This window comes from Paramisgurnus dabryanus, chromosome 3, assembly GCF_030506205.2.
Source record: "Paramisgurnus dabryanus chromosome 3, PD_genome_1.1, whole genome shotgun sequence".
NCBI classification, from domain to species: Eukaryota; Metazoa; Chordata; class Actinopteri; order Cypriniformes; family Cobitidae; genus Paramisgurnus; species Paramisgurnus dabryanus.
Genome location: NC_133339.1, coordinates 35,507,733 through 35,577,076, shown reverse-complemented (window position 1 = coordinate 35,577,076; position 69,344 = coordinate 35,507,733). Strand labels below are relative to the sequence as shown.

Here is a 69,344-nt window from a genome sequence, read left to right as displayed (position 1 = left end):
GTGGTGCGTTGTAAGATAATACATGACATTTAGCGGGACAGTTTGCTATCCATAATGTTATCTAGTGCTTTGTTATTTTTTTTAAATATTACAATCTATACAACATTATAGGGTATTTTAATGTGCATATTTGCATTGAGAGAACTAAAGCATGACAATTTTCTGCATACTACACTGTGCCAGCGTGCATACGCAAAGAATTCATACAGAAAATTATAAGAAATTTTATCACTGAAATTGATCAAGTGTAGGAGAACATTTGGAGCCATGGGGTGAGTCCCCCTTTCAAACAAAACCTTCATAAGTTGTTATCAAATGAAATCTTACACACCTCCACTAAAGCCCCCTGTTGTCATGCGTTAGCCTGGCCTCATTGCATAGGTGCATAAATGAGAAGCTATAAATGGATAGAGCTGCGCTGATGAGATTTGGGAATATGAGAACTTGATATGAACTTTGGCACATATTAGGTAATAAAGTGTAAAGATGTCCCGCCCAGCAAATTCAAGAATGAAAGCTTGTCCATTAAGTATCAACATTCATAGCTAAATAGCGATATCTCTAGCCAAAAGTCTGCTTCCAATTCTTAATAGTGATGCTTGATTCAACTTCACTTGTATGCCTGCGCAGATATTAAAAGCACAACCGATTTGTATGTTGTCAGGTTGAGGTCAAAAATAAGTTCAAAATTGTATGATGTGTCTATTGTGTGAGCAGATGGATAACCTTGGAATAATATAATGATGTGCTTATTCATATAACAAGGTAGGGCCATACAAATTATGGGAGTTTCCTGGAAGAAATAACAAAACGGGAGGGGGACGGGAAATAGGTGTTAAATACCGGAGACTTCTGGAAAAATAGGACAGGTATGCGGGACACCTGCAATCGCTGACACGTATCTGCACTCTAAAGATGCCTGGGTTATTTTTAAGCCATGTTGGGTAAATATTGGACAGAAGACACTGCTGGGTTCCAATTGACCCAACTGCTGGGTTATTATAACCCGTGGTTGCATAACAACAACCCAACATTGGGTAATTTTTAACCCAGCATGGGGTCATGTTTAACCCAGCACGTGTTCTGTCCATGTACCCATTATGGGTTAAAAATAACCAAAAAAATTTCAGAATGTGTTCTTATAACTGTATGAATATAAACGAAGGTGAATTTGTCCCAACCGTTGAGTAAAATTAACCCAATAATTGTTTATATTTGACCCAACAATAGGTTAAAAGTTGCCTTCACTCTTACACCAAATGCACTTAACCTGGCACATTTGTTCATTCCACTGTGTTGAGGTACATTGTGTTACTTTTCCCACCAGTAATTTTGCACAGAAACAATAAAAAACTTTACCTTAGCCTCCAAGAGCATTCTAAAACTCACAATGCATCCAATGTAGTTGGCTTTCAGCAGGCTCGCGGTGACTATACACTTGACTATACAATGACTTTTGATTTTAATTGAACACGCCAAGACATTCACAGGACTCAAGAGAGGGCAGTGATGAAGTGAGCCCGAATACAGAGCGCTATGCAAATGGGTTCATTCCTTTATAATTAGGATAGATTCCTTAATTCCGCTAAACTTGTTACTGACTTCCAGTAGCTTAAATGCAAATTCAGGACCCGCAGCTACAAAGATACTGTACCACAGTCAAGCCGAAAAGTTTCAAACCGCGCACTGACTCAGCAAATTCGCAAGAGACCGGAGATCAAAACACATACGGACTGCATCATGCATACTTCATGTGGCACAACCCTCCAAAACTGTGGCATTATTAAGGGGAGGCGAGCATCTGATTGCATCCCATGAAGAATGCATTTTCTCAAGATCCCATTACGAAAGCTACAGTGCGTACAGAGATTTTAATGGCAGGGAGAGCTCAGCCAACAACTGTGCCGCTCCAAATCAATCAATGAATAAAACAACACGGCTGGCTTCTGGCCGGCTGGGTGCTTTTAATTTCCAGCCCAAATCAGCGGCCGTGCTCTTTTCAATTTTTCAGCGGTTTCTCAAAGCCTCTGTTTGCCAAAGCGGCTCCAGACAGCCGTCGTTGTATCATCCTTCCCGCCGTCCATCGGGAAAGTGCTTGGAGGGGCTTCCTATGATGATGTCAGTGGAAAAAAGGCCCCTATTAATTACTGATGTGGTCTCAGAGCAGGGACATGGCAGCAGGTAAATGAGATTCAGGAAGAACAGCTGCAGCTCCTCATCTCCTGTGCCGGCTATTCTTAGACGATAAAGAGCAGACCGGATGGCCACTTGCAGAAAGAGCCAAAGAAATTAACAGTTTCCAAATGTCCTTGAATAATGGACTTCCATCAGAGAAGTGGCCCTTTTCCCGTTTTTCGCGCTCGTACAAAAGCGGCTCAAAAAGGAGCAGAGACATGCAAAAGCAGAGAAAATTGAGACAAACTTGAGACGAAACATTCATGCAGAATGTAACGTATTCCATTTGATCATTTCAGCACCTGAGAGGACATCTGATGACACTTGAGTTTTGAGTTCTCAAGCGGACGTCGCATTAAACATTCATCAGCTTTTTCAGTCTTTCAAAATCTCTGTTTGTTCGATAAGTGAATTCCTCTTTATTGAAGATAGTTTGAAACACTTCAAATAGTGAACAGTGAATTCGTTTTCAAAACTGGGACAGGGTCAAACCTTTTAAATTATAACTAATTTATGCAAATTGTAAAGGCACAATATGTAAGATTGTTGCATTAAAATATAAAATATTTTATAACCAGTAAGCAATTTAACATCTACTGTAATAGCCTTTACAGACCAGACGTCTAAACTAAAACCAAGTAAAATTTGGATGAAAATTTAAGTGGACATTTGAAAGACAACTAACCCTAGTCCAAAAAGAACTTAAATAAAATAATTAAATAAAACAAAACGCCCTGTATACAAGTTGGCCAATTTTTCAGAATTCGTACGAAGTGAATCATACAAAAACATACAATTATCATTAAAACCAATAACGAAGCCCAAACCCCAACATCACTGGGCAGGGCCGGATTATCCATAGATGGGATTGGGCGAGTGCCCTGGAGCACCAGGCAATAGGGGGGCACCAAGGGCTCCAGACTGCGACCGAAATGTTTTTTTTACAAAATACGGAATGCACGATCATGTTTCAACCTCTTAAAGGATAATTCCAGTATTTAACACTTTGAGTCTCATTTCTGGTCTGTTTTGGACGAACTACAGTGATGGACACTGAAATTTTGACAATGGGTCGTGTCTTGAGTTTTTGACTCGTTTAGAAGCGTCTCTTGACTGCTTCAGAATGGAAGTCAATGACCATGCACAAACATGTCATTAAAATAACACTTAACGTTCATTTTCAAAACTGTGCTACTCACCAAGTGGTTCGTGGTGTTCGTTGTGGTGAAATTTTTCCCATATTTGATGGCTCAGTGACCAGCTTTAGGTTTGAAGTTGAGCTTGATTGTGACTGTCTATATATTTATATATATATATATATTGTCCCTTTAAATGTGGTCACCCTGGGGCACTACACTGTGTTAATCCGGGCCTGTCCCTGGGGCAAAGGCAAGTTATTTTTGCAAAAACAACACGTAACCAAATTCAGGTTTTTATTGGATAGATTTGGGTTACTCATAGCTGGACTATATCAGGTCTACAGGTAACCTAGACGGTGAAATGACGGGAATTGCTTGCTGGGTACATTGTTTAACCAGTGAAACAATCCCTCCTCATTGAATCCCCTTGCATGTCCGTGTTATCGTTGGTTTCTGCTTTAACTGCTGTAAAAATCATAGATGTGATTGACTTCATGTGGCGCTGTGCAGACTGATCGGTGTATGACATCAAAGTATTACCAGCGATTAAAAGGCAGTACTGTTGAGTGCCTCTATCAATACTTTGATGTTACTCCAGGGGTGTCTATACTGGGTCCTGGAGGGCGACTGTCCTGCAGAGTTCAACTCTTTCCTCCACACCTGCCTTAAAGTTTATAGTCTGCCTATTATTAAATGCTTCAGGTGTATTTCAATGGGGTTGGAGCTAATCTCTGCAGGACACTGGTCCTCCTGTTGGATTGATTCACATACATTTTAATGAATATTTTTTACTTGTATAATAATATTCAGTTCATATGTCCAATATACTTGACACTGAATATATAAAAGCATAATTATCATATCTGATATTGACGATGTTCTGGCCATTCAGTCCAAATATGCTTGTGGTGTAACAAATCTGTGCTTTTTTCACACCACCTGATGAATTCATTGCAGTATCTGTTTATTTTGGTGGAAAATAATGGGTTCTGCGTTTCGCAGCAACAGTGATGTTTTGTGGGCGGACTGATCTGAATTTGGACATCAATCTCTCTCTCTGCTGATGATGTGAGGTGCAAGGCGGATGCTGAGCACAGGTTAGCTAAAAGGTCCCAGATTCCAGCATGGCATTATTTACCGCGGTGGGAGACACACACATACATTACAGACATCTGAGGAAAGGTCATAGAGAAAGATGGAGAGCCGCAGTAAATTGCCTCTCCATCACATTATTGGGCTTTCATATATCCAAGTCAGTCTTACTGGCACACGAAGGGCCTTGACCTGAATGTTTATTCCATACACCAGTAACATTAAAAGTGCCGTAAAATTTAAAGCTGTATTTACGTAGTCATAGATGAATAATAAGAGTTCTGTACATAGTAATTAGGGGCGTCACGATTCTCCAAATCTTCGATTCGATTACATTTTCGATTTTAAGGTCACAATTCGATTCGATTCTCGATTTTTAAATTATTATTATTTTTGAAAGACAAAAAATTATATGCCTTTATTATTATTATTTTAGTTTCACATTAACATGCACATTGCGTGCTTTTCCTCAAATGGGGGTTTGTGGGCTTCACTTTACGCGTGAGAGCTTGTAGAGAGAGGATTCCTTTTTGCACGCACATGGACTTAATGCGCGCGTCTTGGACTGGCATCTGAAATAAAACCGGTGCGTCATAAGCAGCTGCGCATCTCTCTGTCTCACGTGCACGCGCTCTCGCATCTGTCCAAAGTCTAAACATAAACTAAAGTAGTAATCCTTACGTATTTGTTCAGTTTTATGCGTTTCATGCGAGCTGAGGCAAACTATCTTTTTTGTTTAAAATATTACCCGGTGCATCTTGGCGGGGCTCTCGCGCACGTCCGAAGGCAGATCACTAGGTAGTTATCCTGTTTATGATATGCATTACAAGGAGTTGTGGCAATACATCCCTCGTGTTTAAAATACAAATCGCGTTCCGCTGGACCCATGTTTTTAAAGGCACCTCTGAGAGGTTTATTTTCCCCCGCTTGACAAGCCGACCGGACGTGACATGGGGGCGTGGCAGCATCGATGGTCCCAATTTTTTATTCGAAGTTCGAGGTTATGACTTAATTTCGATCGATTTCAATTTAAAATCGAAATCGTGACACCCTTAATAGTAATAATATACAGTGAGCCTCAAACGCGATCGTTTCCTCCTCCTTATATAAAACTTTGTGCATGCAAAAGACAGCTGGAAAACAGGCCAATTTCAAAATAATACCAACTGTGACGTTATAGTCAAGATGTATGCCCCCAACATTACATTACACATTAAATTAAGGTCAATGATGTTACAATGCTTAAAATAAAGTTGTGACTGCTGACTATGCTAGTTAATGCTATATGCTAACGCTTAGGCTGAAGTTCTACTATTGACAGTTACGTTTTGCAGCTCCATAATGAAAAAACACAAACTTACCACTCATAAATGTTTATTAACAACTATTCCAAAAACCTGCTCTGACAAACGGCCAATCATAGCAGAGCTTAACATTATTATTATTAATGACCCTTTTAAATAAGGTAATAACAGACCATTTCGGTAACGCTTTAGATTACAGCCCGGAAAGTACTGCGTAAGTACAGCGAATTTACAGCGTATGTTTCTGTAACTATAGTGTACTTATGAAGTAGGTATGTGTAATTATAAGGGAACAATTTATAATATTGGGGAATAAAGGGGTAACAACCAGGATATATGCAGTAAAGTACTGCGTAAGTACAGCGAATTTACAGCATACATTTCTGTAATTATAGTTTACTTATGAAGTACATACGTGTAATTATAAGGGATCAATTTATAATATTTTTGGAATAAAGGGGTAACAACCAGGATATATGCAGTAAAGTACTGCGTAAGTACAGCGAATTTACTGTGTAAGTTTCTGTAATTATAGTATACTTATGAAGTACGTACGTGTAATTATAAGGGAACAATTTATAATATTCGGGGAATAAAGGGTAACAACCAGGATATATGCAGTAAAGTACTGCGTAAGTTCAGCGAATTTACAGCATACATTTCTGTAATTATAGTATACTTATAAAGTACATACGTGTAATTTTAAAAGAACAATTTATAATATTTGGGGAACAAAGGGGTAACAACCAGGAAAAATACAAATAATATATGCAGTATGTTATAACTAAGGGCTAATTATTTTAATATTACATGGCATTATGTAATATTACATATTATGCTAAAGACGTGGGAAATTACAAATTATTTATACAGTAAGTAACCTCTGGCTAACGATTCAAATATTAGGCCTACGTGATATGGTGTAGGCTACATGCAAAACAATTTTATGTTTGAGAGTAATTTAGCGAGAAAACACATTCACTGAATTGGCTCGATCATACTCTTTTCCACATATAGCTGGTGCGTGGTGATCACACTGGCGTCATCTGCTTTCACATGGATTCCACAAACTGCGCTGATTCAGAAGAGACCTCTGAGATGGTTGTAACGTATGCTGGGTCTTCATTCAATCATAGTCATACACCACATATATTTTTGAAATAATATAGGTATAAAATATATTTAGGCCAAGTATTTTTTTAACCACGGGGTACCATATTTTTTCATTTCATGATGCATGTGATGGAGATTACTGAACAACAAAACTTGAAATTCAGTTAATGTGTTTATGCTATTTATTAGTACAATACAATTTATTTAGAATTTTCAATAAAGGTGTAAGGGTGGATTCACTACAGTGGTTCAGTCTGTAGGAATGCCAAAATGACTGAGAAATGTTAACAGCATGATATTATAAAACTGTGTAGTTCTGGTCAATTATCACCCTTCTGCAACCTACTAACGACGGAAATAAGTGCAGTTATAATAGCAAGATATGTGGGAGAGCATTGCTAGAATATAAATATATAAATTGGAATATCTAGCGTTTAAGTATTAACACTAAATCAAAACTTAACAACAGATTTGTAAATGAAAAGGTTTAGTAACAGTACTGACTTAAAGTAACAATTGAAATGATTACACTATAAATGCATGAAAGGGTACTTAATACAAACAATTAACTGTTTCCAATGTATGTGAGATATTACCTGATAAGATAGAGAACAGAGAAAGAAAGAAAGTTTAGATGAAAGAGAATCACCATTTAGAACTGGAATCTTAATGGCCTAAACCCAAGAACTCAGGTAAAGAAGAAAAGCAGAGGGAAGCAAGCAAAAGGCAAATGCCAAAAGGCAAAAGCCCAGAGCTCATGAAAACCAAGACCTTTATTCTCTATCCCTTGACCATGTGACTAAACCTAACATGATACATTTAAACTGACCAATCAGAAGACCACACCTTTAACCCCCACTGTATTGAATAAACAGCTGTGACAATAGTCTGCGATCACTATCAGTAAGCACAGGAATGCAGATGGTAGAGTATGGAAATGGGGATTGTGACGAAGTTATAAATTCCTATATTTTTAATATTACAAAGGTTACTTACCTTAAGAAAAAGAGTACAGGAATTTTTTGGGTCATCAAGCAAAATTAAAAATAGGCAAGGCAACTATAGTGAAAGCAAAGCAAGCAAAACTAGAACTATTTTCTGTAGTTACTGTGTAAATATACAATATTTTGTGTTGTTACAGTCTAAGTCAAACTTGTTACCCCCTTGTTTCATGTAGTTACATAGTAAATACGGCATCTGCGGGCTGTAAATTAAAGTGGCACTTGTTACCCCTTTGTTTCACGTAGTTACAGAGTAAGTACAGCATCTGCGGGCTGTAAATTAAAGTGGCACTTGTTACACCTTTGTTTCCTGTAGTTACAGAGTAAGTACAGCATCTGCGGGCTGTAAATTAAAGTGGCACTTGTTACCCCTTTGTTTCACGTAGTTACAGAGTAAGTACAGCATCTGCGGGCTGTAAATTAAAGTGGCACTTGTTACACCTTTGTTTCCTGTAGTTACAGAGTAAGTACAGCATCTGCGGGCTGTAAATTAAAGTGGCACTTGTTACACCTTTGTTTCAGGTAGTTACAGAGTAAGTACGACAACTGCGGGCTGTAAATTAAAGTGCCACTTGTTACACCTTTGTTTCACGTAGTTACAGAGTAAGTATGACAACTGCGGGCTGTAAATTAAAGTGGCACTTGTTACACCTTTGTTTCACGTAGTTACAGAGTAAGTACGACATCTGCGGGCTGTAAATTAAAGTGACACTTGTTACCCCCTTGTTCTGTGTAGTTATAGGGTAAATTCAATACTAGAGTACTGGTGTAGATAAACCTAATTTCAGCCAAAGTTATCAACAAAAAACTAAATTACAAATTTAAAAGCATAGTAGAAACACCTTAATTTAACCCAAAACAAGTTTATTTAAAACAAAAATATTTATCCAAACTATAACATATTAAATACTAACAATTTTAAAAGAATAACAAGAAACTGTCAAAACAACTAACGATGAATGAACAATTTAACAAAAGAACATCAATTTAATTATTTGAAAATAATTAACCCCTAAATTTGTTTTTTTATAGGCAACAGCTTGTTTCCTGCCTTCATTTTTTCAATTTTCGATTTCAGCTGGGGGCAGGATGAAAGAAATTTCAGCAAATCCTTTGCATATGACTGCAAGGTTGTCCCTGCAGTATAGATAGATTTCAGTCATGTGACCTTTTACGTCATGCCGCCATCTTGAGGACCTACCGAGTACCAGTAGGCTATTGACAAGCATTGGCTACCTTGCTACGACTTACGGATTTCTTATCTTTTACTGTCTATGATTCTTACGGATACAGTAAAAAGCTACGAAAGACAACATGTCGCATCTTGACTGTCATGAAAATAAACGCTACTTTAAAAAAATATATCTTGGTTAGGGTGTTATGCCTTCTCGATCCCTGATGCGTTCTTCCAGCCGCTGTCCGCTGCTACCGAACTACCACTATTTTACAACATAAGAAGGCGCGACACAACATGAAACTTTGCTCGAAGTATCACCTGGATCTCTACACATGAACGCGGGCATTGAGAACATTGTTTTTGTACACAGAGTTTACTAAAAAGAAAGGTTTTGTACAACTGACTTTGGCTGTTATGGTGTCCGCTCGTCATCTCTGCCAGACGTAAATAATCGATTTCCGAATGCGAATGAATGAATCTCATATAAGGCTCCTTTTTCAACTAGAAGGTCAATATTGTTTTTCACTTGCAACAAAACAACGACTTATCCGTGCATTTTTAAGGAACTATGCCTTAGGAGATATCATCTTTACTCTCCTCCCTCCTTACGTCGCAATTGGAGATCGATACATCTTGACTGGGAAGAAAGCGGCGAGCGGACGCCAAATCATCCAAAGTGAGTTGTTCAAAACCTTCTTTTTAGTTAACTCTGTGTTCACAAACAATGTTCTCAATGCTCGAGTTCACGTGTAGAGACACAGGCGATACTTCGAGCAAAATATCATGTTGTGTTGAGCCTTCTTAGTGTTCTTAAAATAGCGATTTTGATGCTCACAGCATATTGAAGGCATAGCTTCTAGTTCTTTTGCGACCACTTCAGGTCCTCAAAATGGCGGAAGACAAGTGATTGACGTCAGCTGACATCCATGTATAGGGAGGCACTGTGAAGTCTTCTCCCTCTGATGCAATTGCCACCTGTAATCACACAAGTAGAGAAATATTTATATATTTAGCAGAATGTCAAAAAAGAAAAAACTTGTTACACTAGTACAATAATAGGAAATGAATGGGAAAATATGAAAAAAAAAATGTTTTTGTGTGTGTACAATTTACAAATCAGCCACGATATAAAAAAGTGCACAGCATGAATGAATGGGTGAAACTCTAAAGCATCAAGAGTGCAAGACAGACAGACAGACACACCAACCCTATATCACGAAATTACGTGACCACGCATGGACCAGCGTGAAAATGTCATGCTTTGCCGTGTTTGAGCGTGAGCATGTCACGCTTTTCTGTTTGTGTCACTGTCACGTATTGGTTACTCAACTTTTTTGTCATATTTTCAAACCATTGTCGCTTCGGTTTAGGGTTAGATTTGGTGCTTGTGTTATATGTCACTTTAAGTATTTGTCACTTTAAGTATTGGTTTATAAAAAAAAAGATACAAGGCTTATTCTTTTATATTTTCTAAACTTTAACCAGATTTCACCTGTTGGGGTTAGAGTTTGTTTAGGTAAGGATGTAATTTTATGTAAATCTAACCCTAAACCGAAGCGACAATGGTTAGAAATTAGGACAAAAAAGTTGAGTAACCAATACGTGACAGTGACACAAACAGAAAAGCGTGACATGCTCACCCTCTGCACGCGACCCTCTGCACGCGCTTCTCCCGGCTTCACTCTTCACAAGCACCTGCCTGCTCTTGTGCTCAGCGCGAACTCAAGTCATTTAAAAAAAAAATTACCTCATAGAATAACATTGTTTTAGCGTTTCTTTCTTCTTTCTTCAGGTAGTAACTTAAATATATGAGAAGGAAAATATATTTGAGTGATTTCCAATTGATTTGACACGTCTATGCTATTAAGAGAATATAATGTTAGAAGCTTTTGATAGGTGACTAAACAGCAGTGGTAAGATATTACATTTACCTAAAGCGAATAGAATGTGTGTTTGTCATTTCGTTTTACCTCAGAGTCTAACATTATTCTAGTGAAAATAAACGGCTATGGTAAGATCTGTTAACCTAAAGGGAATTAAATGTTTATTCTTTTTTAATAAATATCTGTTTTAAGTCTTCTATATTGTGTTAAAGTCACTGGTTGTTTATATATTTGATAAAATACCATGTTATCTAAATATGTGTTGAGGTATTTTATTATATTAAATTAAATTAAAAATAACCTGTGTTATAATACATTCATATAATATAACATTCAGTAATATAACATTCAAATTATTCTAACGTTAGGGGAATGTTAAAATAACCTAAAAATAACAGTAGGGGAATGTTTATTTTCTTTAAGAAAACATTCCTTGCTATTAAACAAAAACCTTGGAAAATAACATTCTAGAAACCAAAAACTAATGTTAGGGGAACGTTTGGGGTACCAAATTGTTAGCTGGGGATGGGCAGAAATAGTTGGCTTACATGGAAATCCAGGATTTATCAATATTCTACATTAAACAGTGTATTTTTTATTCGGGCTACTTGAATTCATTTCGGGCTACCAAAAATGAAAGAGTGCCTGCCCGAAGGGCTATCAGGGATTAAAAAATTTTGCAAGCCCTGGTATCTCTATGGCAAACGTGCGGGGGAGGGCTGAGCCCACTCAGAACTACGGGAGCACAGAGGGGAGTGTTAGCGGATGTTAAAGAGGAAACCGATTTAATTCAAACAAATCGATGTTAAACTACACATTCGAGTTAATCGATAAAATCGATTTATCGCCCAGCCCTATCTGATTGTGTAGTTTGTTTAGTGTGTTGTGATTCGATAGCAGCATAGCTTGCCGTTAGCTAAGCAGATGACTGACGTATTCCTGTGGGCGGAGTTTAGTAAAAAAAAATTCTACTGAGGTCATTAAAGCGGGAAGTAGAGGGCTAAAGTCCAAACAGGCCGTTCGCTGTAGGCTTTGAGGTATTCAGAGGAATTCTGTTAAAGAAAATATATCACCTGGGAGTGAACTTTGAGCTTCATCATTTTACAAGTATTATTAATGCTATTATAGCAACATTACAAACTAACTAGGGTTTAAAAAAAGGGATATAGAAGAACGTGACCTTTTAACTAAAGGTGGCATAGGTATAACAGATTTCACACTTTTAAAACCTGTGCTTTTAATATTGTCTGAACATTTGTAGATAAATAACATATATAACATATTTTGAGTTTATGCATGAGAGCGCCCTCTGGCTTTTGGATGTGGCAGCATTTGACCATAACTTATTGAGAAACGCTTAGGTTACTCACGTAACCCCGGTTTCCTGAAATAACGGGAACGAAGCATGGCGTCAATTTAGCTGACGCTATGGGGGGAAACTCCTGTTTACTCCGTGACTGAAGCCTATTGGTTAACGTCTGTACAAAGTACAGAGCAATGACGTTTGAACCCGCACGCGGGATGCACACGTCCTTATATAAGCGCGGTTCAATCGTCAGGAGCTCATTATTATTCGACTGAAGCGCGCAGCCGAATAACACTCGCTGAGTAGACGTTTGTAGCACGGCAAGAGACGCAATGCTTCGTTCCCGTTATTTCAGGGAACCGGGGTTACGTGAGTAACCTAAGCGTTCCCTTTCAATACGGTTCACTTCGCATTGCGTCAGTTTAGCTGACGCTATGGGGGAACGTAATCCCATCACGCCGTGCATACACAACGTACTGAAGTGCCTTACCGGAGAGACACTGCGTGTGGCCCTATACCCGGCATATTCACCGCTTTAAAGCAAATGTGTAAGCACCATATAAATTGTTGACGCGCACACGGTGGGGTTTTAAACGCACCGGGGGCACATAACATAGCACAAGACGGCGAGGTACCGAGCGCGCCGAGGCTGTGCGAGATAAGTAAATTCAGAGTCACGTTGGTGAGCTCGCTGAGCGCACCGTGGTGTACACATAAAACGCATGAGCGTGCATGATTGAGCCGAGAGAACCTGCGCTCGTAGGGCAGGGACGTCTAAGCTGTACAATCTGACAACGTAGACGGCGAAGACCAGCCGGCCGCACAGCAGATATCAAATATAGATACCCCTGTAGACCAAGTTCATGAAGAAGCCAAACTCGCACAGAGTGGGCTCTATATAGGACATATTTCATAGAGGGGCGTGAGCCAGTGCGATGGTTTCAACGATCCATCTAAATAACCACTGTTAGCAACAGACATACGTGTAGTGAGTGATCTGCGAAGCTCACGAACGGCCGATCGGACTATAATATGCAGCAGAACGGTTCGTAGCGTTGGATTATACAGATACCACAATAGTGTGAACCCAGGTGCGCCCTCGAGCGCATCGGGATGCATATAGGTAGTATTATAGTGCACTGTGCGCGCGCTTTGAGCTTTGAAACTTATTGTGGCGGGTAGCAAGCTCACTTGAGGTTGATATTACCCTTAATATCTCCGAGTATTGGAGCGGAGGTGTGAGCGTCTTCGGATCCGCTAATATAAATCAGCTATATGGCCGAAAAACGTCATAAACCGCTTGGCTGTAAGCCTTTGAGTGGCCGTCCGGAGAGGGCGCGATTCAAACGCTTGGAGCCATGCAAAAGTCTGAGGCTGTCGTCTCTCTAGGAAGAGAGAATAACAGCCGTAAGACTGAGGCGGGCGAAACTGAGGCGGGCTGCGAGCGAATTTGGCAGAAAGGTGTTAGAGACACCGAACAGTCGTGGGGTGTCAATACACAGTATATGGGCAATCCGGGGTTTTTTCGGCAAGCGTCGATAGAATTATGGACAGCGGGCCATGTGTGCGTATTACTGATTGCTTGTCAGTAAGGCGATAAAGTGTTTAGAGACACCGTACAACTGTGGGTGTCAATACACAGTATACTAAGCACGGAAATTACTCTTTTTAGAGGAATTAAATACCGTTCGCCACTATAGTGAGGTCGCATAACCGACAGTATTACACAGTATGTTTTGATAAACAGCACACAGAAAACATTTCAGGGCAGTCCAGCCGAGGCGCGACTTAACCCTTTCTCCCAGACAGTTTCGTTCTCTGTTGATGCAGCTGTGCTCACGGAGCAGAGCAGTATGTCTAGGTGGTTTAACACTCTGGGGTCGACGGTGGCGCGGGCGCCGCAAACTCTTTATTTTTCAATCACTCCGCAAAGAGACTTAAATTACTCTGCTGATTTTTGACATACAGATATGATTTATACATCATTTCAAACGTTAAAGTGTCTAGTTTTTTTCTGTCCACTCCCAATAAAAACAGAATGTTGTGCTTTTCGCAAAATTAAGAAAATAAACATGATGCACGTTCTGTTCTCTCTCCCTCAGTGAAGTCCTTTCAGAAACGCGTCAGAAAAATAAACTGTAACTTAACGAATACTTGGTGTAGAAACAAAAGATAAATGTCTACATAATGCTTGGAATGTCTCCTTTTAAATGATATAAGTGAAATTGAAAACAGATATTGTCATTCGGTGTAAACTGTATGAGAAGGAGGAGAAGTACCGTATTTCGCCAGTTACCTCATTATCTGTAATGAGATCGGATCGCCACACCCCCGCGCCATTGAAGTGAATGAGCAGAAACATCCATATGCATGACTCGTGCCTCCTGCAGTCAATGGATATGCAATCCACAATCCAGTCTCTCCATTCCTTGTTGTTCCATCCGATTGCACCAAACATGACATAAATCCTTATTTCCTTGCGTATGTGTGTCAGTATCTCCAGACGCGAGTGTTTTCTTTGTTCTTCCGTCAAACAGTTCACGCGATTGGAACACACATACACAAACACGCGAGTCAGGAAACTCGACGCGCTTTTTGGTATTCTTATATAATGCGCGATTCCAAACAGTACAATCCTTATTTAGTTGCGTCTAAGCGCATATCTCCGCACAGCAAGTTTATTAAACACAGGATCACTCGCGTGTGCACACATTCACTGCTTTCATGATCAACACGTGAGGTAATGGCGGCGGTTGTAAACAAACATTGATACGTTTACCACGCGTGTCCCTTGTTGTGTTTCTACTATAATGATTACAAATACACAAATAAGAGTCCAGACAATGATAGGCAGTTGTTCTTTTGAGCTTTTTACTGCACAGAAGTAAACCTCTCGCTGGCCAACCAAACACTAACCCTGGGTTGAAGTGTGTTCATGTTAAAATGGCCAAACAGTATCTTTACCATGATTAAGCTACTATGGTTTTTAAAAGGTAACTTATACTTGTGAAATTAATAGAAAATATTTCAATATAAATATATATAAATATATATAATGTGTGTGTGTGTGTATTTACATTATATTGAAAAGTAAACCTTATCATGGTTTTACTACAGAGAAAGTTATTCCTGTTGAACATCCACACAAGGCTCATTAGTGGCTCATTATTCAACTCTTTTGTCTCTCAGCTGTCAATCACTGATTATTCAGGAGCTTTCCCGCCTCCATGCATACAGCCTTTCCCAAGCAAAAGTGTCTTAGAAATTGTAAATCAATATCTTGCTTTATGTGATTGAGTAGGCCATATGATTTTCACATCATTTTGAAGAAAAAACTCTAGACTACTAGATCCAGTTTGGAAAGTCTTGGGAAAACATGTTTAGAATGAGTTTTGTGGAGTTATATCAGTGACTTAAAAATTTTGCTTTTTCAAAAACCACGCATAAACATTTTTCTCTCAAAAATACAAACATGTACATACATGTTGATTATATGATATTGTAGCCCAGTTTGTGATGAACACAGTGTTATGAGACTTTTGCCATTAATATGTTTTTAAGCAACTGAAAAAAGCACAAATGTCAGTGCATGTCAAAACTTCCCAAGGGCCCTAAAAACCCCTTAGACCCCAGAGGGTTAATGTCAGACTGAACCCATCGCAGAGAGGAAGTCTGCCGTGAGGCCCGCGGTTTTGCCGTTTATTAAAAGGGCAGAAAAACCGGGTATATAAGAATGTACTAATATTCAGCGCACTGATATAGGACGGGACTGAATAAAGGGAGGTATTCAGGCCTCAGTATATTATAAACAAATTCGTTCTGCCTCTGATTCCGTCTAAACCAGAGAGAAATGACCAAGCAGACGAACAGTGAGCTATCCGAAGTGAGACAGGCTCAGGCCAGTAAAGCTCTATAATAAGTGTTTTAGCGCTCCAATAGAGGCGTGTCCGCCTTATCGAGCAGACGAATGAGATTGTGCCACTCCAGGAGGGGAGGGGCATGAAGCTCTCTTATAATGAGTGTTCTTGGTGCTCCAATAGCGGCGAATCCGCCCTATCGAGCAGACGAATGAGATCGCGCCGCTCCAGGAGGGGAGGGGCATGAAGCTCTGTAATCGTTGAACACTAGACAGCTGCATTTAGAGGCAGTGAGCCGTAATACCGCGTGCTAACTAAGCCGTTAAGAGACCTCACCACTGTGGGGAAAGGGGCGAGGGACTCCGCGAGCGTGGAGCACGAGTGGCTGTGCTATGACAGAGAACAGGGGCAGACCGCCCGTGTTTGCTTGTCGTATGCATCTAGTTCTACGGTTCCCCGCTTGTTCATCTCAACAAGAGAGGAACGGCAGAGGGGAGCAGCAACACAGACAGAATAGCCATGCGTCGTATGAACGGTATCACCCGATGCACTCGGGGGATTAATATATGTGCCAGAGATCTTGCCACTGAATGTGAGAGGAGCGAAGGGACTCTGTAAGCATGAACGGTTGCGGTGTGACAGAACACAGGGGGGGTTAGTCCGTGTGTGCTTGTCTATGCATCCATCTAGTCTCATGGCTCGCCGTGTGTTCATCTCGGCGAGAGAGGAACAGCAAGGGGAGCACGAATCATGGATAAGACAACCAAAGCATAAGCGCGGTCCTGGCGTGGGAGGTGCCAGACCGGTAACGCGCTCGGAGGAAATTCATAGCAGAGAGGCTCACCGAGCCGCTGTGCTGGACGCTATTACAACAGCGCCTGCTCTTTTAGCTTATAGCTTTATATTAAAAATATTGATCTTACCGGGCGGCCGCAGGGGAGACCTCGTCAGGTATGTGTCCGCTGCACAGGGCTCGTACCACGGCAAGCAAAGGCTATCTTCGGTTCTCGGCCGGAAAGCGGCAGGGGAAGACGCTAGACCTGGACTCTGCTATCTTCGGTTCTCAGCCGGAAAACGGCAGGGGAAGATGCTAGGCCTGGACTCCGCTGCAGGGCTTTTGTCAACGGCGAGGTAAGGCTTCTTCTTTTCTTTGGAGCAGCGAGAGGTTCGCGCTGAAGGAGAAAATAATGAGCTCCTGACGATTGAACCGCGCTTATATAAGGACGTGTGCATCCCGCACGCGGGTTCAAACGTCATTGGTCTGTACTTTGTACAGACGTTAACCAATAGGCTTCAGTCACGGAGTAAACAGGAGTTTCCCCCCCATAGCGTCAGCTAAACTGACGCAATGCGAAGTGAACCGTATTGAAAGGGAACTGGGCATAATAATTGTACAATTAATTATTACTAGGGATGCAGCGATTAACCGGTTTCACTATTAACCGCGCTTTAAAATGTCACGGTTAAGTAACCGTAAAGCCTTCGCTACACCGCGTGTTTTTGTTTCACGCACGCACAAACCAGATCCACGAACCACCAAGAGGCGCATGCGTCATGATGCATTGTATGACAAAGCACCGCGTTCAAAAGAATATGTGCGCGTGACGCGTCTCTTGGTTGTTCGTGCATCTGGATTGTGCATTGTATGACAAAGCTCCGCGTTCAAAAGAATATGTGCGCGTGACGCGTCTCTTGGTTGTTCGTGCATCTGGTTTGTGTGTGCATGTGCATGGATGTTTGCGCGCGCACCTGCATCTGTACGTGAAAGAGCCACACTCCAATCGGTCTACTCTGTACAGCATTAAAAACCTCCTGCTCGCGGATCAAACCCGGGCGGGGCTTCTGGTGGTCTGACTGCATTTCATTACGTTGAATTATTTTAACGCGTTAATGATTAATTAATGAATAGCATTAGTTAACACGTTAATCTTGCCACCCCTAATATTTATATTTGACTTTTGTGTAATATTAAGCTTCACCTGTCAAAATGACTTGCAGTACCTGGTTCAGGATGACCCTGTGTAATTATTCATTTTGAGAGGCTCTTATCATTTTTACTTCATATATTTTACTTCAATACTTCAAACAAACCAAAATAATATAACTTTATTCAGTCCAAATGTAAAGTTACATTTATTCAAAAGATCATTAAAATGAATAGCCTACAGGTTTCAAAGGCACCTATACGGTTTAAGTCAAAGCCAGCCAAGTTATTATTATTATCATTTGTCCAAGAATTGTAGAGAAAATACACAAACTGAAAATACAGAAAAATTTAGCAATTGTTCAAAAATTTATTCATGTGATTTTATACATTAATGTTGTAAAATAAATGAATCCTTAATAACCGTAATAACCGTACAACCGTGATTATTTATCAGACTATAACCGTACCATCAAAATCTATAATCGCTGCATCCCTAATTATTACACCCCTACAGTATAGCCACTGTCCATCTGTGATGGATAAAAGTCTGCCGCACAATGGGTAACACTGAATAGACACACAACAGTACATCATCTAATCATACAAAAGAAGTAATGTAGTACCTATTATAACACAACATAGCCGTGTTTTTTAAAGGCCTTCTTCACCCCTGAACCATCCATGTACATTGTTGCCATCAATCTGTTTGTAAGAACTCTGATAAAAGAAAAAAGACAACCAATTATATACATGATAACAGTAATCGTATTTATGTGTTTGGTGAGGGGAAAGATGTGGAACGTCTCGGTTACGGATGTAACCCTCGTTCCCTGAAGGAGGGAACGGAGACGTCACGTCGTGACCGACGAATTGGGAACTCGCTTAGAGAGACCAATCTGCTTCGTATACTACTAAAACGCCAATGAACTTGGCATTGAGATATTTGCATAATGCTGGCGCCGCCCCGCCAGGTGCCTTTATAAGCAGCAGGTGCAAATAGGGAAATTAGCTTCTTTTCGCTGAGAAAGCCGGGAGAAAGTGACCGGTCGATAAACAGCAGGGAGCAGCCCTGTGGCGACGGGACGTGACGTCTCCGTTCCCTCCTTCAGGGAACGAGGGTTACATCCGTAACCGAGACGTTCCCTTTCAGTCGGTCACTACGACGTCACGTCGTGACCGACGAATTGGGAATCCCTACCAAAACGCCACTAGGGGCTGACCTCTTCCAGTGTCTGCGTAAAGCCCTCCGTTTCCACTTAAGGAGGAGGAGATAGGTTTTAAGGCAGAAGGCCGGGCACTAGATGTTCCTTTAACCCCACAGAAGTGCCAGCGACTGGGAAGCGCCCTACCTGAGCGGGATAGGAACGCTGCGGAAGCCACCGCCCGACTTAAGGGCTAATGGTGGGCGAAGTCAACCGTAGTTGAGGAATAAAGACAGCCGTGGCTGTGTAAGCAAAGCAGTGCTCTGCTAAGGGAAACGTGGGCTGGTAGGATTAACCCCACGGAAAAATACTCACAAAGGAACCCGGTGGGACACAATGTGGAGCCCGAGCCAGACACGTAGGTTCGCGAGGATACAGCTAGTGAAAGGCTGACAGCCAATGCTCCGCAACAGAGGCTGCCAAGGCAGCGGAGGAAGAACAATTCAAACCATTACGCATTTTTGTTCTGAAGGCCTTCCATACTGACACAGTTATGAAGCATCAGTTGGAGGCTGCAAGCCGACCTGCGAGACTGCTCTCCGTGCTCCCCCTGGTGAGGAAAGAACACGAGAGGATACAGGCTCGATACGAACACTGTAAAATCTAGTGAACGTATTAGGTGTCGCCCAACCAGCAGCTCTACAGATGTCTGTTAGCGAGGAACCACGAGCTAAAGCCCAAGATGAGGCAACACTCCGTGTGGAGTGCGCTCTCAAATTAAAGGGGCAAGGAATACCCTGAAGATTATAAGCCAGGGCGATAGTATCAACTATCCAATGAGACATCCTCTGCTTAGTGACAGCTTTCCCTTTCTGCTGGCCACCATAACAAACAAAGAGCTGGTCTGAGGTCCTGAGGCTTTGCGTGCGATCCACGTAGAGTCGCAGTGCGCGTACGGGGCACAACAAAGCCATGGTTGGGTCTGCGTCCTCCGGGGGCAGCGCTTGCAAGCTCACCACCTTATCTCTGAAGGGAGTGGTGGGAACTTTGGGCACGTAGCCTGGTCTGGGTCTCAGTGAGACAGCAGGACCAAACTAAAAGCACGAATCGTCAACAGAGAATGCATGTAAATCCCCTACTCTCTTCATGGAGGCCAATGCTATCAGGGTCAGAGTTTTCATTGATAAAAACCTCAGACTCGTAGACTGCAAAGGCTCAAAAGGGAGACCTGAAGGCTTCAGCACCATGGACAGGTCTCAGGAGGAAAGAGGGAGGGCGCGAGGGGTTTAGCCTGCGAGCGCCTCTTAAAATGTAATAATTAAATCATGCTGGCCAACTGATCTGCCGTTGATAAGAGAGTGATGAGCAGAAATAGCGGCGATATCAACTTTAATGGTGGAGGGACAGCCTACCATCTAACCTATGTTAAAGATATAAAAGCACAATGTTAATGGGCATTCTCTGGGGTCCTCGCGTTGCGAAGAGCACCGGGTGACGAAAAAGGTTTCTTTAAGCGCGTAAGCCCGTCTTGTTGACGGTGCTCGAACCGCGTCGATGGTGTTAGATACCGCTTGCGATAAATCACCTAAACCTTGCGCGCGCTCAACGACCATACATGGAAATCCCACAGGTCGGGGCGCGGGTGCCATAATGTGCCCCTTCCTTGAGAAAGAAAGTCTTTCCTCAGGGGAAATCGTCAGGGAGGGGCTGTCGCGAGGAGCATTAACTCTGAAAACCAATCCAGTACGGGGCGACTAATAAAAGGCTCTCCTCGTCCTGCCTGACTTTGCACAGTGTCTGCGCAATAAAGCTCACTGGAAGGAATGCGTATTTACGCACCCCCCGCGGCCAGCTGTGTGCCAACGCATCCACGCCGAGGCTGCCCTCGGTTAGTGAATAAAATAGGCGACAGTGGGTATCGTCCGGCGACGCAAACAGATCTATCTACGCACAACCGAACTTCTTCCAAATTAGCTGGACCGTCTGGAGGTGGAGTCGCCATTCGCCGGGGGTGCAGCTCGGGAAGCGCGTCTGCCGCTGTATTGAGCGAACCCGGGATGTAAATGGCACGAAGGGACCTCAGATGCTTCTGACTCCAAAGGAGGAGATGACGAGCGAGATGCGACAGGTGACGAGAGCGCAAAACCGCCTTAACGGTAAATAACGCAACAGTCGCAATGTTATTGGTGTCGGCTAATACATCCTTCCCTCGCATCTCCATAGCGGAGCGTACAAGTCCCAGATATACAGCGCACCGCTCGCGGCAGTTGGGGTGCTATGCACACCCCTGAGACTGCAAGCCCGTCATACGTGGCTGATCATCCCGTGCTGAGGGCATTGCAATATACAGAATGCCAGGAGACCCCTCAGGGGCATATCTTCTATCGGAAATGCCGGGTCTACCACAGGGAAAAATTTAAATGACACGCAGGTGCAATGTTTACACGGTGTATGTCGGTGTGCCACGCTCTCCTCGAGACTCGATCGTAAGCCAATGCTGAAGCGGTCTCATATGAAGCAGCTCGGGCGGCGTCACAGCCGCAGCATGCTGTCATATGTCCAGGAGCTTCTGAAATTGTTTCAGAGGGACCGCGTACTTCCCTCGAATTAAACCGAGGCAAGTCAGAACTGACTGGTTGCGCGCTCTTGTTAAACACGCCAATTAGTCGATCGAGTCTTATTTCCATACTGAGAAAAAGGATCCTCTGCACGGGGCAAAGTTGCTCTTTCCCAGTCGACCTGAAGACTTAAACGAGCGAGATGCCGAAGCATTAACTCTCTGTGTTCGCGCACGTCTGCCAAGAACGAGCTATTATAAGTCGACGTAGAAAAAAGCAGAATGCGAACAACGCTCTCTCTCTGACATTTTAATGCCGTGACTACACATGGAGACACGGAGAGAGAGAGAGACAGCTCGAATGGTGTACTTAGTATTAATATGCCCACCCCACGACGCAGAGCGAAAAAACGGTCTAAAGCGAGGGGAGATGGACACATAAGTACATGTCTTACAGGTCTAAGGCTGCAAACCGATCTGAATATTGAAATACGAGCCTCGGCGTTATCATCCAAAAAGAACACCTTCATAGAGCCGGTGCGTAAATCAAATCGATCGTAACCCGCCGCGTATTTTGGGTACTATGAGATAAAGGCTGGAAAAACCCTATCATCATCATCTCGGTAAGAGGGACCGGCTCGAACATCCTTCGCCAACAGGATATCGATTTTTGCACGCAGTACATGTGCATCGGACGCTTTCACTACAGTGAAACGAAAGCCCGAATTTTGGGGTGTGCCGGATTCGTAACCGAGGCGGATCGTGCGTAAAACCCAACGAAACGGGCTGGGAACTGAAGCCAAGCACCCAGGCACCGTACGAGGAGAAATAACGACACTACCGAAGTACCCGCGGTGGGGCAGCGAAGCGAGACAGGTGGGACTGCCGGTGCGTCTGCTGTGACAGCATAAACATCTACAGTATGTGTGTGTGACACTGACCTGAGCCCGCTGAGGGTAACGGTCGTCTGGTCTCCTCTACGGAGAGCGCAGACTCCGATGAGGGTGCTGGTGGTCCGGTCTCCTCAGCGGAGAGCTCGGACTCCTCAGGTCACCCGCTGGCGATAGAGGAGAGGTAGGGGAGCTGGTGTGTACCCGCTCACGGCTCTTTCGATCCTCCGGAGACCTAGAGAGGGAAGAGGAATGCACTCTTATGTGTGGTTAAGTGGGTACCGGCCGAACAGCCGGTGGAACATATGCAAACCAAGGATTTTCCACCCGACCCTCTATCGGGGGAAGGAGCTCCATCTCCTGAAGAGTGATCCTCTGCCAATCCGGGTCGCCCTTCACTGGCCACTTAAAGTCCCGAATTTCACGGGAAGCGGCTAAGCGGGCGGGGCGAGCTGCTGACGACCGGTTCCCCTGCGCTGCCGAGATGGGGTCCGAGGAGGGGAACGGAGGTGGTCGCCGCAGGACGCCGACGGCGAGAGGCAGACTGAGGAGCCGGCGTGGTGGACCAAGGGCAGCTCTCTTCCGCCGGGGCATGACCTAGGAGATCGCCTCAGTCGGCGCAGCGGAGCTGTACGACTCCCCTGGCTCGCCGAAGAGGCCGGTCTGTGAGACAGGAGCATTCAAGTTGTTCTCGTCTGCGTCCGTCATGTCAGCCAGACACAGCCAAAGCTGGCAATCTTGAACCACTGTGGTAGACATCGCACGACTGAAGGTCGCGGCCTCCCTCGTAAATCCTTTGTGAGCCTGCAGCAACGTTATTGCGTGCAGGGCCGAAGCCGCCTCTCCGGCATGCCTGATGGGCAGCGTCCGTAACCGGACGACTGTCTACAAACACGGGAGGGAAGGGTTGGGTGGTCCCTCCAGGAACGCATCCCGCTCCACTGAAGGGGTCCCCGCCCTTAGCGGCTCCGTTGGTGAGGGAGGTGAGGGGTGAAGCTGAACGGCCGGACGGCCGCAAATCACGTCAGCTCTTCGTGCCGTCGGGAAAGAAAGGCACAGGAGGAGAGGACCGAGAGGCCCGAGCAGCTCCGAAGTACCCATCATGTGGGCGGGACGGTTCGGGCGGAGAGGGGTTAACCTTTCCAACTCTACCGTCTCCGCCGCTCGCGGGCACGGCCGCCATCTCCGGAACGACTCTGCCTCGGAGGAAAAATGGACACCCCTCTGATGCTGCAGAAGTGACGGGACCAGAAGGAGGTCCAATGGATTCGGCAGACATCGTAGAACACGACTCTGCAGTCTCCACCGGAGCCTCAACCGGCTGAGGATGAGAAGGCCGGTAGGTGGAGGACGCATCCTCCGTCCTACTCAGCGTAGTGACGCGAAGGGCGCCCTGCGAGCGCTTGACAGCCGCACCATGGCGGCGTCAGCACTGCAAAGGCGCGGACAGCGTTCCCGTAGAAACGACAGTCGTCTCCGCAATCCAAGAGGGTTATGCTCTCACAGAGAGAACAGAAACTCTCCACGAACGCAGCCCCGGAGTGCTCGATGCCTGAGCACGAAGACAGCGCTCGTGACCGTCACTGGAACCCTTATACTTCTCGCATCCAAGATCGCACGGGCGAAAAGCTATCCTGAAAAGGACGCTGATCTCCGCATATACGAGAGAGTGGCTGCCTTTAACAAGGCACAAAGCTCTCTCGTATCACTCTTTTAGGGAAATTCACTCAGATGCTTAGTTGATGAGCGCACAGGAAGGCAACGCACACACTAAACGCAAAACAATAAACAGATGTAGAGCCGTGGAATAAGCGAAGCGTCCGCTGTGATACTGCTAGTTCAACCAATTTCAGCAATCAAATCCCAACAGAGTAAAGTAGCTTCTCAGTAGCAGATAAAGCCGGCTTTCGAAGCGAAAAAGCTAATTTCCCTATTTGCACCTGCTGCTTATAAAGGCACCTGGCGGGGCGGCGCCAGCATTATGCAAATATCTCAATGCCAAGTTCATTGGCGTTTTAGTAGTATACGAAGCAGATTGGTCTCTCTAAGCGAGTTCCCAATTCGTCGGTCACGACGTGACGTCGTAGTGACCGACTGAAAGGGAACTAGGGCTGTCGTGGTGAAGGAATTTCCCTTGCAGTGATTTTGCGTGGCTCACTAGCGCGCTATGCGGTTTTAAATGTCTTTCCGTTATGAGAAAAAGATTAACAAGCTATACTATTATATAAATATATTTTTTGAAAAAACTAAAATAAATTGAAGAACAATTTCTTAACAAGAAGTTTTTTTAAGTGCAAATTTACATAGCATCGGCAAATACAAAACAAAGCAGTGTCTTAAAAATACATGTAAATTAGACCGTATTTATGCACCTGTAAATGTACAAAACGAATGCAATATAGAAGTCAATGAATATTTATTTTTGGCAATTTTAATAGTATATTAGTAGATAAATTAACTTGTATCTATTAAGTATGAAAACGAATAAATCATTGTTTTGGCTAATTTAATCTGGATAGATCATTTTTAGACTGATTTGTCATAATTTCAGATCAAGCTTAAATGCTATCTATAACAACTTAAATTATATTCCGAGTGTAACTTGGTCGAAAAATATGTAGAAATATAGCCTATGCGAGAACAAATTACAGAACAAAAATGTTTAGCTCACGCGGACTGAACGAAAAGCCGTTAATTAAGCGAACTCTCTGTAAAATAGAGGACGTGCAGAAACAATCAGGTCGGCAGATGATCATCAATGTTTCTAATGTTTCAGGCAGAGACTGGTGACAAAAAACTTTAATATCTAAATGTCCAGGTAAGAGTCAAGTGTTCAGTCAGTTAATAATAAAGCAACCGGCATTAATGGCTGCAGTTTCCTCATCCACAGAGCGGACGCTGTAGATACACAAAGAAAAAAACTAAATGTTTTTATTTTAAGTGGTTTTAATGCTGGTAAGCAATCAGTTATATTATGGTGCTTTGTATTTGTGTTGATCAGTTAAATTAAAGTAATTTTAATCTTTATAACTGCATCTAGATGCAGACGACGCAGCTATTCTGTCATCTTAGTTTCACTTCTTTCACACATTCACTGTATGATTTAACGAAATATGAATAGTTATATTACATTTTGAATTGAAATTTACGAAAAACAAGTTACTCTCTTAACTCTTGACAATCTATTTGGCCTTTATTATACATGTATGATGTGAAAAACAAGAAGGGCATAGCTATATATGAATTTAATGTGAAAAGCGCGGTTGTTGCGGTTACGTGTCATTCATGCGGTTAAGCTTCTCAGCAGTGCGGAAATACAGGATTGCGGTTACCGCGACAGCCCTATGTGGAACTCGGTCCATTGTTACACCAAACAGCACATATAGGCTAACAACATACAAGGAGAGGAAAAAACCCTGGATAAGCAAATCACAGGGAGAGATTCAGAGCACCCACTCACCCTCGGGCCCCGGACAACATCACACAGTGAAAGATGCAAGAGTCACAACACTGGCACGGACAATCCGGATAGTAGTCTCTGGAGGAGCATGAAGGAACACAATGGTTGGAACAAACAGAGACTCCAAACAAACGATCTGACAAAGACAAGAGAGACAGGGTGTTAAATATCAGGGGGAATGAGCAGCAGCTTACATCTCCTAAAACTGTCATTTACATTCATAAGGTTTATTTTCAGGGTTTTTCCTGGCACAAAAGGAGGCGGAGGTGGTGTCATCCTGATCTTAACTTGTACACACACGTAGGCCTACCGTACCTTTAAGTGGCTTACCCAAAGTGACTTCAACTTATTATTTCTAATAAAATTTGATTAAAATGACAATTATTAAGTAAAAATGTATATAAAACATTAATTATTTTACCAAACAGGAATGTTTTTAATAAAATAAAGCTTTTTATCACCTTTAACTAACTTTTTAGCCCACAATGGCCAACTGAATTAACCAGTTTTACTAAATGATCAAAGCTCATTCACATCTTGCAATCTCTGTGGTTTATTTTAAATGATTCAATCAGGGTATATTCAGGAATCATAGAGATGAATTTACTACCTTTTTCACCACTTTCACAAGATTTTTTACTACCAACACGACATATGACTGAAAAGTTCAATAGCTTAAATGAAGCGGTTCAAATGTCATTCGTGTGCGAGAACGTCGTACTGGGGAACTCGCTGTGTACAGTTACAGTATAGCCTAACTTACCGATTCAACGATCCAACTGCACTGATAAAGCAAAACAATGATGTTGCCTACGCTACGTCATATTAATTTCGCATCCAACTTTAGTGGACAATTTTTTGAATCACTTTTATTACGAACAAAAACTGTAAAACTAACATTCCTCGCGACATTTCAAAATCGTAGACATTTAAAAAAAAACAAGTTATCTGCTTAATGGATCTAACTCTGTTAAATTACCTCAGAATCCTTCACAGTAATGTTACATTAACTAACGGGTAATTTCAATTCACAAAAAGAACAAATTAATCATTGCAACGTCAAATATTTAATCAAAACACAATCTTCTAAGTTTTTAAAGTCACCAAATTATGTTTTATTTCATGAGATGTTTATTACTCACCTGATAAAAGCGCCAACTTTCTCGACCTGCTTCGACTTCCCTCCCTTACAGCTGGCCTGACGTGATGACGTGCGTTTCAACGGTCATCAACGTCATAAATCTTCCAAATATTTTTTATTTTATGTTTTTCCGTGTATACATGTATAACATTGTCATCCTAGGTTTGCATCAATTTACACACAAAAATAAATAAATAAATTGTTGAAGTCCATTCTTTAGCTGCAGAGAAACCCAAGAATGTCCAAAAGCTATGGCGCCATCTACAGGTGGTATTAGGAATAGAGAATATAAATAGGCATTGTAGGTCCTACATTTTTCATAATTAAAATATTTTTTTTTTAAACAAATATGATTTTTTTAAGAACCCTAGCATTGCATCTATCAGTTAAAGACAAGAAAATTTAAATAATTTAAAAATATGTAGCATTTTCACTATGAAAACTCTAACTAATGTAAATTTTCCATAAATTACCATGTAGTTGTAATACTTTATATGCTTACATTATAGGGTATTACAATTTCATTATCAATTACAGCAAATGTATTTTAATTTTAAAGTATATAATATCACTAAAAATAAAAAATGATAAAAAAAAAATAAGTACTTCATGTGGGGTTACAGCAAAAATGCTGCCCTTTTTTGTCAAATATAATAATTACTGTTCGCTTAATTATTTCATTATCAGTAATTCACATAAATAGTTTTTTTTGTTTGTTTATTTGTTTTACCCACAGAAGTTGCAGAAGTCCACTTTTATGCAGAATTCCAACAACATATGATTCAAAACATATGTGCCAAATGGATGCATTTTGAGGCCCCAGTTAATTATTTTATTATTTTAAATTTACATTGATATCAATTTGATGTCAATTTGACATCAACTGAACGCCTAACATGACGTTGATTTGACGTCAACTCAATGTCAAACATGTTGGCCTGTATACTTACATAATCAATTTCAGTATGGAATAAAACTCATATTTTCACAAATTAACCACCAGAAGGACTTAATGTATAATCTAACTTTGAAATGATGCTTTGCAGCATCTTGATCAAATCTTGCCTAATATTTGACGTCAAATTGACATCAAGGTTCCCGCTGGGAAGTATACTATAATTACAGAAACTTACGCTGTAAATTCACTGCACTTACGCAGTACTTTACTGCATATATCCTGGTTGTTACCCCTTTATTCCCCAAATATTATAAATTGTTCCCTTATAAATACACGTACGTACTTCATAAGTATACTATAATTACAGAAACTTGCGCTGTAAATTCACTGCACTTACGCAGTACTTTACTGCATATATCCTGGTTGTTACCCCTTTATTCCACCAATATTATAAATTGTTCCCTTATAATTACACGTACTTACTTCATAAGTACACTATAATTACAGAAACATACGCTGTAAATTCGCTGTACTTACGCAGTACTTTCCGGGCTGTAATCTAAAGCGTTACCACCATTTCATTCTAACGGAAAATCCCAGCGTTAAAAATGGACATGTAATACCAACCCAGGTAATACCGTCTCTGGGTAATTTTTGCACTTAAAAAAGCCACATACCCTCTATAGACATCAAAGAATAATTTAATCTTTAATTTATTTCAATGCATTTTTTGGCACATTTAAACATAATAACACAGTTAAACTTTAAAGCCTAACAAATAGAGATGTGCTTGGTGAGAATTGGGATGCACTAGAGACTTATTCACAAATGCTGGTTTTGCAGAGTATTAAGGATTCATTAAACAAAAGTACACTGTCAGAAAAAATTGTCCCTACCTTTCACTGCAGCAGCCCTTTGCTCTCCTAAAGAGTTCATATTAGTACCTCAGAGGTACATAGTGGTACCAAATATAATGTACATATCTGTAACTAAATGGGTAGGGCGACACTGTTCCAGTGACAGCTTGGGTCAATTTTTTTTACATTTTTCTGCCCTGAAAAATGGACACTGTGGCATCCAAGCCATCATCTAACTCAACCCATGATGTTGTGCTTTAAGAAAGTAGATATTATTGCTGGTGATAAAAACGTCATACACTTAGCATTTAACAGATCATTAGTTAATCTATATTCATATACTTGAAGAAATTTATTTATATGCTGCATTTTATATATATTCATACATTTGATTACTGATCAGATTAATTCTGATTATTATAGCGATGCTAACTTTACTAACCATTTTCTTATAGTAGCATTTGCAAGTTTATGTTTTACAGTAGGCAGCATTTTCCCCAAATAGTTGTTTAGAGAATCATTAAATGTTACTTTGCTTTATAAACTACATGAAACTTTACAGCTGAGCTGAAAAAATAATGCTGTCTACAGAAGCTGCTCTTTCTCCCATATGTAACATTCAAAAGTTTATTTAGACTATTTATGTAAATTAATTGATGCCAAAAATATTCACTAATTCACAAGTCTACGTGCTCTACTGTATCTTACTTTAAATGAGGATCAAAAACTTTTTTATTTTTTGTGCCATATTTATATCAGATGTATGTGCTCCTGTATAGCTCAGGGGTAGAGCATTGTGTTAGCAGTGCAAAAGGTCACAAGTTTGAAGCCAAGGATCACACATACTGATAAAAAACATACTTGTTATGCACTGTTAGTCACTTTGGATAAAAGCATCTGCTAAATGGTAAATATACGGTAGTAAGATTATAGCTATCTGTTTTTGTAGATTGACTTTAAAAGGGATAGTTAACCCAAAAATGAAATACTGTCATCATTTACTCACCCTCATTTTAGGTTCTTTTTCTGTTGAACACAAAAGAAGATTATAAATGATGGTAAGCACACCGTTGACGGTGTACCTAACGATTTACACGAAAAACGAATAAATCAGTTCCACCAACTGTCTGCTTACCGTCATTTACTTTATCAAAATCCTCTTTCACATTCTACAGAATAAAGAAACTCATACAGGTTTATAACAACATGATGGGGAGTAAATGATGACAGAATTAAAATTTTTGGGTAAACAGTGAGTTGCTGGCAACACTTGTTTTGCATACTAAAACCCATCTAGATCCATTCTGAAATTACATCACCTGAAATGCATTAAAACGGAGAGGAATGGCAACATTCATTGAAATTTCGAAAGTGTTATTTCCTAACAGGCCTGGAGTCATATGTAACTGAACACAATGATTTATCACCCCTGGCTTTTATGTCTATTGTTTACAATCCTCTGGTCCTGATTGAAATAAAGTGCAGCGAATGTTTTCCCAGGACATGTAATTTCGGAGATGAATGACCCTGTCCTCATTTGCTCCCAGAGATTGTGATCCACAGTACACTTCCAAGTTCTTAGTGACCATTGCACAAAAATATTCCCCAACATCCGAGACTTGTCTTCCCATCTTAAACACTGGGATTTCACCTCAGGCGCTTGCTAACAAAAGACTGGGACTAACTTTAAATCAGACTCAGCGTGAGTCTTAATGACATGACGTAAATTAATTTGGCGACCGTGCTGCATAACGTTGATGAACCTGATAATGGAGCGTCTCAACTCGATTCTCATTTATTCCTTCAGCCAAATTGATTCGGTCAACTGCTGATTCAGTATGTTCCGTATATATCCATGAAATCCAATGAGTGAATGTCAGAATAAAGCTTGCTATTTATCATCCGCTATAAAGACGTTTCACAGATGTCATCCGGCGTGAAGTGCCGTACCAAAAGCTCGGTTTCTGCTCGGTAAACACCACCCCATCTAATCACACATGTTCAGGCCACATCTACAGACTCGTTTTTGGATGCTGAACAGTGTTTCGAAATTGCTTGGCCCATGTTTATCTAACAGTAAATTATTTACAGCCCACTGCTCGGAAATCCCATATTCCAGATGTACTAGTGCATCATTTCCATATGTGAACACGTTGAATGAGCACAATCTTTCCATTGGGATGCTGTAAATTTGTGTAACTCAGCAAATCCATCCCTCTCAGGGCAGATTTTTAGTCCTCAACCAGTAGCTGGAGTAAATTAACAACATAACTCCAGCAGTTTGGAATGAGAGCGAAGAGTGGCTTGTTGACGTCGAGCACAAAAGGATCGGGATATCTGTGAGTGTGTGCATTTGATGGAGCGCCCGGGTCTGTGTGGCAGGCCTGTGCTGTGTTTGCTTTAGTCAGGGGTCTGTTTTGGAAAGATTCTCTGCTAAGCTGAACACAGCGAGCCGTGGTTTTCTCAAGTGTACTTAGTGTCCAGGCAATGTCTGACAGACGGGGGATAAATCTGTCAATTTAATGTGCCCACTGAGCAGGAACATTATGTTTGACTTCACCTGTTCTTATCTGGTCCACAGAGCCATCACGATTTTTCAGGTTTTAATTTACTTCCTCTTGGACGCTGTCGCTTCGCTCAAGCGAACAATGGCGCAAACAGCCGTTTATCATGGCACACCGCTTTAGATGCATGTAAAAAGTGAATGAAATTTGGATTGTATTCTTTTCTTTGAACGCGATTCACCAGGACACAGTGGATTCTCTATAAACCTTGTGTTATTTTTGCTTACTAAATTCTCTCCCTGCAGTGAACTGCTGTGAAACAGCTGTTTGGCCATTTAAAAGCAGAAAAAACACAACAATCATGGTTAAATTCAGTCAGTGCATTGCTGTTAGACCACTGTTTATTGCTATCTTTAGCTTAATTACATATTTTGTTTATTGCTATCTTAAGCTTAATTACATATTTTTATATTATTCATGTGTTTTTAATGTCGTGTATATTTTTGCGTCTGAAGTATTTGAGAAGTGGGGTAAATTGTCTTATGTGAGTTTCACATAGGACAAGGTGTGCGTTGCGCACGCCGGTGGGTTCAGCGCAGCCAAGTGATTTGCGCTATGCTGACCAGACCAAAGTAGGCAGAGTTTTCGAAACTTTCAGCGGGCGTTCTTAATGTCTAGTCATTTGATTGCTGTTCCACCTTTCGTGCAGCAGCAAAATATGTATCTGTCCCGTGCTAAAAACAAGCGATAGCACACGCCCTACCTACAACAAGCTACCTGACTTAAAACACACCTGACATGCCAACTTGAATTGATATGCGTTTCCATGACACAGCTTTTCTTCCGACCTCTTTATAGGTGCGTAAACTTGTATACATCTTCGGGAATTCCGACACTCACAGTACAAGCTTTTTTGTTCATTTTGCTTTTTGCGCTTGTTTGGAGGCCCTGTTTTTTGTTTTGGCCATGCGGGTAATCGTCACAGAGAGCTGCCCAAACTTTTAATTGGTTTCCACTGCGCTCACGCTTTGGTTGATGCAACAACAAACCATCGTCGCGTGGCACAAGCCATTGAAAGCAATGGGTTTCATAGCGCATCGCACATGTGTGAAAGCCGATTTAGTTGTACAGAACAGCAAACACAAGGACAATAAATAGGGAGAACTAATGAGGGACACAGCTGAAATCAATAACAAGTAAGGGAGCGGGAAAAAAGTGACGAGACCCGGGAAATGCGTGGTCCGAATAATTCAATACTAAAACCACATATTTCCCACATAGAACATGGTACTGCCAGGACCCCGAACACAAGGACTAGATATAATTAAACACATGATTTTGACGGATCCTGACAACATGTGTATTTTTATACGTAAAGTGTGGTGGTACCACACGTACATTTACTTTAAAACACACTGAAACGTATAATATCGACATTTTGACAGGACTAATACATAAATTATTTATGTATTAACAGCTTTGCAGACGTACAGATTTGTACCTATTCATAATTATTAAAGTCGCGGGCATTGGCGTTTCTTATGCGTTTTCAGTCGTATTTTCTGACTTATTTATTAGAGACAGTTTACTCGTTTATTGAATGTGCATGACTTTTAGAGAATTATTCAAATTAAACAAGACTGCGCTTTAGAACCTTAAAATGAATAACATTTCTGTAATCATTTAGCCATTTTGTTATACTTAGTTTGTTTGCAACACATAAAAATGCCTTTTCTTCTATGCTGTCTGCTCATATGCAACAATAATTACATCAAACACAACATAAATACACAAAAGTTGTTAATTTTATTCACTCGCTGTAATCCACCGCTTTAGAATTCATACGATTGCGAGGAACGGATCTGAATTTAGCCCTTTATCCAGCGATCTTGATCCCAGTTCTCATCAGCGACTGTAAACTTCAAATCTCGCATTCGTTATGAATTTAAATATTGTGCCTCAAAAAGCTTTACTACACATTTTATGTAGGTTAACTAATGAACCTTATTGTAAAATGTTACTAAAAATACATTACGTATTAAAAAAAATTATATAAAAAGAAAAAGGGTTTGAGTTTGAGTTAAGGTTGGGTTAGGTAACATTATCGATAAAATGGTTAATTATACAGCAATCTTTATTATTTGAGATTTATAAATGTTTTACCTTTTGTATGTGTAAAAACGTAATAATGCTACGAGTAAATGTTGCAGATACATCTACATTGTAGGCTTCATCATTTATTTAAACGTACAAAAAGGTATTTCTCGTGTTTTTGAAGGTTTTGTGTAAATACTACATATTAACAGTGAGACCAGGCTGTTTATAACATGAGATTTTGGCCCAACGAGCGCCCACATAGCTACATTAAACATTATGGGGTGGTTTTCCTGACAGGGTTTAGATAAGTTATATTAGGACATTTATGACATTTTTACAAACATATTTGTAAATATTTTAAATATATTATACAAAAAATATTACTGGTGTGCATCTTTAGACAAAACAATGGCACTGATTTATTTTAAGTTATGCCAGTGCAAGTTGTTTTCACTTAAGATCAAGCATGCATTTGAGTCTGGGACTAGGCCTAAGTCTGTGAAACCGCCCCTATAACTATTCACTGCATTAAATGCGGATGTTTTAATGACAGGAAGAACTCCTATATCTGACGTTGGCTGGTCAAAAACCTTATTACTCTATTTGAGCTTGATTTTGGTCAAATGTTAATATCGACACATGCAAGTGTCTGACCATAAAGCCACATTATCAACTTTAAACATAAGAGGTTTCCACCCAACAATGTACGTGATTTATCAAATGTTGTGAGTTACTATGTTTTAGCCAGTATGCTTCAGTTCTAACAGGCTTGCAAATCTCTGACATTTATTTTCTGTGTGATAAATCATGGGATGGCATAGTGCAGACTTGCATCTCTCATGTGTCGTTCATCACTGCTCTTATGAGCCTACGAGCTGAGGCAACAACTGCTTTGTTTGTATTTCGCTCATATGGCCAGTCAGTACATTGAAAATTGTGTTTGACCCACGGATATAACAGAATCCTACCATTATCACTGCTGTGCCTCCGAGCAGTCCCAGAGAGGCCGACTATATATGTGTGCGGTCTCATTTGTCCATCCAACCCGAAAAGCCCACCGGGATAAACTACTGTGATTTTTATGAACTTTCACAATGTCTATAAAACATGACAGACATGCTTTTTTAAGAGCAGTATGGGTTTCTCTATAGGTTTTGCATGTGAAGAGTTCTGATGCAAAACTCTCGAAGGGCCAGATTTACTAAATGGGGCAAATTAGCATGAGAGCCAATAAAGCGCCGGTGGGAGTGGTAATTTCTGCGGGTTATTTACTAAAAAGGCGCAAATTAAATAACACAGGCGCATCAGCCACTTTCCATAATGACCAACGCAATTTACTAAGAGCAGCACAAATTAGTTAAGGGTCGCAAATAAGCAGAGCTCATGAGGTGCCGGTGATCGGTGATCTACTAACGCCAATTGAGTTCAGCACGACATACCAGCTAATGAAGCCATAGTACAGTGAAAGAACTGGAGGAAAAAAGTGAAGGTTTACAAGAAGTTTTAAAAACAATTGTGTGACTACTCCTAGTGACTCCTCTTTAATTTCCTCCAGGAAATAATAAATAACATGGCTTGGCAAACAATGTTTTGGAGTAATATGTTCCTCTGTCATTCCAAATAAACTGTTACGTGCCTTCTACCACACGCTTTCTGACCTCTGCCAAGCCTTTTCCTATCAGCTACAATTTTAATAATGATGCAAATATCAGTAATATCACACGCGCAAACATTAGTAAATCGCATTGCGTGAATTATTTAAATAATCTCCACCCATACATTTTGCATCTGAAAGAGGAAACTTAAATGCATATGTAATGAGGTCAGTAGCAAGGCTAAGCAGACCAACCATTTTCAGCACTTATTATCCACTACGTGTCTTTAGTTAGTCCCGACAGTTTTTATTTAAAGCCAAAATGATGGTTTGCATTGGCGCAAGTTGTAAGTAAATCTGGCCCTTGGTGCACTCTAAAAATAGCTGGGTTATTTTTGACCCAAAATGTGTAGATATTGGACAGAACACATGCTGCGTTAAAGGCTTAGTCCATTTTCTTTAGGGATGCAACGATACCACTTTTTTGGAATATAAGTACGAGTACTTGCATTTCAGTACTTGCCCATACCGATACAGAGTGCTTAATAAAAACATGATTTAAATTTACAGGTAACAGCTTTAGTCATATAATTTAACAAAAAAACAAAGGACTAGTTTTCCAGTTTGTTGTAAACTCTGCCTCTTTGGACAACACAAGAGGCATCAACCCCTTACACGCCGCTCAAACATAGACATTTCTCAGACCGTGGTATCGATTCCAGGTATCGGGGGACTTTTAACGAGTACGAGTACTTTAGAAAACGTGGTATCGAGGCCGATACCAGTATCGGTATCGGTGCATCCCTAATTTTCTTTAAAGAAAAATCCAGATAATTTACTCACCACCATGTCATCCAAAATGTTGATGTCTTTCTTTGTTCAGTCGAGAAGAAATTATGTTTTTTGAGGAAAACATTCCAGGATTTTTCTAATTTTAATGGACTTTAATGGACCCCAACACTTAAAACTTAACTCGAAACTTAACAGTTTTTTTCAATGGAGTTTCAAAGGACTGTAAATGATCGCCAAAGAGGCATAAGGGTCTTATCTAACAAAACGATTGTCATTTTTGATAAGAAAAATAAAACATATGCACTTTTCAAACAACAACTTCTCGTCTATCTCCAGTCCTGTGCAACCTCACTTAATGACGTCGAAAGGTCAAGTATTACTATATGAAACGCACATTTGCGGACCATTTTAATCAATAAACTGACACAAAGACATTAATTAGGGTGTTTTCACATCTGTAGTTCGGTTCATTTGGTCCGGACCAAAAGCAAAAAAATGATACATTGTAACTTTTTAGCAGTTTTGGTTACATTTCACACCATACTGATTGCTCTGATCCGCACCAGTTGAAACGAACCAAAATTCTGTCATGTGATAAGATCAACATCACTCATTGGCCACATGTATTTGAACGTATTTCCTAAACTGCTTCTCGATTGGTCAGAATCAACTTGCGCGAAATTCCAACGGAACCCCCAGAAGTAAACAAAAAGAAGGATAATGCAGCAGACACCATGGACAGACGGCTGCGCGCTGTAATTATGTCTCCTTGGTTGTTATACATTGTATACAGCACTCTAGACAAACCGTTCATTTTCAGAATGAATCGCAGATACGGCTTGAAAACAACGGTTTAATGCACTACAAATGGCGAAGACACCAAATTTCTGAGGATCCGCCCGCACCTCCTCGCAACTCCAGGTATGTCCGCGATTTGTCATTGTGCTAATATTGCTAAAGGAAACGGTCAACAAACACTTCATCATCCGATAATGCACTGCGCAGCTGACTACGGCAGCTGGTTTAGTCCAAAATGCGCAGTACTTTTGCAGTTAGGTCGGTTAGATCTCGGATCGTGTTCTCACCACAAACGAACCGCTCTAGAGTTCGTTTGAAAGCGTACCGAGACCACCTCTTCAAGGTCGCTTGTTTGTTCCACTTTTGGTGCGCACCAGAGTTCGATTGCTGCATTCTCACCTGCCCAAACGAACCGCACCAATTGAGCAATCGAACTCTGGTACGATTCAATCGAACTAAACAAGGCAGGTGTGAAAACACTCTTAGTATCATTCGACATACAACAACATCGGCACGGTCCTCTTTTCCACACTTGTAAACACTGGGGCGTAGTTTCGCATTCGTCATCCGTGACCTCTTGACGTGATGACGTATTGCGTGAGGTCGCGCTGGAGCATCAAATGACCCGAGATAGATGAGAAGTTGTGGTTTAAAAGTGCTTTTTTGGTCAAAAATGACAATCGTTGAGACCCTGCTGCCTCGTTTGGGATCGTTTAGAGTCCTTTGAAACAAGTGTTGAGTTAAGTGTAAAGTGTTGGGGTCCATTAAAGTCCATTCAAATGAGAAAAATCCTGAAATGTTTTCCTCAAAAAACATAATTTCTTCTCGACTGAACAAAGAAAGAATTCAACATTTTGGATGACATGGTGGTAAGGAAAGAAAATTGACTAATCCTTTAAAAATGTACACATGCTGGGTTAAAAATGACCCAATGTTGGGTTGTTGTTTTGCAAACATGGGGTATAATAACCCAGCAGTTGGATTAAAACAACCCAGCATTGGATTAATTTAAACCAGCGGTGTGTTCTATCCAATATTAACCTATTATGGGTCAGTATTAACCCAGCCATTTTTTTTTTGAGTGTGTGTTCTTGCATTTTTATTGACTTTTAATGGATTCTGACTAAAAAAAAGATATTTCTGAATAGCCCGAAGGCGAGATAAAGCAGATTTGATGCCAAAGTATTTAATGAATGTACAGTAAAGTACGTGTTGTAGCATTCAGTTACAATAATTATCACATTTTTTAAGGAGGTGACATTTAGCGGTTCATGTCTTTTTAAACCTGTGTACCTTTAACACGTCACGTGAAAACTTTGAGGCTGTTTTTTTTTCAACAAAAACATTTAGTGATCTAAAACTAGCTCCAAAAAAGTTATCCATGTATGACAGAAATATAGATGCAGTGTTTCCCACAGGATTTTGAGAGACTTGTGGCGGCGATGACGTCACACTCTAATTAGCATATATGTGACGTCATCACGTGTTTGCTTTTGATCCGGTTTGATCGAGTGTTGGCACCTTAAATATGTTTCACTTCTACTCTTTGATCTGTCACGTTATATTGCATTTTAACACAACTGATTGCTATTATTTACATATTATCAGTTCTGTTGTCAGACATAAAATGAGCAGACTATAGCCCTATTCGGATGGGATTAGTTTTACGGTTGTAGATGGCGTAATGTAATTTTACCACAGGACGTCTGTAATATTGATGGTCAATTCGGACGGGATTAGAAATCTCAGTTAAACATTCAGAAGTGGGAGGGGTAACTCGATTGCGCAGCAGGTCACCTCTCTCGTCGTCATGTGCACGTTGCTTCTTGATATCAACATGACACAGACGAGAAAAACTCGAAACACTGTGTTTAATTTCAGTTTGGGGAGAACGTCAGTTTCAGGAACAGTTCTGTGCCTCTGAGAAGTGAATTTGACTTTTTAAAGTTTGTCTCGTGTTATTCAGGAACTGACTTGCCACTGACTTGTTTTTTTCGCCTAGAATACAAGTAAATGCTTAAGCGCTTTTATATTTGAAAGAAACCCGCAAAATAACAGAAAATTACGAAACGTACGTGTATGTTTACAGCTGGTATATAAATCACCATACATTTACATTGCTCTTCTCATCAATGTCTTGTTATGAGCCCCTTTTTATTTAAATGCGAGTTTTATTGTCGCGTATAGCGCAGACAATTGGGTGCAAATTCGGAAATATGAGAGAATACACAGTAACTGTTACACAAAGTTACTACAAAACACGTGCGCAGGCATATCGCATTATAGAGAGGGAGAGAACGGGTGTGGTGTGTGTGGGAAACACTAATGCTAACCTTTCGTCAAGTCATCGCCGTCTTCTCTGTCAGTAAAATCTGTGACTGTTGACGTTTACGCGAAAAAGAAAGTACAGTATACGGAGGAACGGACATTGAAACACCGCCACCTTTTCACGCTCATGAGAGAGAGAGAGAGAGAGAGAGAGAGAGAGAGAGAGAGAGGGGCGCGCGCTGCATGCAACATAGAAAGGGAGGGCGCGCTGGGTGCTTGCAACAATGAATTAAGACGTTATTAAACAGTAAAATATAAATGTAAATGGGGATCATGAAAAATCTATTTGTGGCGGCCAGCGCTGATTCTGTGGCGGTGCGCCACGAATAAATCAACGTATGGGAAAGACTGAGATGGTGCTTACTGTCTGAATGTTTCAAAGTTACTTTTAACATTTAATGACAGAATCGGATCAAACATGCCACTGTCATGAATAATTCTTCAGCTGCAGTGCTCATCTGTAACTGAAAAGATAACAGAGCCACAAGGAATCCATCAGTAATGTTTATTATATTTAGCAGTATCTGCACATCAGCTATCGCTCCCCACCTTCTAATAAAACTTGCCCACTGGTAATGGATGATTTTTCCTTTGCGATGGCTCGGGAGACTGATGTATGTGTTAGCATTAGGTAACTTGTCACTACAAATAAGAGAGACAAGTTTGAACCTGTGCACTGAAGCATCTCTCTCTCTCTCAGAATAAACTAAAACATTGATTCACATGATGCAAGGATTTACACGGGTCTCTACCCCGTGTTCCCTCTTTACCCCATGCCTCCCCCTTTGGTCTATTTAGTAATCCTGGGACGCCATAATCTTTCTGATTTTCCTCTTGCATTCTAAATGTCAATCTCTAAATGTCGGCACATAGGTTAGAAACCGTGTGTGTCCGGGCATCAATGTTTTTATTTGCTTTGTTGTGGAAAGGATTTTCGAATAGACCCCTCCGGTCAGTGATAATCCTATAAATCAGATGGTATGCATTCTTCTCAAAAGGAATGCTGGGTAGAAAGATGAAAGGGAACTAAATAGATGCATTTTTACCTTGTCAGAGAAAACATGATTAAAATTGACTTAACATATTTCCAATATTGCCAGTTAGTAATCCTGAAAGTTCAGATATCTTTCAGAGTTTGACATTCTAATCATGACAAATAAAAAAATGAAAGTAATGCTGCTTTTACTAATCAAAATTAAATGGATTTAAAAATCTAATCTCACAGATTAGCTTCAAATGATATCACATGTCTAAAATATTTATGGCATTATTTACGATTCAGTGTGAGAATTATGCATCAGGTTGAACTTAAGTTGATGCTTTATTAATCATTTGATTAAATCATGTGTCAAACAGAAAATATGAGCACTGAAGCGTTTGTCATACCATTTTATGAATAAACCTCATGCAATTCAATAACGTTAGAAAAACAATGCTGGAATTGGGTTGAGATTTTTTCTATCTGATAAAGATGAAGTTTTATGAAAAATGGGGAAGCAAATGTTGTTTTTTCTCAGTCTAGAGATATCTTAAAGCATCTCTTTGCAGTGCCTAAATACAAAGATTTATCAGCCCACACATACAGTACGCCTGCTGTTTAACACTTTTTTTTCTCCAGCACTACTGTAGGTAAAGTATGCATTATGCATGGCTTGAAAATCAAAATGCACTGCGTTAAATTAATGTGTATGTGTCGATCTGGCCCATGTGACAGATTGAAGTGTTATTATCTGAAATCCTGAACTTTGATATGTATATTTCAGATCACAAAGGTAATTAGGTCTATTGATGAGTGACATCCATTCACACATACCGAGTCCATTAAAAGCATTAGAGGAAACACCATAGTGCATTCCGTGGCTATTTCAAGAAAGAAAATATCCAACATAACCCACAGCCCCCAGCACTTTCAATGATTAGCTATTGCATAACCTTTAACAGTGCCAAAGGGTTAAAGCCCAGTTTTAATGTAATATGAACTTTAATGAGCCTCGGGAGATTTCTTGGGCTCTAATCCAAAAGAACAATTTGGGAGAATTGTGGGAAGCGTATTAAGTTGTCAACATCACCGTTCGCACCCTGAAAGCTGAAGTAGCGTGTTATTAAAATGTACAGAAAATCATCTTTTCACCTGGACACTGAATGAAGAGATAAGACAAATCATTTGCATTACCTTTTTCTATCATTGTCCAATTCTCAAATAAGTATGAAGAGAGGTTTTCAATTTATTCATTGTGCATCACAGAGATGATTTTGAAATGTTGGCATGTATTCATTTTACTGACAGCGATTATAAAATGATGAGCAGGCTACTTAGATAGTGTTATACAAAGGTATTGCAGAATGAAAGAGTACGGCTAGTAACAGTAAACATTCAGAATTAACATTCACAGCATCATACAGTACTGCTGCAACTTGATAATGATTTCATTCCTGTACTCAGGGTAATGAGGAACACAAAACACATTAGAGAACACACCAAATGTTGGTGCCAAAGGAATTAAGCCACATTTGTTCATGCTTTGAATATATAATAAACAAAGTGTGCTAGAGAATTTTTTATCAGAATTATCCCTAAAGACATTTGGAATATGAATCTTGACAGATGGATACTTGAAAAGCATGTCATCTGAATGGATGTAAAATGTTGACTATCATGGGAAATAATGCCAGAAGACATACATAATAAGCTACATTTATAATATAACAACATACTACACACTACACAATATAAATGTAATATCTCTGTCATTATAAATAGAGTAGACAACAATATTTTTGGCTTTAATTTACTAATAATAATAATTCACATATAATGCATTATTGCATATATGACGATACACACATGAAAAGTCCTCGTGAAACCTGCTTGGCACACCTGCTGTCTCATATGGATATGGTAAAGCAATATCATATAATGTATTACAATTTATTGTTTTGTAGTCCTTAAAATAAGTTGCTGGGACACAAAAGAAAGTCTGCTGTCCATAACATCTCAACGGTAGCAAATGTGCACATGCAAAGCTGTGATCTTTCAGGCGACGGTCACATATACTCTCATAATTAAGTCAAAATGTTAATTAGCATATATAAATGTGTATAAAAAGATTATGTGTAAAGTGCAAAGTTTAGGGAAAAAGGGTTTTAGGACGTATGAATCGTATGAACGTATGAAAAAATGGCAGTGACGACACACAGTGACGTCACGTGGTCCTGATGAATTGTACAGATCAGTAGTTTCAGTCGTTTATTAAAAGTAATCGGTTCAGATGAGTAATTCGCGTTTTTAGCGGAAATAAACACGTTGTAAACTAATCCCAGCTGGACATCGCAAAACATTTCTGTAAACGAGACGGAAAACATTTCCTCGCTGGATTGGATTTGGTCTTCCGACCTTTTACCATCCTGTACCTGTTTTGATGAACAAGCACGTGAATGCACACGAGAGAGGAAGAGAAAGCCTGTCCCAAATGGCACACTCTGGACTTGTGGACCTCCTCAAAGTCCACACTTTGAGGACATCATGTAGTGTAGACCCAAGGGACCCTTGACGCAAGTCCAAGAGGGTGCACCGGAGTTGTATTTTGAGACAGATTGAGCATCATGCCAGAAATAGTAAGAGAAGTTGCCCATCAGTGTGAACTCCCTTCCATGGTCTGATTTCTCTTTCGCAAGGACTTCTGGGTTGGTAGAGTGCGCGAAGCCTGCTGCAGTACGGGCTTCAACCGAAGATTGCATCAAGGGTTCAAAGGGGGCGCTGATTAGCACACTTCAAAGCATAAAAATGACAGATGGGACACCCTACGGACTCATAGACTAAGCGAGCATGTGCAATTTAAGGCCATGAGACCGAAAGTCCACATGAAGTGCACCATTTGGGACAGTGCCAAAGAAAGAGCAGATACTGGCCGTTTCTCAATCTACTGTAGGCTGCAGAGGTCGCATATGCAGGGTGCATATGTCATCAAGCCTGGTTTATTTAAGTTAACTGACCATTACATTCGCAAGTCATAAGCGTATTACAACAGTTTACTATTAACTAAAAATAACAGTAAACTTTATAATTGTTAATATTCTGAAAGTCTTGATGAGGTATACAGCCTAGAAATGCGACCTCCAATGGCTGCAGCCTTCGCGCACATGCAGGCACTGCTCGTTCTCTCTCCTGCAATCATCAACATTATCACCATAATTATATTACATTATCAAAAAAGACCTTGGCCGGACAAAAATTTGTTCTTGTGGCTGCTAAAATCAATGTAGGAAATAATCTGCAAAAAATAAAACGTATAATAACAATAAAATAATTTGTAAGCTCTCACGGCCACATAATTAACATAATTTGTAAACTCTTGCGGGCCAGATAAAAGGGGGGGGGGCGGATTAAGCCCGCGGGCCTTGAGTTTGACACCCCTGCACTATGCAGTTAAAAGATCAGACAGGTATTGTGGCACTAAACCATTCAAGGCCTTGTAGGTGAGCATGAGGATTTTAAAATCGATGCGAAACCTAACTGTGAGCCAGTGCAAGGACTCCAGAATAGGAGTGATGTGCTCACCTTGCCTGGACCTTGTCAGGATTCTGGCTAACAATGCAGAATTTTAATCAAATCAACATATATTTTATGCTACTTTTAAGTTAAACAACTTGTGTTGTTTTTGTTTTGTTTTTTTAAGTTATGTCAACTATTCAAAGGCCAAAACTTAAAATACTATGTTGAATTGAATTGCAAAATTGTTTTAAATTCATACTGCACTATAAAAAATATGTCAACAAGTCAGTTCGACCTATTTTAAGTTTTGACCTGTGATAAGTTGACATAACTTATAAAAACAAGTTGAAATTGTTCAACTTAATTTGTTAAGTTAGAGTAACATAAAATATATGTTGATTTGACAAAATTGCTGCAATTTTTTCAGCGTGCGTTCTTTTTATAGTGTAGAACTATGGCTATGGCAAGTAATTTAATTTAAGCACATTGAATTGTGAGGTACATTTCATGTATGTTTAATCACTTTTATCTTTTATCCAAAAAATGAGGAAAGCAATAAGGCTGGGATCACACTACAGGATTTTAAATCCTGGCCGGTTATGAAATCTGGTTGCAGTGCACACATAAGGAGAATCGTGAAAGATGTTCTTCTCTCAAATGTTAAACATACTTGCACCATGATTTTGTAGTGTATCACAAGATATTACAGCCTGATCTCATGAGAATTCATAGGTATTTTACGAGTTGGCTAATTTGTATGAATTCATACACAGTGAATCGTTCAAAAACATTGATTATCACAAAAAATTTAAAAATAACGAAACCCAACGCTGCAGCGAAAAATAGCAAATCGTACAAAAATGTACGAATGTGGTAAAATACGTACGAATTGCACGAGTCATCTCACAGGGAAGCGGATGTAAACGTATGGAGTTTGTGACACATTTATTATTATTTTATTGTTAACATTTGCTCGCTTGTGCGCTGGCAGCTTTTTACACTGACCCAATGTGTTTAAAACCAAGATGATTTCTCCACAGCTCTTGTTTTTGAGGCAAGGTCGTGGTATGTTTTTCTGGATGTGTTTTTTTTCCATTACTTTCCAAGCTATTTTTCGTCTCTGACATCTACCAGACACAAATATCCCATCATGTTTCGCACCCGCTATTTCTAAAGGTCTATCATTTACGTTCTTCTCTCATTGGCAGTTGTGACATAATCACCTTGATTAAGAAACCAAATTGATCAAACATGCTTAATAGAAATCATGACAACCCCGGTTTGCTTAAGAGCAAATTGGGAGGTGTAAGATTTGATGTGTAAACTTCACACATGATAATCTGAATTGAAGGTCCTGGATTTTCTGGAGGGGAAGTCTTGTGGGCCGAAAATCCTTAAGTGCAAGCCCAGCTTTAGTATGCTCTTCTGTCTGGTACACATTTGGGCATATATATTAAATTAACTGGGTATTTCATGCTTACATCATATTATTATGTTCTGCATACAGTGTACACAATTCAGAACTAATACAATGTTGTAGCATGATGCTTTTCTGTTCATCATGTGTAAATTAGATAGCCTACTTGTCTCTAAAGGAAATGACCTTGTTCCATGAGACCCATGTTTTTCCTTTCTATTATTAACATTTGATGTATTTCTCTTTTTATAGCAAACATAATATGCCCTGCACAATAACCTTCTTATCACCTGAGAACATGTCTTGTGATTTGAAGCCGTCATCCAGGCATGCTCATTTTCCCCCATCAACCTACTGTTGAAAAAACTTCATGGTCTTTTAATAGAAGCCCCCCACACTTTTATTATTTTCGCCCACGCACTTGCCAGTAACGCAGACTCTATGCAAATCCATGTATGTTTCTAGACAGATTCAGACATTTCGCCTTTGAAATGACTGTGGAAGAGACGAGCGCTTCCCTCTGTTATCCGGACGTTGGTAGAGAGGTGCGCGGCCGAAAATTGTCCTTGTAGGATAACCTGATCTAAATTCAAAGTGTCACAAAGTGTAGCCCTTTGGTTTAGCAGAGAGAATTAGACAATCCACCTCTTCTCATAAGGGAGCGTTGCGGCTACTTAAAAAACATGAAAGTTCCCCCAGAGGAACTGGACATGTCAGGGCTGGACATCTTTAGTGAAGTACCAACCAAACAACAAATCCTTTACGCTTGTGGTGTCTATCGCAGCATGCAGTCTGTTGGTCTATGCAATTGTGTTTGATAGGTCAATGGTGTATGAAACGGTTTGTATTATTTCCTACAGCTGGTGTGTCCACTGTTTGCATTACTTTGTATTTGCAATGTTTCAGATCCAGAATCATGCTGTTGTACCGAACATCCACACATGTGAAGGGAATCACAGCCTTGCTGAAATTCAATACAACAGAACTCTCGCTGCTTAATTATACAAACTTGGACATCATGTTATAGATTCTGTAAATTCCATAATCATAGCTTTCAGTCAGATCTTAATCACAGGCCTGTAAGCAAATAATTACAGATTTAGGAAACGATGACATTTTAGTTTCCTCCACTGTGTTACACAAGAGGAGATTTCAGTGACACATACAGCAGCATTTCACCGGTGTACTTCCCATCTCAATGAGTTTTTATATTAAAGGAAAACTACACAGTTTTTCTATATTTTACTATGTTCTTACCTTAACTTAGACAAAATAATACAGCCCTGTCTTTTTAATGCGTGCAGTTCATCTTTGTACAGCGCGTCGTGAATGTGTTAGCATTTAGTTTAGCCCATTAGTTCCTTAGGATCCAAACAGGGATGAATTTAGAAGCAACCAAACACTTCCATGTTTTCCCTATTTAAAGACTGTTATATGAGTAGTTACACAAGTAAGTATGGTGGCACAAAATAAAAAGTGGCGATTTTTTAAAGTGGATACAAAAAGAGAACTATATTGTATGGCGGAAGAGCACTAGTTTGCAGCACTTTGATCTTTGGCGCAGTAACATGTTATATTTGCTATTTTGTTTGTTTGAAAGTAGAGGGTCTTTTATTTGTGTACTACAGTAACTGAACCGAGAGAAGGACAACATATCCTCCAACTCATACGATTGCTTTGGTCGTTTGTCCATTTCACCAAAAATACGACCAATAGATTGTAAATTACCGGCTCTTCCAGCAGCAGGTGAAACTTAATATATTAGGGTATAAAATGATATTTTGGGGTATCATTTTGCTATGATGACATGCACTGGGATAAGATTTTCGGTAGCACTTTATTTTACAGTACGTGTACTTACAGTGTACATATATGGTAAATAAGTTGTACTTACCGACAAATGTGTGGTACTTACTTTTAGGTATCTACATGGTAAGTAATTGGTATCATTACTGTACTTACCAGTAGTACATACTTGGTAGTTAAAATGTAACTCTAGATAAGTACTGGGTAATAACATATACATACGTATAGTGTAGGTATACTGTAACTAACTAGAAACACTACTGTACTTACAAATGAATGTACAATATAAGTATTTAGTATTTACATGCAAGTTAGGGTAAATGACAGGTATTTAAAGTGTACATATATGATAACTAATATCAAACACTACTGTACTTACAAATTGTATATACATGATAAGTGTGTGGTACCTGTAGGTCATAAATTAATGACCGGCACATATGGTGTATGTATACTGTAACTAACAAGAAACACTACTGTACTTACAAAAAGTATATACATGATAAGTGTGTTGTACCTGTAGGCCAGTGTAAGTTAATGAAAGGCATATATGGTGTATGTATGTATACTGTAACTAACTAGAAACCTACTGTACAATGGTTGATGCTATATCTTAGGTGGTAGGTCCTATATAATAACTGTGTAAAAAGCAACACTTTATTTTACAGTCCTGTTTCCATGTAGTTACCATGGACGTACTAGTGAATGTACCCAGTAGTTAATGCGTAGGATAGTCAATGGTTGGGTTTGCCTCAAAGTGACATGTATATGATGCTATATCTTAGGTGGTAGGTCCTATACAATAGCTGTGTAAAAAGCAACACTTTATTTTACAGTCCTGTTTCCATGTAGTTACCATGGATGTACTAGTGAATGTACCCAGTAGTTAATACGTATGATAGTCAATGGTTGGGTTTGCTTCACAGTGACATGTATATGATGCTATATCTTAGGGGGTAGGTCCTATATAATAGCTTTGTAAAAAGCAACACTTTATTTTACAGTCCTGTTTCCATGTAGTTACCATGGATGTACTAGTGAATGTACCCAGTAGTTAATACGTATGATAGTCAATGGTTGGGTTTGCTTCACAGTGACATGTATATGATGCTATATCTTAGGTGGTAGGTCCTATATAATAACTGTGTAAAAAGCAACACTTTATTTTACAGTCCTGTTTCCATGTAGTTACCATGGACGTACTAGTGAATGTACCCAGTAGTTAATACGTATTATAGTCAATGGTTGGATTTGCTTCACAGTGACATGTATATGATGCTATATCTTAGGTGGTAGGTCCTATATAATCACTGTGTAAAAAGCAACACTTTATTTTACAGTCCTGTTTCCATGTAGTTACCATGGACGTACTAGTGAATGTACCCAGTAGTTAATGCGTAGGATAGTCAATGGTTGGGTTTGCCTCAAAGTGACATGTATATGATGCTATATCTTAGGTGGTAGGTCCTATATAATAGCTGTGTAAAAAGCAACACTTTATTTTACAGTCCTGTTTCCATGTAGTTACCATGGACGTACTAGTGAATGTACCCAGTAGTTAATACGTATGATAGTCAATGGTTGGGTTTGCTTCACAGTGACATGTATATGATGCTATATCTTAGGTGGTAGGTCCTATATAATAGCTGTGTAAAAAGCAACACTTTATTTTACAGTCCTGTTTCCATGTAGTTACCATGGATGTACTAGTGAATGTACCCAGTAGTTAATGCATACGGTTATTTAATGCTTGGTTTAAAGGACAAAGATACTGAGTACCAAAATGGCACATGTTTGTTCTTATCATATAGGTATGGTATAAGTATAACTTACATTTACCTGCAGGTACAACACACTTATCATGTATATACAATTTGTAAGTACAGTAGTGTTTCTAGTTAGTTACAGTATACATACATACACCATATATGCCTTTCATTAACTTACACTGGCCTACAGGTACAACACACTTATCATGTATATACTATTTGTAAGTACAGTAGTGTTTCTTGTTAGTTACAGTATACATACACCATATGTGCCGGTCATTAATTTATGACCTACAGGTACCACACACTTATCATGTATATACAATTTGTAAGTACAGTAGTGTTTGATATTAGTTATCATATATGTACACTATAAATACCTGTCATTTACCCTAACTTGCATGTAAATACTAAATACTTATATTGAACATTCATTTGTAAGTAGAGTAGTGTTTCTAGTTAGTTACAGTATACCTACACTATACGTATGTATATGTTATTACCCAGTACTTATCTAGAGTTACATTTTAACTACCAAGTATGTACCACTGGTAAGTACAGTAATGATACCAATTAATTACCTTGTAGATACCTAAAAGTAAGTACCACACATTTGTCGGTAGGTACAACTTATTTACCATATATGTACACTGTAAGTACACGTACTGTAAAATAATGTGCTACCAGATTTTCAATTTAAACCGCCAGGATTCATTGTATTTTATTACACATTAAACTTTTCAGGCATTTAGGGCAAATAACATACCCATTTATTTATTATATGATATAAACACAGCATACAAAACCAGTCACAACTTTTTAAAAATATACTTAAAATATTACAAGTGTACCGAGGTCAAACGATCGATTTATTTGAAGAAAAGATTCAAAAGTAATGACAAAACTCGAATGGCTCTCGTGTGTCTGGTGACCGATTACATCATTACGTTAGCTAAGAATGTGAAGCGCTATTGGCTCTTGTGACCAACTACATCATGCTGGTTTATGTTTGAATGAGATCTGACTGTGCGTTTCGATCACAGAGTTCTTCATATAAAGTAATCATATGGTTTGTATTACTTTTATACTGTTTTATGCAATAAATACCTGACTGTACTTTAAGTTGCGTGTTGTGTTTTATATGGTTGAGAAGTGGTTGGGTTTAGTGTAAGGGTGAGGGTGGGGTTAGATGCTCCAAAATATTGTTAAAACCATAAATGTTTATGAAACCGTTTCTACATTTACAAATTTATAAAATTAAATGTGTCTAATCTTTTTACAACAGGTTGTAAAAGCTACTGCCGCTAGAGGACACTAATCCCTTAATACGTCACTTTACGTCATAATAAGGTGCTTGCACAAACGACCTATGAGGTCGTTATATTTCGAGAAGGATGACATTGCTGCTTCAATCCCATTGGTAGTCACTCCCAAAAATTGCTCATCATTTCCATAAAGTTAAACTTTTCTTAACTTGCTCGCATCGCATTGCCATCTATATTCCATTAATATGAATGAGATTGCGTTGTTCTGCTACTGCTAGTTGTTTGCGTTTTGAATGGGCGTAATGGTGCATTTGGGAAACACATCCCAGAACAGCAGAAACAATTTGTCATCTACCACAACTTTAGACAAAAGGATTGTGCATTACCACCAATTAGCATCTGTAAGAAAATACATTAATTACACCTCAAACAAACATTTCATTCATCATGACTGAGTAAATATTGACAGACTGAACACTCAGAATCCAGCAGTGAAAGAAACACTGAAGGATCCTGTAGTTGAAGATATTGCTGCTGGTGTTTATGGTTTACACACGACACGTCTCCATCACTCACTCTTTAATTGTGATTGATGCTGCACTAGATCAAGAGAAACATTACAGATCTGCCAATGAATTACAGTTGACAAGATTGAAATCAATCTAGGACAATCTTGCATTTCCTCTATAGATTTCTTTTGCACAAAGGAGTAAGAACAGGTTCGTTTATCCCTTTTAACAAATAAGCATTTAACAATCTATAAAATAAGGGTCATAATTAGTTTTTATAGGGTCAACAGTGCATAAAAACCAGACATCACTGGCTGTTTGTGACCATGTTTTGTACACGATCTTAAAAACCTTGCATCCCACATAAAGCTCAGTTTAAAGTTTAAAGCTCAACCTCCCAATTGATGGTCATTAAACATAATTACTCAAGAGATGAAGGAACAAAGCAGCATTTTAATGACAGCTTCTACTCATGAAATATGAAAACAGGACCCTTATCTCAAAAGCAGCACATGGTTCAAAGCAGGGATTTTATGCTTACAGGTTAAAATTTAATTAAATTATGTGTGAGTCTGAATCAAAGCTACAAAAGGCTTTCCTACATGTCTTTAATTTTCAAATGTGCTCTTTACCGTAAGAAGTTTGTTATACTTTGTGCGTTTGTTCATCTTAGGCATAGCTCTTCCCTCACATGCAAAAGAGCTTGTCGAATCCATTACTTGTTGGTCATGACATTAACATGTACTTTTTTTTTTTGCTGTGCAATATCAAGAACTTGTCTTGTGGGACATTCTTCATAAATCTGACCATGCTGTATAGTTGGCACTTGATAACATGCTAGGATTTCCCCATCACCATGTGAAAAGCAGCTTATGGTCTTCATTTAATCAAGTTCATATTTTCCTCATAAATTACCATCCGGAATGCTTCATATTCACAGACACACTCACCTCATGACCCTCTCCAAAGAGCGTAAATGTCTATGGAATTTTAAAGTGCCAATAATAAGATCTTTTTGCGGTGAGGTCAAAAGGTCCTTTTCTTAATTTAACTATTAAGGCAGCCATCAATTGCTGGTCTGTCATGATACAGCAGTCTCACTTTATTGTGACATATAATCAAAAGACAAATGGGATTTATGGGGAATGTGCTCAAATCTTTGAGTCATCTTTGAAGACTGACAGCAAGGTTTTGTGCCCTGAGCTATTATTTAGATAAAAAATTAATGACTAATAAATGATGATTCTTTCATGAATCATGAATCTTTCATCTCAGAAATCCATTATGAAATGTAATTTTATGATATTTGTATAGTCTTGCTAAAAACACAGAGGAGACATTGTAACTGCAAATCTGTGTATTTGTAAGAATTCTCATTTCTCAATTGATTTCATTGCCTGATCTCACAGGAATTTCGTGTTTTTTCAAGTTGGCTAATTCGTATGTATTTCTACCAATATGTACAATTATGTAAGGAATAGTTGATGACGGGCCGTTGAATTGTAAGAAAATTATTGCGTAATTTGCGTTGTGCTGTTACATTCGCAAGTGTGCATTATTTTCATATAACTCAATGGATTAGAGTCAATTATTGCGCTTATACCACGGTTACATTGGTCTGGTACCTATTTTTAAGACATATGACAGGTTACACTGTAAAAAATTACTCTGGAGGGTGTTAAATTTAACCCATGAAAATTAGTTATAATTTAATTAAGTATATAAGCTAGCAAGTAAAATAAAAAATAATGGGTATATTCTACCTTCACTATCCAATTTTTAACAGTAATAACTGCAATACTTAAAAAATAAGTAACATATACCCCAAAATATTGGCCTTAGCACCGCAAAGTGCGCATGAATCAACATCCAGGCGGGACTCGAGTCACCATTTTTTCATATCATATCGGCGGGAGAACTGCGGTTTGTTGACAGGTAAGTTTTTATTTAACTTGTTGATATCATCATGAATGGAAATGTTAAGTTGGTTAACTGTAAAATCTACCAGAAGTTTAGTCATTTGCGTGCTTCTCTGTCTCTGTTGTTGACAGATTGATAGGTTAGAATATGTCAGTCAGGTTAGCTTTGAATGAAACATCGCCCAGTTCTTGCACCTGCGAATACGAATAAATATCCATATTTATGATTAAAATATTAACTTCCATTATTATTATTTACATGTCTGAATCTCGTGAACAGCGGAGCTGCTCAATATGAGTGGTTGAACTTGAGCAAGCCACGTGACGAGAGAGAGCAGCGGACGGTTGATGTACGATACAGACGGGAGGGCGACGAGCAGACAAACAAACAACGGTAAAGCTGTCGATGCTAGATAATTACTGTAAAAGTTTTCTTGCATTTATCTGTTAATATATTGAGTTTTGTTTTAGAAGGGATCCATTTATGAAGCCATTTTATTATTATTATTATTATTATCATTTACGGATATATACTTAACGTTGCCTTTCGCTTTTTAATGTCTGTTCAAAAAAGTATTTCGGAGTTCATATGTTATATATGAGACTTGTATATGAAGTTGAATCACTTAAAATTGAATGTAAGTACTTCTTGTTAGTGTTCAATGTTTTATGCACGTGTACTGTGAGTTATAGCATAATATGAAGTTGTATTTTTGCACTTAATAAGTTTTAAATGAAGTTGTAATGTTTGTTTGTATCGATATAGCATGCTAGTCTACTGAGGTAAATGAGATCAGTTTTTCCTCTCATATTATTGTCTTCTTTAATTTTCTAATGATAACGTAAAGAACAGTATTTAGGAATGTTGCTTTTAATGGTTTTTTAACATCTCATGAAGCCTTGGTTTATTTTGTTTTATGAAATAATATGTTCAAGAAGCTTTATGTAAAACTATGATATGTTGTATTTCACTTGAAATGTATTGGGGTTATTATACGTCCAATAATTAGTTTTAAATGTTTACAGAATGTTATTTGGTCAATAAAGCAAGCAATTTATGCAATCTTGTGCATGACTATTTTCTTATTCAACCCTCTCTGAATAAGTAATATGTAATGTTTCTTAATGGCTTATCATTATTAATAATAATTTAATAGATCTGTGCCTTAATACCAATAGGGTTAATGTTATTCATTTTTTTATAAGTAATTAGTTATGAAAAAAATAGGTAGACCTTACCTAATTTTTTTTACTTTATCATAGTAATTAAATTGAGGTACTTTTTAATCAAATATATAGGATATAATTTACTCAAACAAAGTGAGTGCAAATTGTTACAACAATTTTTTTGAGTAAATTCTATAGGTTGTTTTTTACAGTGTAGGCGTGCGGTTTACAGAAAAATAATCAACACCCATGGAACATTTCACAGCCAATCAGAATAAATCATTAAACAGGCCCGTGGTATAATACAAAATTAACCCCTTAGTCCTAACCCCAATGTTACAGGGGTGAAAGCAATCATAAAACTCAAGTTGTGCGAATTAATATGAATTAGCCAGACATAAAATATGTATGATTTGCCATGAGATTGAGTTGGATTGATTGTACCAAGACTTTATTTCATCCTAATCCTCCACAATAAGCAACTTCCTATAAAAATGAGTTACTTTTCATTCATTTTTTCTTTTCTTTTTTTTGTTACAAAACACTTTTTACATGTCACAGTGACAGCCACAATTTATTTTCTTTTAGAGATTTTGTAAGCATATTTTGTAATGTCAGTAGGAATACATGCAATAGGAATAAAGATGAATTTATCAGAGCTCTCTCAGTTCAAATCTTTCATGAATAACATTTTTGAATGTGACATTTTTACAAAATAACTTTTTTCCATAACATTGCACAACTTATTTAGTTAAGTTTATTTATAAAGACATTTGTGCAATTCCAGTTTTGTGGGAACTGAGTATTATTGAAAGAGTTTCACAACCTTTAAGCATTGTTTAAATATTCACCTGTCAAATGTGTTTTAATGAGTAGACTGGTGTTTGTTTTATAGGAACAAGCCCTCTAATTTCCTTGGATTTTTATCTCTGAAAAGGTGCATTTACTAAATAAGCGCCTCTACCGGCAGCAGGTGAAAGTTAATATATTAGGGTATAAAATGATATATTGTTGTGTAATTTTGCTATGATGACCTGCATTAGGATATGGTTTTGAATTTAAACTGCCAGGATTTATATGATTTATATTACACAGTACACTATTCAGGCATTTAGGTCAAATAATGTACCCATTTCTTTATTATATGATATAAAACACAGCTTACAGAACAGTCACAACATTTTTTACTTAAAATATTCCAAGTGTATCAAGGTCAAACAATCGATTTAGAAAAGACGCAAAAGTGATGACAATGCACTATAAGTATCAGATCCGGTGAATTAATGCAATATATACCCATGACAGGTGTTTTCAGACCTGTAGATCGATTGCTTTGTTCCGAAACCAGGGGTTAAATGGCTACAATGTTGCAATTTCATGTTGGTTCGATTCACATTCAGAAGGCAATGTTTCCAAACAAACCAGACTTTGTTAATAAAAGTCACATGCCAGTAAACTCTCCCTTTAATTGGTCAGAGTCCATCTGTTTATTTTCCCTGATTTCGCTCAAAGAAAAAGTTGTCTGACACACAGCAGCTTTGCAGGATTATTGTGTGGCTTTTTTTGGTAACTGCGGTTATATTACTTCATTATTTCGAGCAAGAATCAAAACTGAGACGGGACAACATTCTTACCATGTACCTATTGCAAAGAAGAGCAATTAGAAGACTAGATTTTATAAGGAACAGGTGCGCTTTGGTTTTTAAAGGCACCTACATGCTCACCAGAACATTAAATGTTACAGAACAGGGTAATAAAGCAATAAACTAGCCTGTTTGTTAGTCTGTTGGGTCAGATTGCTGTCTGACTTATACCAAACTGCTCCAGAGTTTGTTTGCAATTGGCGGCTCATTCAGGCGGTCTCGGATTGGTTGTTTTGGTGCGGATCCAAAGTGATTGCAGTGTTCACATATGGCTAATGCTGCTTCCGAAACCGCCTACTTCCATACTATATAGTATGCAAAAAGCAGTAGGCGAGGCGAGTAGTATGTCTGAATACATAGTATTCAAAAAACAGTGTGTGAAAAGTACCCGAATGACCTACTACTTCCGGTTAGATTTTGCAGTGTGCATACGATGGACACTTTACTATCCAATGATGCCTCGGGAGAGGAGTTATCCAACGAAGAAGAGGCATGCGGCTGTTTTCGCGCTGGAATGACGTGACGTGATGACGACGTATGTCACGTGATGTAGCAACATGGCAGATGTAGTACGTCCGAATCTCATTCATACTACCAGAATTCATACTAGTACTATATTGTTTTAACGGCAAGTAAGTTGTTACTTCATCTCATTCAGTACCTACTGTACAGTATGCGGTTTCAGACGCAGCCTAAGAGAACCGAACAAATGGAGTAAATGCACCAGGTTCCCGTATTGTGTGAAATTCGGTTTTCGTGAAAAGCTGTTCCAATGGGCAGGGCAAAATGCAACAACATACACTACAAAAGACGTCAATAATATGTGCTCGATTCGTGCTATAGTGTGCTGTTTAGCATTCTAAATGTTACAATCCATTTACTTGTTCCAACGCGGCGCGAACCTATGAATATGCATTTATGCCCCGCCCATTGGAACAGTTTTTCCGAAACAAAGGCTCAGGTCTGAAAACACTGTATACTTTTATGTTTTATCCAAAATAACCCAAATATCTTTAAAACTATTAATGTTTATGAAACTATTGTACATTTACAAATGCAGAAAAGTAAATGCGTCTAATCTGACATAAGGGCAAACAACCATAAAACAGGTGGTATAAGCTGCTGGCTGCTAGCGGGCACTAATTCACTTACATGTACCATGAGGTAGTAATATGGTACTTGCTCAAATAAACTATTAGGTTGTTGTTTTTGGAGGACAGTCTTGTTTACTTATAAAGACACTTGTGCAATTCCAGTTTAATGGGTACTGAGTTTTATCAAAAAATTTTTTAACCTTTTTGCACCAGCAGTTCTCTAGTCTCCAGAAATTGTTTAAATATTCACCTCTCAAGTAGACTTCAAGATGGCATCCTGGTGTTTGTTTTATAGGAATATGCCCTCAAATTCATCTCTTCATTAAAACACTTGACTTGTCTTTTACAGAGGTGTTTATACTTTACTGTACGTTTACATGACATAGATGCAAATTACTGCATTTTGAATAATTTTCTAAGATTCATTTCAACATTTTGATTAGGTTTTGAATCAGATACCCTATACTTTAAGATCAGCATGAACCTTTTAAAGCAATTAAATCTTAATCAGCTTTCTTTTACAACTGCATGTGGATTTATTCAGGAGCAGGCGAGCCGACAAACAACAGCCAAAGTCAATTTAGCGGGTCAGGTGCCGACATGAAGGGAATTTTAATTTCGCAATTATAGCGAGGGCCGTGGACTCTGAATGACTTTCTAATTATTCAGGTATTCTTGAAGGGATGTTTTGTGTCGTGCAAACAAATGTGCAGCAGTAGACGAAGAGCATGTTCCAGGTTACTGGGCGTGTCATTTTTCATTAAATGATAGCTTTCTGCCCAGTCTACCGATCTGAGTTAATGAGAGGGAAAGGTTTGGGTTTTACCTCTGGCTGAGGAGAAAGTCCCTAGATTTGTGTGGAGTCTAAAATTTGACAGGTAAAGACATAAATCCACCTGATACATTATGACTGATTGTAATCCGTATATATCACATGCTGTAGATGTTTGGACCTGTGGGCATGTCATTGGTGATACTATAAGGCGAGCATCACTTTTACTCACAGTTAGAAATTTGAACAGACCTCTGTGTATTAAAGCAATAGATCAGCCAAAAAAATTAAATAAATAATAAAAATGGAAACTGTCATGTATTTTAGTTGCCCTAAGGCCATCCAAGATATGCAGGTAAAGAAGAGTAAAGAAGAAACTATGGTTCTTGGATTTTTCAATCTAAAGGTGTAATTCCTTCCAGAGTAAAAAAAAATGGTATTCATTTTTTTCTTGCCTGTATCTGCTTTGTGACTCTCTCTGAGACTTTTTATTTACATTATTTATTTATTTTTGGCTTGTATGGCAGCAATGACCCAAAGGGCTCAGTAGTGCGGTGTCTGTTTGTTTTAAGGCCGAAGTATGGTTCACTTTTTACACGAATGCGAGAGTCTGCGTACATTGCCGTGTGCATGCGCATACAGGAGAATGTAGTATGTTGCCCAAGAGATGCATTGCGCATGCCTTGAAGATCTATATACACGTACAAGTCAAATAAATTATACTGTACTTTGCAAGGTTGTGCGTTCGACTGTGTGCATACATTCGCAAACACATAAAAACAGACTATAATCAATAATTTAGCAATATCTAAGGACCTGAATGCCATGGGATTTTTCACCTTGACCAGTAAACACCAGTAACACCCTAGAAACAAGCCAGAAGGCAACCGTTCAGCAAAACTCTACAAACCATTAAAAAGGTCTTAGTGACTGCACAGCAACCATCCTGGCATTATGATTGTGTTTTCTTGCACACAACTTTTTAATAAAAATGACAAATGTTTTCGAACACAAATCCCTAAAAGCCATTGGCATTAATTTCAAACTAAACATTGCAAAATATTCACAGGACTCGTCTGTTGCAGAATAAAAATCTTATTTTCAATTTTCTTATTTATTATAAGAAATAATTTAAAGCAAGCAGCTTTGCTTTATGAAAAATAAGGTATAAAGTCTTTATATAAACTCGCTACAGGGAGAAATATATTCTTTCACGGATGAAGACTTATGGCTCATGTATGTATAACCTCATTAGCCGTGCAGCGAAATGCAAGAACCTCCACTGGAGCCAAGAAAGAAATTCCACTGGAGCCAACAGCAACTTCTTAAATACTAATAATGTAAATTCAGTGACTAATTGGCCTCATATCACCTCTTTCTAGATAAAATGAAAACAATTGTGTCTGTTTCTTAGCAAAACATTTGGTTGTTCTTTATTTTACAATATGTGTACTTACCTTGTACATATATGGTAAATATGTTGTTCTTGCAGATAAATGTGTGGTACTTACTTTTGAGTATCAAAGTGGTAATTAAATGGTATCATTAATGTACTTAACACTGGTACATTCTTGGTAGTTATTATTTAGATAAGTACAGTACTGGGTAATACCAGAATCATACTTATAGTGTTGGTAAACTGTAACCAACAAGAAACTACTGTACTTACAAATTAATACACTATATATATATATATATATAGTGTACTTGCATGTAAGTGTGGGTTAATGGCAGGTACTTATGCTGTACATATGATAACTAATAACAAACACTAACTGTACTTACAAATTGTATATACATGGTAAGTGTGTAGTAATTACAGGCCAGTGTACATTAATGACCAGCACATATAGTGTATGTATACTGAACTACCGAGAAACATTATTGTACTTACAAATTCAATATACTGTACATGTTAAGTGTGTAGTACTTACAGGTCAGTGTAAGTACCTGTAAATGAAAGGTACTATAGTGTACGTATATGATAACTAAAAACAAACATTACTGATGTGCCATTTTTCTACTCAATATCTTCGTCCTTTATTGTACCCGTTAAAAATATCGTCACGTGTAATAATGATCCATGTAAAAGTGTGAGACATACAGCCTGATGGACTCTCAAAAAAGTGCAGATAAAGAAATCACAGACAGATTGAGTGTCACGGTTTATGAATACATTGTTTCCTTCTGATTCACATGGCTGTGTTGTGTAGTGGTGTCTGTGTGTGTGGGTGTGATTGGCACTTACCTCCAGCGCACCTGATGATCATCATTCGCTCCAGCTGCAGCTCATCAACTCACCTATATATACTCATTCAGTTCTCGTGTTCTTTGTCAGATCGTTCCGGATGTCTAGCTGTTGGTGAGGTCTCGTGCTGTGTGTTCCTGTCTTCCGTGTTCCTGCTCTCGTGTTCGTGATCGTGTTTGGATTTGGATTTGGATATCACTCGGGAGTTTCACTGTCTTCACGCTGGCCACCTCAACTGCCTGTGTCACCCGCTCAGCTGCTCGCATTATTCATTTCACTCTGTTTTCAATAAAACTCTTAACTTGCATTTGCTTCCTCTCATGTTTCGTGACAGAACGATCTGACCAAGTCATGGAAGCAGCGAGTTCTAATATTACATCCATGGAGGAGTTTTTCAATCGCAGCAATAGACGAATGGAGTCTCAAGAACGTAATCTTTGTGAGACGGGTCGTGCTGTTCAGGCGTTGGTGGCACAGGTATCGGAGCTCACCCAACAATTTCAACAACTTCAGATGCCCACTGCGCCGCCCACACCGCCTGTTCAACCCATACCACCGGATAACAACACGTCCTCGGAGCCCAGCCTACCGATTCCCGAATCTTACGCTGGTGAGCCGAATTTTTGTAGAGCGTTTCTAACACGTTGCTCAATGCATTTCTCTTTGCAACCTAGAACCTTCAACAACGAACAGACCAAGGTGGCGTTTGTGTTAACCCTTTTGACGGGTAAGGCGGCGCTCTGGGGAACGGCGGTGTGGGAGAACCAGGATCCATGCTGCGCCTCATTCCAGACACTATCCGAAGAGATGAAGCGAGTCTTTGATCGGGCTCTCGCTGGTAGGGAAGCGGCTCGTCTACTGGCGGAGTTGAAGCAAGGAGAGAGGTCAGTTTCTGATTATTCGATTGAGTTCCGTACTCTTGCTGCTGAGTGTCATTGGAATGAGGAGGCGCAGTGGGACATGTTCCTGCATGGGTTGGCTGACCGCGTCCATCGGGAGATCTACACCACGGAGTTACCCACTACACTCAACGGACTCATTGAACTGGCCTTAAGAGTCGACTCCCGGTTGACTCGAATGAATCGCAGAGTCAAACCCAGCTCCGGCATCAGCAGAACGGAGGAAGTTCGAGTCACTGGTGGAGACGTGGTCAGCCCTGTCTACGATCCCGAGCCCATGCAGGTGGGTCGAGCCCGACTCTCCCGGGAGGAAAAGGAGCGGCGGAGATCCCAGGGCCTTTGTTTATATTGCGGTGGAACTGGTCACTTTGCCTATAACTGTCCCGTAAAAGGTCCAGCCCGGTAGTAAATTCGAGGCTACTATCGGGCGGGGTCTCAGTCGAAAAGACCTCATCTACATCTACGTTCCTCCCGGTGAGACTGAGGTGGTCAGCACGTCATCACGATTGTCGAGCACTGGTGGATTCAGGGGCAGAAGGTAATTTCATGGACCGTTCATTTGCTGTCAAACACCAGATTCCCTTCAGACCTCTCTCACGTCAGATTTCAGTTCATGCACTCAACGGACAAGATCTTCCCACCATTTTTTCTGTCACTGAGGAAATCACACTCATCACCTCGGGCAATCACACTGAAACTATCTCATTTTACATTCTGGATACACCTTTGGCTCCTGTTGTACTCGGACATCCCTGGCTAACATTACACAACCCCAAAGTGGACTGGCAGACTAATTCAGTGTGTGCTTGGAGTGTTAAGTGTCATGAGTCTTGTCTTGTTTCTGCTTGTTCGTCTGTGCCTCTGTCTGTGTTTCAGGAGGAGGCAGTGGATTTATCTAACGTGCCCGCGGAGTACCACGACCTGAAGGAAGTGTTCAGTAAGTCTCGGGCTGCTTCTCTCCCTCCGCACCGTCCCTATGACTGTGCTATTGAGTTAATGTCAGGTAAGTCTCCGCCTAAAGGCAAGCTATATTCACTTTCGATTCCCGAAAGGGAGGCTATGGAGAAATACATTTCTGATTCTCTAGCAAACAGGTTCATCCGCCCTTCCTCTTCTCCAGCGGGGGCGGGGTTCTTTTTTGTGGGGAAGAAGGATGGTACCCTGCGACCTTGCATTGACTACCGAGGGTTGAACAACATCACGGTCAAGAATACTTATCCTTTACCGTTGATGTCTTCAGCTTTCGAGAGGTTGCAGGGAGCATCTGTCTTTACAAAATTGGACTTACGTAATGCTTATCATTTGGTCCGCATAAGGGAGGGGGATGAATGGAAAACTGCTTTTAACACCCCTCGCGGCCATTTTGAATATTTGGTGATGCCTTTCGGATTATCAAATTCGCCAGCAGTTTTCCAGGCACTCGTCAATGATGTGTTGCGAGATATGGTTGACCAGTTCATATATGTCTACCTGGATGACATATTGATTTTTTCCTCATCTCTCCAGGAACATGTGCAACACGTCAGACGAGTGCTTCAGAGGTTGCTAGAGAATGGGCTTTTTGTCAAGGCGGAGAAATGCGAGTTCCACGCACAGTCGGTACCATTTTTGGGGTACATCATCTCTACTGAGGGAGTGCGTATGGATCCTGAAAGGGTTAAGGCTGTGGTAGATTGGCCAAGTCCAGATTCCCGTAAGGCCCTGCAGAGGTTTCTGGGGTTCGCTAATTTTTACCGGCGTTTCATTCGCAATTTCAGCCAGCTAGCCGCACCTCTGACTGCCTTGACCTCTCCACGAACTACGTTCAGGTGGTCAGACGCAGCTGAGGCTGCGTTTGCCAAACTGAAGGGTTGCTTTGTTTCAGCCCCCATTCTCATTTCCCCTGATCCTTCACGTCAGTTCGTGGTCGAGGTCGACGCGTCAGAGGTGGGGGTAGGAGCAGTGTTATCCCAACGCTCTTCCTCAGATGACAAGATGCACCCATGCGCGTTTTTTTCACATCGATTATCTCCCGCGGAATGTAATTACGATATTGGTAATAGAGAGTTGCTGGCAGTCAAGTTAGCATTGGAGGAGTGGCGCCACTGGTTAGAAGGTTCCGGGGTACCTTTTATTGTCTGGACCGATCATAAGAACTTGGAATATATTAGAACTGCTAAAAGACTGAATTCCAGGCAGGCTCGGTGGGCACTTTTTTTCGGTCGTTTTGATTTTTCTCTCTCGTATCGTCCGGGTTCCAAAAACATCAAACCCGATTCTTTGTCACGCATTTTTGATCGTTCCGAACGCCTGTCTACTCCCGAGTGTATTTTACCAGAGAGGATAGTTATCTCTGCACTCGTATGGGAGGTCGAAGCGAGAGTCAAAGCGGCTCTAGAAGGGGTAACGCCTCCGGTCGGGTGTCCACCGAATCGCTTATTTGTGCCGGAGAGGTTAAGGTCCAATGTTATTCAGTGGGGTCATTGTTCCAATGTTGCTTGTCATCCCGGAGTAAGTCGAACCAGATTTTTGGTCAAGCAACGATTCTGGTGGCCACGTATGGCTCGGGACATTCACAGTTTTGTTTTGGCTTGTTCGGTTTGCGCCAGCGGTAAGACTTCCAATCGTCCTCCTGATGGGTTACTTCGACCGCTGCCTGTCCCTTCGAGACCCTGGTCCCATATCGCTCTAGATTTTGTTACCGCCCTCCCGCCCTCCCAGGGCAACACGGTTGTTTTGACCGTGGTGGACCGATTCTCGAAGGCGACTCATTTCATTCCCTTGCCCAAATTACCATCAGCCAAGGAGACAGCGGTGATTGTCGTAAACCACGTCTTTCGCTTACATGGCCTCCCGACAGACGTGGTTTCCGACAGGGGTCCCCAGTTCGTGTCCAAATTTTGGCGTGAGTTTTGTAGATTACTAGGGGCGACTGTTAGCCTTTCCTCTGGGTTTCATCCCCAGACCAATGGTCAAACCGAGAGAGCCAACCAAGATTTGGAGAGAGTGTTGCGATGTCTGGTTTCCAAGAATCCTTCATCCTGGAGTCAACAGCTCTCTATGGTGGAGTACGCCCACAATTCTTTACCGGTATCATCTACGGGCCTATCGCCGTTTCAGTGTAGTGTAGGCTACCAACCACCTGTTTTTCCCAGTCTGGAATCCGAAGTTACGGTCCCCTCTGCTCACGCGTTTGTTCAGAGGTGTCGTCGTACCTGGACTAGAACCCGTGAGGTTTTACTCCAGGTGCGGGAGCGCACCAAGGCCAAAGCCGATCGCCACCGGTCTAGGCCTCCGAGATACGTCGTTGGTCAAAGAGTGTGGCTTTCTACCAAGAATATTCCTCTCCGATCCGTTTCTAATAAGTTAGCTCCCAAATTCATTGGCCCGTTCAAGGTCACTAAAATCATTAATCCAGTGACTGTCCGCCTTAGTCTTCCTCCTGCGTACAGGAGAGTTCATCCCGCCTTCCATATTTCCAAAATTAAACCTGTGTTTTTGTCACGCCTTAATCCGCCTGCCCCGGTTCCCCCCCCGCCTCGTCTCGTAGATGGGGAGACCACGTATTCGGTAAATCGTATTCTGGACTCTAGGCGGAGGGGACGCGGATTTCAGTACTTGGTGGATTGGGAAGGTTACGGTCCGGAGGAGAGAAGTTGGGTTCCTGCTCGGGACATATTGGATCACTCTCTTATCGAGGAATTAAATCGACAGGTAAAGGGGTCTGGGAACGCCAGGCGGCGTTCCTAAGAGGAGGGGTACTGTCACGGTTTATGAATACATTGTTTCCTTCTGATTCACATGGCTGTGTTGTGTAGTGGTGTCTGTGTGTGTGGGTGTGATTGGCACTTACCTCCAGCGCACCTGATGATCATCATTCGCTCCAGCTGCAGCTCATCAACTCACCTATATATACTCATTCAGTTCTCGTGTTCTTTGTCAGATCGTTCCGGATGTCTAGCTGTTGGTGAGGTCTCGTGCTGTGTGTTCCTGTCTTCCGTGTTCCTGCTCTCGTGTTCGTGATCGTGTTTGGATTTGGATTTGGATATCACTCGGGAGTTTCACTGTCTTCACGCTGGCCACCTCAACTGCCTGTGTCACCCGCTCAGCTGCTCGCATTATTCATTTCACTCTGTTTTCAATAAAACTCTTAACTTGCATTTGCTTCCTCTCATGTTTCGTGACATTGAGATTATGATTTTTTATGTTAACCAAAGAACTCTTATATAATCATTGCTTATAATCATGTATTTTACAGTAACTGTAGGGGTTTAGGATTAAGACATAATTAAATTTAAGCAGATAACACATTTAACATATATAGTTGTATAAAGTTTAAATATTTAGTTATATCTCAGTACATTGTTCACATTTAATCAAATCAAAATGCTTTCTAGCATGGCAGTGTTCCTTCCCCTAATGCCACCCACTTCTGAATAACAATACAAAATATGAGATAGGAACGTCAAAGTTTGAATTCAGTCATTGATTTAAATTAACATTTACATTAAGGCATTTAGCAGATGCTTTTATCCAAAGTGACTTACAAAGATTAGGAAACAATCAAGCGATTTGTCATATGGAGGCAATAACACAAGTTCTTAAACCAAGTTTTTACTTTTCAGAATCAATACCGAGAGAGAGAGAGAGAGAGAGAGAGAGAGAGAGAGAGAGAGAGAGAGAGAGAGAGAGAGAGAGAGAGAGAGAGAGAGAGAGAGAGAGAGAGAGAGAGAGAGAGAGAGAGAGAGAGAATTATTAGTTTTTAAGATAAAAGAGATGGAAATTCAGTCAATATCTATTTGTCAAGTTTGTTTTGTTTTGTTTGGAAAATATGAGTTTTTAATTTTTTTTTAAACAATTGATTTTACTTTAATTATTATCATTGACATGACCTTACTCCATCAATATTAAAGATATCAAAGCTATTTTTAAAGAGCACCTATATTATTGCCAAAACAACGTTATTTTATGTATTTGGTATAATGTGATGTGTTTGCGTGGTTTATGGTTAAAAAACACATTCATTTCCACATACCGTACATTTTTGAAGCTCCAGATTTCACTCTATTCCTGAAACGCATGGATTTGAAAAGCTTTGTGTCCCTGATTGGCCAGCTAATCTGTACGTTGTGATTGGTCTGAATACCTCTGACATCAGCCGGAAATTTAACGCTCCTTACCATGTTTGAAAGATTTGCGCACAATGCAATGCTAACAGAAGTTAACTTACAGGCTGTGAGTCCGAAGCGGGAGGAATTATGATAATGTCGGTCTTGTCTACATCACCAATCCCAGGAAGTAAACTGTTGCCTACAATCCGTGTTTGTTGTAGTCCAAGAAAAGAGATTTACGTTGGAGACGATAACTTGCATCGTCATCGTTTACTTTGGGGCATGTACTGTATCTTTTGCATATCGTTAACATGTACTAACACACAATGTTGTGCCTGAACGAGTTCATTAAACGAAAGTTCATGAACTTGTTCATATTTTGGGCGAACGTGAACTGAACGTACTGTATTACTGCCTGATGAACTTCTTGTGAACTCGTTCATTCTGGGGCTTGTGAACGGCACACTCTCTCAGTTTAACATCTTTCAATAGGGTGCCAGATTTCTATACAGTCTTCCAGACGAAAACCCGGCCAAAACACATTGTAAACAGGCCTTAATGTGTAGCCGAAAAAACACCCAATCTGGCAACACCGCCACCAGGCTGCATGTGTCATCAAAACAACACTGACTGGACGCTGCTGAAATCCAAATCCCTGCCGCGCCACTCAAATAGTTTAACATTAAATAACATCATATTTGTCCTAAATCGTTAACGTTTAACATTGGCTGCTTACGCATATTCTGGAACTTGAAATAGACTTTGACTAAGCTCACGCTATTTAACGTGCACGTGCGGTGTGCAATACCTGCGAGTTGTACAACACGCGACACCTTGCAGCGCTTCTCGCCCGATGTGCGACCCCCTTGAAGCACCCAGCTAGCCTTTCAAGGTATGTGCAAGCAAATACAAAAATTAATAGACAGTCAATGCTAATGTAAACCCTGGTTGGATAAGAATTTAAAGTTGGATATGAAGATGAAATCTGATGCATTTAACTTCAGTGTTAAAACTGATAAAATAATTGCTGTCTGTGGTTCTATATGGGCTATAATGGCAATAATTAAAAAATAATAATATGGGGAAAAAAACTATAAATTAGTTCATTTTTGGAACTGTGAATTAGTTCAAAATTTTGAAATATGAACTGAGTTCATTTTAAAATTTGTGAACTGAATTAGTTCATGTAGAAAGTGAACTTTCCCAACACTGCTAACACACACCAATCATGAATCAAACCATAAAGGTTTGTTTTTGAAAAGTTTGTTAACAGAAATGGAGTGTTAGTTTTGGTTCCTAGTACATCCTAAGAACCAAATCCTAACTTTCTAGGAACATTCGGCTAATGCTCCAGGAACATGAAACTAACATTGGGGAAACATTCAAGGAACATTTCACTAACCAGAAACTAGCATTTCATGTAGAAATCAATAAATCATAAAAATGACTTAAGTTAGATTTTCACAGACTGGGTCACAAATATCACATTTTTCAATGATGGCTATAATGTACTGTAAATAAAATGCTACTCGCTAAAAAAATCACTTTTTCTGTTATGAGAACAAACATCAACAAAAGAACACCGTACCCGTAAAGCAATTTCAAAGGTGGCTTCAACATCCTCTTCTGATATTTATTATTACTCTTTGATTATATGTCTGCCTTTCCTGCAAATAAAAAAAGAGAGCAAACAAACCAGATTTATATTCAACAGAGACAGCTTTAAAACAAGTAAAAGCCTGTTTCTTTTCTGTAAATCTACCTGACATTTGTTTGGGTTCTCGGATTTAAATTTACATGAAGCTGTGTATCCACGAATTACAATATCTGCAAATCCTTGGGCACAGATTCTGTTGGCAGAATGACAACGATGCCTGTGGCCGTCAAGGTACCAACAAGTAAGTTTTGCCGAAATGTTGACTGTGGTATGAAACAGTGATGAAGAGTTTAAACTGTCACTTGATATTAAGGTTGGATAGAGACACTTAATCACTGTCATCTGCACATACACAGCGCACCACGCGTATAATGTATACATTTGCATATTAATGAACCCTAATGTTCATGGTGTTATGTGCCATATTTTAAGCTTCTTTGAAATGGATAGCGCGTTGTATGTCTGCCGTATGGGTTTTAATTACAGAGAACAACTTTGCTAAGACCAAGATGTCAGGTACATAATAAAAGCCACCCTTCCTGTGCATGACCCTCTTTTAATCGGTGTGAACGAGCTACTTCACATTGTTATTAATGGTTGTAGCTGTGGTGCACGGTGTAGAGGCTTGTAAAGAACTAAATAAAATTGACTCCTAGTTAATGCGTTGCATTTTAATAGGGCACAGAATGACGACTGTGACATTATTTACATTTTAATATGCATGCTTTTATGCACATATTTACATTTATAAATACAATATTTACATATTCATTGATGAGAACATTATATAAATGGCTGGGTTATTTTTGACACATTATGGGTCAGAAATATCCCAGCCATTTTAAGAATGAAGAATAAAAAAAAAAATCTTGGATGCAAATTCATTTTTGATCAAACCAGACATTTCAGCACACAGTGAAATATTTTTTAAAAAAATTAAAAGAGGTAAACACACATCAGCTCCCTGACAGTATTGAGGTAAGGTTCATGGAAGTTGAGCAATACCTCCAGGCTCTGTAAGATGAAAGGTCAGCATTGCTCTGAACTGACCTCCCACCAGCTACTGGCATAACCGAAAAGGACTGACCACTTCTTGGCCCCTGTCTATTCATCAGACACCAGAAGCTTGACCCAAATTTCCCCTGAGACTGAACAATATGTCTGTCATAGCTGAGCTTGTGCACTAGATCTTCTTTGTGTTTTTGAAATGACTGAAAAGAGCAAATCACCTTAAGCCAAAGGGCCACGAGGTGCATAAAACCACAAAATACTGCAGGCAGACTTTTAATAAACTCTTGGTATTTACCTTTCACTGAACTCGGGCCAATTACGGCAACACGTTTGGACAAGGGCACGGAAAGCTAATAAAATTTCTATCACGGAAAGAATCACAGGAAAACATAGATCAATAAATACTTAACTCACACCTTGTTCTCGCCTGATAGAGTCTAAAGAACATTAACCCTGACATGCATTTTAATAGTGCAAAAATGAAAGATGTCAGAGATTGTTTGGCTTAGGGAGGTCTATAATACCTGGAGAGCCATTCGTTAGCATTGCCATTCATCTCAATGACAGGTGCTCGGCTGTTTGGCGAATTGTATTCCGCCATCTTTTCTCATAGGCACTCAGTGCTGGACACAAATGTTTTTGAACCAATCAATTAAGCTGCTAATGTCTTTTGACTAATTACACCGGAGCCGTATAGGAAAATTACGTCATGTAAACTGATTGGATGCTGGCACAAGGATTTATGTTCGTGGCTTGCAATAGAGAAATAAAGGAACAAGCAGGGTCCTCTGTTACAGTGGCTTTACGAATTGACAATGCTATGTTCCTGTAGCTCGACTTGTAGAACATTGTGTCACAGGAGTGACGATCTTTGAGGCGGAACCAAAAAATTGGGAAGTTTTGGTTCCGCCCGGATGTTTCCGCCCGGACCGGAAAGAGCAAACACCGGAAATCCGGTGGCGTCGCGAACGCTGTAATCAGCTAAACTACACACAGCTGGGAGCTATTAAGAGGAGCGCCGGGTGATTGGAGGAGAACAGCACCCAGGGGAGTATAAAAAGACAAGTCAAATCACAGTCTTGGCTGATGTTATCCACCGATGTGTTGGTGTGTATTGTAGTGCCGAGTTGAGCTCGCCTAATACGCTATATTCGGATTGTTGTATTGCTCTCTCTCCACGTAAGGATTATAGATCGATGGAAATGAGGACATTGAAGACCTTAAAGGTGAAGTACTAGCCGGACACTGACATTGTTTGAGAGAAACGGAAGGAGAGGAAAACTTACCACTGTGAGTATATATCTGTGGGAACAGTGGTGTTTGTGGCTGGAAAGCGCCCTGTCTAGCTGCCTGAGTTACTGTTGGCATGAAGACAACTTAGGACGAAGAAAGATAGAGACCGTGAGTAACCAAAACCCTTGAAGTGAATGTTGATATACATATTGGATTGATTCATTGTTTGAGTGTTCTTAAGAGAGAGATCGAGTGGCCCTACCCCTGGACCAGTGTGGTGGGTGAGCCGAAGGTTTCCGTGGGAAAGTAGCTACAGCAACG

General features: G+C 39.9%; 1 long non-coding RNA gene across 2 annotated transcripts; it reads right to left on the bottom strand.

Annotated features, from left to right (window-relative positions):
• Positions 1-8,677: 8,677 nt before the first annotated feature.
• LOC135742304 (uncharacterized) lies at positions 8,678-27,206 on the bottom strand. Of its 2 annotated transcripts, XR_010530016.2 has the most exons (4): positions 27,166-27,206; positions 26,024-26,159; positions 18,598-18,691; positions 8,678-9,976 (listed from the first exon to the last, which is right to left on the bottom strand). It is a non-coding gene; the product is annotated as an uncharacterized lncRNA (long non-coding RNA). The 2 variants fall into 2 exon arrangements; XR_010530009.2 differs by lacking the exon at positions 27,166-27,206 and having other exon boundaries at positions 26,024-26,721.
• Positions 27,207-69,344: the final 42,138 nt, after the last annotated feature.